The sequence below is a fragment of the Macrosteles quadrilineatus genome, unplaced genomic scaffold (genome assembly GCF_028750875.1).
Source record: "Macrosteles quadrilineatus isolate MER2022 unplaced genomic scaffold, UCM_ALF_1.0 Scaffold_6__1_contigs__length_79288215, whole genome shotgun sequence".
Taxonomy (NCBI): domain Eukaryota; kingdom Metazoa; phylum Arthropoda; class Insecta; order Hemiptera; family Cicadellidae; genus Macrosteles; species Macrosteles quadrilineatus.
This window is the reverse complement of record NW_026542599.1, coordinates 47084586-47156674: the sequence shown is the minus strand read 5'-3', so window position 1 is coordinate 47156674 and position 72089 is coordinate 47084586. Positions and strand designations below refer to the sequence as shown.

The 72089-nt window shown below is 35.1% G+C and overlaps 3 protein-coding genes and 1 long non-coding RNA gene across 4 annotated transcripts; 1 reads left to right on the top strand and 3 right to left on the bottom strand.

Annotated features, from left to right (window-relative positions):
* Positions 1–2103: 2103 nt before the first annotated feature.
* Positions 2104–7436, bottom strand: LOC128997101 (kallikrein-8-like). The gene is made up of 2 exons (XM_054422679.1): positions 6878–7436; positions 2104–2513 (listed from the first exon to the last, which is right to left on the bottom strand). Exons 1-2 carry the CDS (start codon positions 7406–7408, stop codon positions 2121–2123), a joined length of 924 nt encoding a protein of 307 aa, XP_054278654.1. The 5' UTR covers positions 7409–7436; the 3' UTR covers positions 2104–2120.
* A 10444-nt stretch (positions 7437–17880) lies between these two features.
* On the bottom strand, positions 17881–28418 carry LOC128997023 (protein XRP2-like). Its single transcript, XM_054422601.1, has 7 exons — positions 28279–28418; positions 26249–26461; positions 25173–25345; positions 24337–24481; positions 21455–21617; positions 19884–20039; positions 17881–18671 (listed from the first exon to the last, which is right to left on the bottom strand). Exons 1-7 carry the CDS (start codon positions 28347–28349, stop codon positions 18555–18557), a joined length of 1038 nt encoding a protein of 345 aa, XP_054278576.1. The 5' UTR covers positions 28350–28418; the 3' UTR covers positions 17881–18554.
* A 9001-nt stretch (positions 28419–37419) lies between these two features.
* LOC128997292 (uncharacterized) lies at positions 37420–46279 on the bottom strand. Its single transcript, XR_008491117.1, has 3 exons — positions 45794–46279; positions 39306–39408; positions 37420–37568 (listed from the first exon to the last, which is right to left on the bottom strand). It is a non-coding gene; the product is annotated as an uncharacterized LOC128997292 (long non-coding RNA).
* A 2388-nt stretch (positions 46280–48667) lies between these two features.
* On the top strand, positions 48668–61439 carry LOC128997215 (charged multivesicular body protein 4b-like). Its single transcript, XM_054422821.1, has 5 exons — positions 48668–49031; positions 52417–52594; positions 53972–54086; positions 57740–57878; positions 60210–61439. The coding sequence occupies exons 1-5, from the start codon at positions 48851–48853 to the stop codon at positions 60263–60265; spliced, it is 669 nt and encodes a 222-aa protein (XP_054278796.1). The 5' UTR covers positions 48668–48850; the 3' UTR covers positions 60266–61439.
* The last annotated feature ends 10650 nt before the right edge of the window (positions 61440–72089 follow it).

The following is a 72089-nucleotide window of genomic DNA, read 5'->3' as shown; positions in this document are numbered from 1 at the left end:
TACTTGCACACTGTTGTGTTGCGTTCTGTTGTGTTGTGAGTGTGTGAATTGTTCACTTCAGTTGATAAAATGTCTATATCATCCTTTATGACTCGAAGAAACTGGATTGTGACATACGGAAATAATTGAAACATTTTTTATTGTCCGCACAGAGCTCATCAAAAAGGGTGTAATATAACCCTTTTGATTCTCTTGCACTAAGCATTGGATGAACGTACATTTTTCTCTTCCTTTGCCTCCTTTTCTTCAGAAGTAACAGAAGGAGAATATACTTATAATCACTCATTATTCACTGTAAACACCGCTCATAACAAGTACAAGTGCAAGACAAGCACTCACAACAACGGCGCCACGGCGATAAAATTCTGGCTACTCAACTGGCTACTCAACTGGTTATAGGTTTGGTGGCCAGTGCGTCGCCAGCTACTGCCGCTGGCGACGTCGCCAGGCTACCTCGTGTAATAGGGGCCTAATTGTCCCCCCCCCCCCCCAACTTTTTTCTACATTTTTACAAATATCAATCCCAGACCACTTCCAAACATTGTTGGGTAGTAAGTACTTCATTTTTACGAGGTGGTCATTTCCGGCGGCCATCTTGGATCCGCCATATTGGATGCAAATATGTTTTTTCAAATGTAAAGGTGAGGTTGTGGCCCATTATTTCGAACTAAATTTTTACCCTGATTATAATGACACAAATCGTTTTAAAAAATCTTGATCCATTCCAAAGTTATGAGGGCTTTTTAAAACTTTTATTTTTAGTCCATTTTATTGTGCGTGTACAAACTAAGATCATAATCCCAAAATAGTGCTAGATAAAGATAAGTATACACTACCAGTCATTGTTGACCTATTTTCATTTGGTTATGACTGATGTATTTTTCCGGCCGCCATCTTGGATCCGCCATTTTGAAATGTAATAAATTATTTTAAATATGAAGGGGGTTTTGTGACCCATTATTTCGAATTATTTTTTTAAGCTGAACTCAATTCCGTGATCAGTTTTTAATTTTCATATTTTGATTTTGAAATATTGCAACTTTTTTGTTAAAAATGCCAATATTTCATAAATAAAACTTGATAACAAAAAACAGATTGCGGCATTGAGTTTAGTTTAAAAAAGTAGTTCGAAATGATGGGTCACAACACCCCCTTCACATTTAAAATAATGTATCACATTTCAAAATGGCGGATCCAAGATGGTGGCCGGAAAAATTCATCAGTCATAACCAAGTGAAAATAGGTCGACAATGACTGGTAGTGTATAGGCTACTCATCTTTATCTAGCACTATTTTGAGATTATGGTCTTAGTTTGTACATGCACAATGTTAAAATGGGCTAAAAATAAAGTTTTACAAAGCCCTCATAACTTTGGAATGGATCAAGATTTTTTTAAACGATTTGTGTCATTGTAATCAGGGTGAAAATTTAGTTCGAAATAATGGGTCACGACCTCACCTTTACATTTGAAAAAAATATTTTGCATCCAATATGGCGGATCCAAGATGGCGGCCGAAAATTACCACCTTGTCAAAATGAAGTACTTACTACCCAACAATGTTTGGAAGTGGGCTGGGATTGATATTTGAAAAAATGTAGAAAAAAGTTGGTGGGGGACAATTAAAACTCACCCTGTATGTCCTCTACTCTAAACCATATTTGACTGTCTAGAAAAAAATGTGACTATATTTTATAGATCATCAAAAGCAACAACAAAAATTGGTAAAAATGTTTTTGAACAACCTGCGGGACGCAAGCTTACGAAATAATAATACTGTAAGCATATTTTTGACAATGACAGATTTCCCTTTTTACAGTTTATGTCACATGAACTATCCTCATATCAACAATTAAGACAGGAATTATAATTTTGACAGCTAAATAAAAAAGCTGCTCGTTCGGCGAGTGACTCATTTAACTAAGTACTATATTGACAAAAAAATGGTTCAGCCATGTAGATGTGATGTCTACCCCTGTATCAATATCTGTAGTTAGGATTCTTTCGCAAATTAAATAGGTAGTCCCTTTGTTATATTTCATATCCAAAATAACCAATAATAAATAGTGTGCAATATTAAAACATATTTACTAACAATCAACCAATAAAAACAGCTACTAACTACTTTAACACTACAAAGAGAACGAAAAAACAAAGGATCAAAGATGGAACCCTGAGGGACGCCACGCAAGTAGCCGGCATACGAGGTAGCTCCTGAACTACGTCGTGCATCCAGTTGTTGAAGGGACAAAGCATAATGTAGATAGACAGTCCTCTATCAGGGCTGCCAACACAATTATCTATGGGATACATAGGATCCTCTCCACAGTCGTACCAGTTGCGCACCATGTGTGCGATTCCGCGGATGACATTTCCGCAAACCAGGGGCCCGCCGTCGTCGCCCTTGCAGAGTTTGGCGTAGTCTGCGCTCTTTGCGCACACCAGTCGTCGGTATTGGAACCGCCGTGAACACGGACAGTTTTCAGGGCCGTAGCCAGCAGTGACGTTCCAGACCTGAAAATAGAATCAAGGTTAGACAAGCTATACACTGACTAATTGTGAGTTGATAAAATTGCACATTACAATCAAAATTAAGGATAAAGGATTGGATTCGAGTCTTAGAGGTTTAGGCATAGTACTTTATGGCTTTAGTTGGACGAGGGCAATTAAAGAGTAATTTAAAAATAAAAATAAATGTGAAAGTATGATTGTGATACAGGTTATGGCAAACTGAGCTGTTGGAATATCCTATAATACAGTATTGTGAGTTGGTTATAGAGCACGATGATGTAGGATAAAATATGGTACAGTATGTTTTAGTAAAAGAGTAAAAGGCAGTAATTGAAATGAATATACCCTAAATACAAATACCCCCGTCGCAGCAAACCTGCATACTAAGCGAATTTCCATTTACCCGGCTTGATTTCTACTAAAATATTCCCTATAAATTTTCAGATTTATTTCCATTTTTAAATAACATTAATTTTAGTGAGTAGTTAGGTTTGCTGCTACGGGGAAGATGTTGAGGTGTGTTTTTTTCAATTGAAATATTGATAGCTTAGTATGAAATAAACCAAATTGCCAAATTTGATTAAAATATATCCATAAACAAGCAAAATAGAACAGTTTATTTATTCTCCATAAGAATAACATGGGAATTGTAAATTTACAATTTTTTTAATTTTCTCCGTAGTCAATGAACATTCAAAAACACTTCAATATACTAAATTATTTGTTTTTTTAAGCTCTTCAAAATGGTCTAGAGAGAAATTTAGAAATTTAAAGTTTTTAGGGTCAAAAATGAGAAAAACCCATTTTTACCCCATAAAACCTCCCATAAACCCCTGATCCCATGGTCCGATTATGCTGGTTCGTGAACTCGTTCGAATAAATGTAGGTTTACACGTTTGTACCAAATTTCATCAAAATCGGATCAATTTTGCTCGAGTTATCGCGCTAACGGACACATATATAAATATAAATATATATATATATATATATATATATATATGAATTTGAACGGATGGTGTTTTTGGCCTCTGGGGACCTCAAAACGAAAAAGTAAATCGGTCCCGGGTCTAGGTCTTACCATGAGACCTACGGTAATAGCTTATTCCCTATATGGGAAATTCGCTAAAAAGGAGACGACAACCTTCCAGAAAACTACCGCCCCATCTCAATCCTCCCAGTTCTATCAAAATACCTTGAAAAATTTATAAACGCTCAATTGATATCATATTTGGAAAAAAACAGCATTCTAAGCAGCAACCAGTATGGCTTCAGGGAAGGAAAATCGACAAACACAGCTCTCACCCAGCTGTGCAACTCCATTACTGACATCTGCGAAAAAAACAAACAGCAAACGGTATTTTCATTGACCTAGAAAAGGCTTTTGACAGTTTGGACCGCAGGATTCTTCTAAAAAAATTACAAGAGATCAAAATTACCGGAAAAGCCCTCCGCTGGATTCAAAGCTACCTGGAGAACAGAGAACAATTGGTGGAAATAGAGTACCTATCAAACAACCACTTAACAAAATACAGATCAAAACTAAAAAAAAAAACCATCACCGGAATACCACAAGGATCAGTCCTCGGACCATTATTCTTTCTCATCTACATAAACTGCCTCCCAACACTCCTCCCCCCCGACTGCACATGCATCATGTTTGCCGACGATACAACCATAATTGCCCCCATGACAAAAGACGCAAATCAAATTGAAAACATAATACAATCAGCCAGTAATATAAGCCAAGACATGAATTTAACCATAAATAAAACTAAAACTGTGCACATTGAATTCAAAGTTAAAAACAGAACTAACGGTAATGAAGAAGCCGCTAGCCCACAAACTGAAAACAACATCTACAGAGCAAACCATACAAAATTCCTGGGAGTTACCCTTGATTCAAATTTAAACTGGCAAAAGCACCTAGAAATTCTACACTCAAAACTATCATCGGCAATTTTTGCAATCAGAAGAATCAGAGATATCACAAATACATCAATAGCAATAACGGCCTACCATGCACTCTTCTCATCTCATCTCAAATATGGACTTATAGCCTGGGGAGGAGCAGACGAAACCCACCTACAAAAAATCATCACACTCCAAAAAAAAGCTGTCCGAATCATCGCAAGGGTCGAAAATGAAGAACACTGCAAGCCACTATTTATCCAATATAAGATCCTTACTCTAACCTCCCAATACATCCTTGACACAATCATCGCCATCAAATCAGATCCTCCACAAACCAGACAAGAATGCCATCAATACAATATTAGGTCAGGGACAAATCTCAACCAAGGCCAACACAGACTACACAGAACAAGTAAAACCCCTACATACATGGGAACAACTCTCTATAACTCTCTTCCTCAAAACATAAAATCGATAAACGAAACAAAAAAATTCATCACCAGCCTTAAAAAATACCTCCTGAACAGGTCATACTATAATTTAAAGGAATTCTACAAAGACCACAACAATGTAACACACCTCTAAAATAAATAAAACACACACACTCACACATAAACAGACACACATAAATACAACAAACCCCCTCCAAGAAATTGACAACTCTCCGGTCTCCACGACTGCGAAGAGGAGCGCCGATGTAAGATGTAAGATGTATGTATTGTATATAAAAACCGTTTGGTGATGAAAATATCTCATTATTTTGTTAATACCTTTACCTACGACCGTTTTTTAAAGTAGCCGTTCCAGTACAGTTCTTAGAATTGAAAAGTATCTCATAACAGCATTGTTTACTTTCATAACAGCATAGTTTTACTCATAACAACACGGGTAACGGACCAATGAGGTTCAAGGATTGAGAGAGGAGAAGCAAAATTGTAATGATTCGAAATTCAACTAATCAGCTGTTCAGGCCAATTTTTGTTGATTGGTGCATTATTATTTGATACAATGTTTCGTTTGCATCACTGTCAGTGGCAATTAGAGATTAAAAACAAAAACATAACCTCCCTTAGAAGTTATGAGTGGTTATTTTTAGTAATTAAAACACCGTCGTAGGTTAAGTATTGTACGCAACTCGCGTAAATAGTAATAACGACACTCGTAGAAGTTTTTAAGGACTCGCCAAGGCTCGTACCTTAAATTTTCTACTCGTGTCGTTAACACTATCTTTACGCAATCGTTGCGTAAATTACTATGTTAGTAGGCATGCTGGCAATATATTATGGTCCCTTTATAAATATGCATATAAACTTAGGCTATTGAGTCTGTTCCCAGTAGAGTATATAAAATGTAAATGTAAATAGATAGTGTTGTTGTATTGGGTGAATAAAATCACCGTACCTTTTCACTTTGGAACAAAATATTGTTATTATTATTCTTATGCCTTGTTTTTGTTATGTCATAGTTTATAGCTGTTATTGTTGATCGATTGTATTGTTGTTATTGCTGATGAATTGTTGTTTTGTTATAATGTAATATTTTGTATTCATATAATCTTATTATAATCTTAACTGATTGTATTTTGTAAATGGCATTGCCGTGGAAAATAAAATGAAAATGAAAATATCTGAGTCGTAAAATGACGCGAGTTAAAGGTTCCATTTTACCTGTAGGTACTACATTCAAACAATTCTGTAAAGTTGTAGTGCGTCTTTATCGTACTCATGTGTTCATTTTTGGATTCAAAGCCCACCAAGATTTGTCCCCCGAAGTTGTTTAAAGCTAAATTGGGATGATTCAGTTAAACACCTATTTACTGAATTGTATTCATGACTGTTTATAGTTTATAGTATATAGATTTTTTAACTTATTTTGTTTATAAAAAGAATTCTCATAGAATAGAAACGTAGGTCAAAACCATAGTTTAATACAAGAAACAATAGAGTATTTGGTTATGCCGCAATCTTAAATTATGAAAAGAAACCTTCCTATGTATTAGATTCTATATAATGCTCCTTCGGTGGATTTAAAATCCAAAGAAGATTTTAGTGTTTTTAAGAAAAAGCTCAAAAGCTTAATGCTATCCAAACCGTTTAGCTCTCAAGATGAGTTTTTTGGTTAATGTAATGTTATAAACTTATCTCTATGTCTAATTTCATGTACCTACCTATATATTGCAGTGAAATTATTAACCTATAATGTTTTTTATATTGTAAGTTAGAAAAAAATTAAAATTGACGCGATTCCACGTAGGTACGCATGTAGGCTATAAAAAATAATTAATAAAGTGATCTTGAATAAAGATTTAAGCCCAGACTTACCCCAAAATTACCTCACATTCGAGAAAGAAAACTCGTTTGGACCTAATTTCTTACTCATTCGTCAAAAACATCGTTTGACTAACGTAAAAGCAAAGGTAAAACAAATATTGTAAAATAAAAAATAATAAAAGTTACCTTTAAAGCCTTCATTGAAGATTCATTGTCCGGATAGCCACCGAATCCGAATGACATGCAGTTGCAATCGTAGTCTAGCTTGTTAGACCAACCATCTTCGGCGACTTTTATTTTACTGACGTACTCATTGAACTCAAAAGAACCGTTGACTCGAACCAAAGCGATGTCGAACTTCGACAGCCGGTTGCTCCAGAATCGTGGGTGTATTTGTATATCCAAGACGTATTTTACTTGGCCCGTTTCTTCTCTTGGGTATTCATAGTTTGTTATGCCTGCCAATACAGTGATATTTTCTATTTCCATCCTCTCGTTATTGTGGAAAAAGCAGTGCGCGGCTGTTAACACCCATTCGTTGGCCACTATTGAGCCCGTACACACGCCTGCTGGTGTTTTTATGGCGACAACGTAAGTGTAAATGCCCGGCTCGGTAAGGAGATCATAAGCTTCCACTTGAAAAGTAGAGAAGATAGCGATGATTGGAATTACAGCCACAAAGTTAACCAACGTGGTGTGAGTGTTTTCAAAACTCATTTTGTTTCGTTTGGAGAACTAACCTCAATGTAGGTTCTAACGGATGTTTTTATTTATTTATTTTTTGAATGAGGAATAAGACAAACGGAAGTTTTACAATCATATATCAGCTGTTAAATGCTATGCCTTTTCATTGTGGAAGGAAAATACATAGGTGTGCTATTCCCGCCGTATGCTGACGTCACTCAGATTGCAAACACCATTTTACAATCTTGAAATTCTATGGGAAGAGAGGGAAACAGGTCCGCGACGTAGGAAGAGGTGAAGGAAGTAGTAAGGTGAGCATTGTAGAGTGTATGGGAACTGGAAACCGTTTGTAGCAGTTAGATTAATGTATCTGCAATGCTGAAATGCTATAAGAAGGGATGGAAGCATCCCCACGACATAGAAAATGGCGAAAGACGTAGTAAATGCTAGCAGTGCGGAGTGTGGGGAATATTTGTGGCAATTAGAATAACGTATCTAAAATACTAAAATGCTATGGAAAGTGACGAAAACAGGTCCACGATGTAGGAAGTGGCTTAGGAAGTAGTAAAGTATGAGCATAGTGTGAGAACCGTCCGTGACAGTTAGATTAATGTATCTTTAATCCTAAAATGCTATGAGAAGGGAAGGAAACAGGCCGCACGACGTAGGAAGTGGTAATGGAAGTAGTAAAGGCTGGCAGTGCAGAGTGGGGGAACCGTTTGGGCAGTTAGATAAATATATCTAATACTTAAATGCTATGAGAAGGGAAGGAAACAGGCCCCACGACGTAGGGAATGGTGAAGAAAGTAGTAATTCTTGCAGTGCAGAGTGTGGGAACTGTCTTTGGCAATTACATTAATGTATCTGCAATCCTAAAATGCTATGGGAAGAGAGGGAAACAGGTCCACGACGTAGGGGGTGGTGAAGGAAGTAGTAAAGGTGAGCAGTTTTGAGTGTGGGAATGGATTAATGTATCTGCAATGCTAAAATTCTATGGGAAGAGACTGTAGACTGTAGGTTAAAATGATTACGAAGCACGAATCGATACATATTTCGACACATGCAATCGTTTACAATATAAATTTACAACTGAGTTGAGAACAACTGATTTTTACTCCATAGAGGATAAAAATTATTTTTACTCCCTAAAGAGTAAAAATGCTACTTTAGACCCGCAACGCATGCATTAGAAACTACTGTTTTTACTGCAGTATGACAAAAACAATATAATATGAACCCTTGATGACTCCGCTCAATTTTGTGGATGCCTCTGCGAACGCCACCTAGTTACCCATAATGTAATCATGGGGAACCCAAGAGCCACTGGGAAGGAGCCTAGAAGCATTTTTGATATAAGAATAGGCCAATATGTTATCAGGAAATATGAGTATGATCATGCCAAATTTCACCAAATCCGGCCAGTACCGTATTTAATGCGTGATTGAGCCATAAACAAACACATAACAAATTATGTTTTCGTGTATATAGGTAGTACCATAGATATATATCATACTAATATTATAAATGTGAACGTTTTTGTGTTTGTTTGTTTATCTGAAGTTCAATCACGTTTTAACTACTGGACTGATTCGGCTGAAATTTGCCAGATGATACCTCACATTCTCTATTAACATATAGGCATATTCATTTCTCAAACATCCTTTCGGGCTTGGCCCCAATGGCTCCGTCGTTCCTCATGTTAACCTTTTGAGTATTTTCATATTTAAAAGGAATTAAAGAATTTAGTCAGCTGTTTCAACTATTTAAGTTGGTTCTATGGTATGCAATAGCATTAAAATATATAAGGTTTACCAACAGGGTGTAGCAAATTATTTTTCACCACACTATGATGTTTTTGGCTGTATTACATACGTTAATTGGTGGCTGAAAGTTACGTTTTGCTGGCCATGCGTTGCTTAGTAACTATCTATTTTTATTTTTGCTGATTCCTCAAATTATTTCTTCACATAACCTTAAAGTTGTAGTTGTGTTGACTATCAGTGTGCATTATTATAGTGGTGAATAGTGGTAATAGGGTATAGTGTGGTGAAAAATAGCGTTCGTACCACGGACCGAAATGGTTTTGCAGCTCTCGATCGATTTAAGTTCTCGACTTCGTCTCGAACTTAAAAACTATCTCGAGCCGGCAAAACCTCATTTTCGGCCCTAGGAACGAAATATACTATTTCACCACACTATGATGTTTTTGGCTGTATTGCATACGTTTATTTGTGGCTGAAAGTTACGTTTTGCTGGCCATGCCAGCTGTCATCGTAATTTGGGGACCGAGCAGGATTTTACAGGCCGGGGCCGCAAAATCAGCTGTCCGCTTACTTACTTAAAACATGAATGCATTTTAAATGCACAATCAAAATCCATAGCATTGCAATAGAATTGTGTTATTGTCACCATTGCCTAGCAACTATTTATTTTTATTTTTGCTGATTCCTCAAATTATTTCTTCACATAACCTTAAAGTTGTAGTTTTGTTGACTATCAGTGTGCATTATTATAGCGGTGAATAGTGGTAATAGGGTATAGTGTGGTGAAAAATAGCGTTCGTACCACAGACCGAAATGGTTTTGCAGCTCTCGATCGATTTAAGTTCTCGACTTCGTCTCGAACCGGCAAAACCTCATTTTCGGCCCTAGGTACGAAATATACTATTGCATTTATGACAAAAGCTAATTTGAACTAAGCAGTAACAAAAAGATGTGGTATGCAATAAGAACTGTCAAATTAGGATTGTTTACAGTTATGTTTATGTTTTTAATTAAATGAATAATTTGTGATATTGTGCAAATGTTTGATGGTTTACTTTGTCTATGGTTTAGGTGTAGCAATACACCATTACGGCTATGGTAGATGTGTTATACTATACCATACCGTAAAAACAAATTTTACCAAACTGTGTCCTCTCCCATTGCAAACGCAAATCTTGAGTAACTGCAATAAGCATTTTATACTCTTATATTCCAACCCCGTACGAAGGGCGGGTACTCTTTCAGTATATATATACAAAAATTCTTGGTTAAATACCTATACATATATATATGTATATATATTTCACCAAGAATTTTTAGTATAAAGTAGGCCGATACTGTGCAGCAATAGCAATGTAATAGAATCTACGGGAAAAATTTTCCCGTATGGTATTTAATACCGTTCGTGATAATGACCTTCAAGATTTCTTTAGATTTCGGTTTATTTAAACGATGAAATCAGTTGTGAGTTGACGTGTATTTTTTTATGAATACTCACTTTACATCAGATAAATTCTAACCACGGATATAGAACAAAAGCTATTTTCCTATATTTTATTTATATTCATGATATTTTTCACAAATATAAGTCAAGATTTCAAGATATCAAGAGCTTTCTTAAACCTTCAGTTCGATCAAACAGTTACAACTGTCTTTGTCTTACACAAAACATATTTTAATTTATCAACATCTATAAATTATGTCGACTTAGGTCTAATCACCTCAATAGCCTCTTGAAGTCCCCAAGTAACCTCCACATTTCGAGCATACGTGTCGAACGTCGTAGATCAAGAAGTATGGCAAACAACTGCACAGACAGCAACCAAATAGAAAGCACATCATGCAAAAACAATGAGCAATAAGTGGGATTTCACATGATGTTCTGGACCTCATCAGACGTTTGCAGTGAGGACAAATCATAGTCACAGGATCAGGGCCCATGTAGTACCTCACGGAAACGACTTCGATTGTGAAATGAGAGTGTCCAGAGGTTTGATTAGAGAGAGTTTCCTTCTTGACAGCATATTTTGTCTTCTGACTTTCTGTAATCGTTTGTGTCATTTGTGTGTGTCGTTTGTGTCGTTTGTGTAATGGTCGTTGCAGTGTTGATGAAATGCAAGAAATTTTTAAAATCGTGACCAATTTGACTTTCTTTCACAGTGTAAACGCGTTGTTTTGTTCATACATTTCACCTTAAGATAATCGAAAAGAGTAAAAGATCGAATGAATGTATGTAGCGTAACATGTTGTTTACATACAGTGAAATTGTAGATTTTTTAGACCATGTGACTATTGAATGTTGAGTGAATGAAAATATAATTTTCAACAGCTGTTTTATATCCAATGCCATACAAGTAGTCCAATTGTCAAATACCATAGATTAAATATACTTCCATTGTTGAGCGGAGCGAGCGAAGCTCTTATACGTCGACTCTTATACATTTCGTAATACGCAAACTCCTCCTAGACGGCTGAATCAATCGTTTTCAAATTTTGCATGGTGATAAACACCATATCGGGGAGTGCCAATATCTATATGGCGTCAAACAAATCTCTTAGGAACCCGCCCCACGGGCCTTCAAAGTTTCAATGTAATCCTTATGGAAGCAGTATTTGACACATAAACAAAGACATATGATCAGCTGTTGACTTTTGAATGCAAGAGATAAAAAAATAGCTGATAGCATTATTCCACAGATATTAGAACAGAAACGGTATGGATCATAAATATAATCAAATGACAATACTAGCTTGAGGTCCGTGACGTAGGAAGTGGTGAAGGAAGTAGTAAAAGTGAGCAGTCAGAAGTGTGGAACCTTTTTATGACGATTAGATTTAGGTATCTTCATTCCTAAAATTCTATGGGAAGGGAGGAAAACGGGTCTGCGACGTAGGAAGTGGTGAAGGAAGTAGTCAAGGCGAGCTGTCCGGAGTGTGGGAACTGCTTATGACGATTAGATTAAGGTATCTGCAATCCTAAAGTGCTGTTGGAAGGGAAGGAAACAGGTCCGCGACGTAGGAATTGGTGAAGGAAGAGTAGTAAAGGCGAGCTGTTAGGGGTATGGGATCTGTTTATGACCATTAGATTAAGGTATTTGCAATCCAATAATGCTAAGGGAAGGGAGGTAAACATGTCCGTGACGTAGAAAGTAGTGAAGGAAGTAGTAAAGGCAAGCAGTCCGGACTGTGGGAACTGTTTGTAACGATTAGTTTAAGGTATCTACAATCCTAAAATGCTATGGGAAGGGAAGAAAACAGGGCCGCGACGTAGGAAGTGGTGAAGGAAGAGTAGGAAAGGCGAGCTGTTCGGGGTATGGGATCTGTTTATGACCATTAATAATGCTAAGGGAAGGGAGGTAAACATGTCCGTGACGTAGAAAGTAGTGAAGGAAGTAGTAAATGCGAGCAGTCCGGAGTGTGGGAACTGTTTACGACGATTAGATTAAGGGATCTGCAATCCTAAAATGCTTTGGGGAGGGAGGGAAACAGGTCCGAGACGTAGGAAGAGGTGAAGGAAGTAGTCAAGGCGAGCTGTCCGGAGTGTGGGCACTGATTATGACGATTAGATTAAGGTATCCTATATTAAAAATTATAAAAATAATAACAATCAAATCAAATCAAATATATACCGTAGATAAAACAGTAGATTTCCCATCCTTATGGAACGGCTGAAGCCAATTTTATTGTTAGTTCTGTCCGGTTTTCAGTAGATGTTGTGTTTTGTTTACAATTTGTTTATATTATTTTAGGGTTAATTTTGCATTATTTGTGTCTCATTGTTTGGTTGTATATAGCTAGTGGACGAGTTATTGTTTATGATTAGATAGTTTTATTTGACTAAACGAGGTTTTAAATTACTGAAATAACAACGAACAAATTGTAAACAAAACATGACATCTACAGAAAACCGGACAGAACTAACAATAAAATTGGCTTCAGCTGTTCCATAAGGACGGGAAATCTACTAAGGGAGTAAGTTATGTTTTATCTATCTTCAGCTGTTCCATAAGGATGGGAAATCTACTAAGGGAGTGAGTATGTTTTATCTATCTTCAGCTATTCCATAAGGATGGGAAATCTACTAAGGGAGTGAGTATGTTTTATCTATCTTCAGCTGTTCCATAAGGATGGGAAATCTACTAAGGGAGTATGTTTTATCATAGACTAGCTGGCACGACAGACGTCGTCCTGTCCTAATGTGGTTTTATGTCAAATGCTCGTTCATTTTCAAGATGAGCTCGTTGGCATGGCTCAATCACGTCCTGGTTGAAGTTTGTTCGCTATGCTCACTTACCTTTAGGGTGGAGCTCGTTCGCTGCGTTCACTTGCCTTCAGGTTATTTTGTTCGCTACGCTAACTCGCCTCCAGGTTGAAGTTCGTTCGCTACGCTCACTCACCATTTGGTTGCAAATTAGCTGTTGTGATAAATTTAAATAAATAATAGTGCTGCACCCTGTTGGTAAACCTATTAACTTGTTAATGCTATTGAACATCACAGAATCAAATTTTTTAGTTGAACCAGCTGTTAAGATTCTTTAATTCCATTTAAATATGAGTGCTGTACTCATAAGGTTAACATGGGAAACAACAGAGCCACTGGGTGGAGCCCTTTTGACGGATCTGCACCAAACTTCACACAAACCATCCTTGAATGATGCTTAATAATGCCTGAAAGATTCATTACAATCTGTAGAGCGGTTTCGGAGTCCATAAAGGACAAACAAACAAACAAACATACTTTGGATTTTATATATACAGGGTGGTAAAAAAGTCCCAGGACAGTTAAATATTTTAAAAAATAATGCAGATAGAGCTACAATACTTGGTACAAAGTTACGGGGCATAAAACTCTATTTCAACATATATTCAGTGATCCAATAACTCTTCAGGGGGGCGGCCCACAAGGAGTCGGAAGAACATCTTAAATGGAAGCATAGGACGCTTTGTCGTTGAAACGTGTAATTCTGTTCTTTGGATAACAAGACTCACTTGGCCCTCATTGAAACCTCATTCAAAATATATCATCAGGGATCCATGAAACAACAAATACATAAAAGAGAATATTGTTTTCTGTTTTATTTTTATTCTTTATTTTTTAATATAAATTTGTTGCAGGAAAATACTAAAGAGATTTATTTTCCTAAATTTCTTCCTAAAATTTTGGATGCTGGGTCCTCTCAACTATTATGTCGATCCTAAAGGCTGGTACACACTAGGACACCCGGTCGCTTATCAACCGGCGACCTGGTTGACGAGCGACTAAGTTGATGATTGAACGTTTTATTGCCGGGGGGTAAAGACTAGGATACCTAGCTCTTTCAACCAAGCAGGAAATCAAAATTTGGTGGGGATGGACTGTGTTTGGTTCTGGAATCTGGTTCGAGCTCTAGTTGCACTGACCTGTGTGTTGTGACAACATGCCCACCTACAAAGAAGAGATTGCTGCCGCAGTTATAATTCTAATTAATTGCAGTAACCATAGAAGAAGGAAAACATTGCTCAGAAGATTTTGGGCTAAAGGGTGGCTTCAACGCAGACACAGTTACAGCCACATGGTACTTCTACAAACTTTGCGAGATGAAAATCCTCAGGATTACAAGAATTATTTGAGGATGTCAGACGACAATTTCCGTCACATTTTTGCAATCAAAGTCTACAACAAACTGGTAATACAACAAAGTCAACTAAACTCAAACAATCGAAAAACCCCTCTAGCTTGAAAGAGACCACGTTTAGCACTGTTTAGTTTTGACAGTTGACACAGACAGTGTACTGCGCATGCGCTAGCCGTCTTTAGTTGATCAACTTGGTCGCTGAATCGTACACACTCTAGTTTTTTGAGAAATCTGATTGCCCGGCGATAAAATGGTTGATCGGAAACCCCCAGGTTTTCGAGACATGTCCGAAAACCAAAAAGTTGCCTGGCAACCTACAAATCGCCGTCAATCAAATTGACAGACCCGGCGATATTTGTGCAATTTGGTCGCTCGTCAACCAGATCGCCAGTTGATAAGCGACCGGGTGTCCTAGTGTGTACCAGCCTTAATGTTTCAATTAAACATTGATTAAGGAAACAATTCAAGACAGATGAAGGAAACTTTGGTACAAGATTTTTGTAACTGCTCAGTTTTATAAAAATTTAACTTTATTAGCAACTGTGTAAAAGGCTTGACATTTAAAGCATAGTGTAAATTGTCACTTTAACTCTAAACTCAAAATATTGAGCTTAATGACTAGTAATACATCACAGAATTGTGTTTCACAAAGTGTAAAAGCCTTGACTATCTTACCATTAACAAATGTGCTTGAAAACCAAGTGTACAAAGTAATGTTATAAAAACACAGAGTTGTAAAAATATTTTGCTAAATACAATTTAAGAAATTATATTTAAAAATATTACCATAGTGCATACAATCTACAATCATACTAAATACAGACTATCATAATTGAGCTATATTGGTGGACCGTTTGGTAAAGACTAGGCTTATTTGATATGCATAGTTAATTAATTAACTAACAACACTCTTTTAACCATCACTTGATAGGATGGTCTGAGCAAGATAACCAATAACATTCTTGCTAGATTGGCTAAAAAACTTTTTAAACGTAAGTTTCCCTATTGCTGAACTCCTAAATAAATTACATCTAATATCAAAAAATTTCATTTAGAGCTGTCTACATATTTTTCTCTGCAGCATACATAACATTTTATTCCTTACAGTAATTGGTAATGTTATTTAGTTAAAGTCATTGACTTCTTAGGTACTGAAGTAAGCATTTGGTTTATGTGGACCATACTGTAACTTGTAGCAAGTTTTTTACCTAAACACAACATAGTTGAAAGATACATTCAAAAAGTGTGCTAGAACTAAAATTCTATTTTAGTCTTTCATGCTATACAGTAGAACCTCGGTTAAACAAAATGGGGTAACCAAAACCAGGGTTAACCGAAACGGTTCCATAAATGAATCAGGGTAAAACTAAAAATATAAGTACAATATGTAATATGTAAACGGCAAGGTGTAGCCTAGCCCGTCTCTAGAAAAGGGGCTTTTCTAACCCATTGTAACATTTTTGAAGCAGAAATAAAACACTGTAATATATAGACATTGTTTAAATTCATTATCCCTACACACTGTGGTGTTAAACAGGCTATTTTTAGCATGTGGGTTAACCGAAAAATTGGTTATCCGAAACAGCTCTCCCCCCTTTATTTCGGTTAACCGGGATTCTACTGTAGATAATTATTCTTCTATGAGGAGAAAGCAGTATAACTGGCATATACTGGGCAAAGATGGCATTGTTTTCAATTTTCCTTTTCATTTGTTTTTTTCTTTTTTTTAGATCAAAACTGGATCATGAATTTAGAGGAAATGTAATGTTTACTTCATGATCAAAACTGTTTTCAATTCCTTATTAATTACCTTAATAATTTTAGATTTGTTTTACAACTACACATTTTTAAAATTCAATTAATCCATCCAAAACCATATTGGCATCATCTCAAAATTAAAAACAACTGTGGTAAGCCCCGTAGTCTCCTCTTATACTAGACCGCGGCTTTGGTGTGTCGCAACATAGCACCAGCCGGCATATTGCGTTAATACTAGCAGTACACTATCGCTGAATGTTTGGCCGAATGTTTCACAAAATTCTTTACTTGAGTTTCAAGACGAATGCTGACAAACGAGAACCTCGAGCACACCCAGTACACGCTCGCCCATGTTCGCTGAACATGCTTGCTGATGGTAGATATATTTTAACTTCCAGCACTCGCCTTTGCTCATCTTTTTTGACTCGTCCCAAATACCGAAAAAAAATGGAGCACAGGCGAGCACGAATTGTGGTGATAAGAGCTATGCTATCCCGAGTGTACATGACCAGACCGGGTACACTATCGTGTTCGCCTGTATTCGGTGATAGTGTACTGCTAGCACAACAGATGTATGTAGTACCGGCCAGCCGGTAGTAACAGTAATAACAAGCATTGTGCAGAATTGTTATGAGTTAGTGCCACAGCTGTTTCTGTAGGCTAGAACTGCATCGTTTCAGCTTTTGCCTTGCTGCGGTTTTGTATTAGAGGAGGCCATGGTAAACGCCATGAAAATCATCTGATACAAATGTCAACAGCTGTTACTATTTCTTAAAGCTATAGGAATTCGGGGATATAGCGTAATTTAATTTAATTTCTTTTCCAACTAGCCATGCAGTCAACATGAATGGAATAACTTTTACTGTTCATTTGTAAAAAAATTAAACTTTGTGTGTAAGCTGCTTGTAAAATAATAAAAGGAAAGTCACACTTAATCCAAGCTGTATTAATGCAAGAGGTACTAAAAAATAGTATGAGTTGGTTTGTTGATGTAGTTGATTTCCTAGATCGCCTGATATCCTAAAAAATGCTAGTATGAAAAATATTATGAATGACAGATAGAACAAATCAGAAGTTAAGTACAAGCCAGCAGGAATATGGTGGCTTATAAGGACGGTATTGTATTGAAACTTACAACTCCAATTTATTTTATAAGGCACAAATAAATTTAATATTTTAGTTTGGTTACATTGATTATTTTACAAAATATGTTATAGATTGCGAAACAAAGCAAGTTTTGTTTCGCCAGCAACCCAGGTTCAATACTTAGTTGTGATAGTTTAGACATGTAAAAATGTAATTCAATCCAATTGAATAGATTTATCAGCAAGTATAATGGATAAAGTTTATAATTTAAAAACAATGTATATTATTTTACCAATAAATGTGAAATGTATATATAAGTATGTCAAACAAATGTCTTTTATAAATCTATATGTACCTTATTTTTGTAAAACCTCAAACATTACATTTGGAAAGACTAAACTTTAAGGCAAAAGTGTTATTTACAACTACCTACTTAAATGTACAAAGTACCAAATTGCATTGTTATGATTTTTGTTCTTAACACCTAATTGCCTAAAACAAGAATAAGAATATGACTAGATGTGCGGTAAAAAGAAAATAATACCCAAGTGACAAAAATTTGTTGATTGTAAATACTAAGTTGATAATTAATTATAGTCTGTTCACAAAATTTAGGCGGTTTGAGGGGAAGTTCCCCTCTAAAAACATAGCTGTTGAGCTATTGTTTTAAAGATAGGATCAAGTGGAGGAGATAGGTTTCTTTCCTTAAACCCGCCTAAGTTTTGTGAACGAAGTTTAGATTCAGAAATATCAACAATTAAAATGTTTTCTTTACTCACCATGGTTGATATTACTATGCTTTTCTATTGTGCCCTTTTGTTTTGAAATAAAACAAACACTATAGATTTATATTTGATTAACAAGTTCAAAACTCATACCAAAAAGGTTCTTTGTCAGATACATGTCTTTGAATCAAGGCTAATTATAAGTATCCAACACATAATCCTAAGGCAGTGTTTACGAATACAATAGCATGGCTGCAACGCTGGTGAATGTTTCTGCTTGTATGGGAGATGTTCGCGGGTTCGAGCTCACATACACTTGGTCCTTGGCAGGAACGACTTTCTCTGCCGTCTGAAACAATATGTGAAAGAACAGATTTTTCACATCAGAGTATGGGCAGATTTCAGGGAGAGTGACTTGAAACCATAGAATTTTTTTTTCATGTATGATAATTCCTACCCTACCAACTAAAGAAAGAATAATATTCACAAAACAAGTCGCCTACATTATGTAACAATTTATTAACACGTTCGCTGCTGACCGCTAGATGCCCGGACGGCGACAGAAGTTGAACTAACACTGGCCGCTGCGTGACATTGCCGCTGATACACTGAATTACATTAAAAACAACAGTAGTTATACTGTATGGCAATGTTCTGCAATAAAACTGGCTTTGGACATAGTACTAAGTGATTCTGATAGATAGCAGCACTACCCAGGTTGCAGTCGGAAAGGTAGTGTCGCTATTTAGCAGAAACGAGGTGGGACAAAGCCCTGTTCCAAACGACCCTGGTGGTGATTTTGGGAAACTATATTTTTTATTGTCATAAAAGTACGTCCCTACGAGCTGCAAAGAAATATAGGACGCTTGTAACAAGCTGACTTATCCATGGAAACGTTAAACAACAATGAACGGTGACGTTCCGTGGAACGTTCCTAGCTCCTGGCGCTATGGCCCTGCTGGCGTTCCGGAACGTCCGTAGCAGCAAACGTGTTAAGGACTTTTTCCATGACGACTAAAATAAAGCAATGTTTTCGCAACTTCTACTATTCTGTTCTATGGGTGGCATTGGGTTTTCCAGATTCGGCCAACATATACTTTTCTTGTAATGATTTAAAGCTTGCCCACTTGAGGAATGCGACCAGATTTTAGATCCGACCGATAATGCTGTGAAAAGAATTAATTTGATAAACAATGTTAACTCACCAAAACCCAAAATTAACTTTGAACAAATAACGAGAAGGTGAAACCTTGGCAGGTGAATACAGAGCTTGTCAGGTAAAAGTTTGATGTTTTTTATCTTGTCCCACAAGATAGATCAAACACTTAGAAGCAGTAATTGTTAACTAATAGTTATGTCAATTAAAAATCAGGTAAACAAACTGTGGCTTTGAAATTATTTGTGTATGGGTAGCCTACCATAGTTGTTTTTCTAACTTCTGATGGTTTGACATTTAGGTTCGGAATGAAATCCAGCTAAAAGGTAAAAATGGGATCTACTCCATAGTGTTTGACACCAAAAACTAAAACATTGACCTTCCACTTGAGATTAGTCAACTTACCTTTTGACAGAAGTATATGACCCGTGGTCCTGCCAACACCAGACCTACCAGAGGTCCAGCCTCAGCCTCCTTGTTGTAGGATGAACTTCCAAACACAACCTCGGCATCTCTACCTTCCAGAGTCAACTGTCTGCAACTCACCAACCAACAAGATGGCTGAAAGAGTTTGGAACATTCAATTAGCAAATGGTACGATAGGTTGTTCAATTAAAATCCATATTTTCTAGCCCCTGAGCTGATCCTATGACTAAATCAATAAATTACTTTCATGAACCAGCTCCAAAAAGGTGTAGCAAATGTTACGGCCATTTCAACATCAATGTGCCATGTTCAGACATTGTTCAGCCATAAATGAAATGAAATGAAAAATGTCTTTATTTAAGAGGCGAAGTTAGGACTATCAAGTCCTCTCTACCACTTAACCTCTCATAACGTGTCATTAAAAAACAAAAACATAAAAAATGTCACACACAATTAATACACATAGAAAAAACAAGATTTTTTCAAACAGGCCTATTGAGAAACGCACATTCCCACACTCGTGCAAGTAGCTGACTTGGAGTCATCTTTGCCTTGTCATGTCAGTGGTAGGGTTATCAGCTGCTCTCTTGGTCTTGGTTCCCTTCGCTGATTTAAAATGCTGTTGAAATAACGTGTGATTTCAATCGTTTATCGTTTAGAATAAGTTCACCATTATCATTTTTTTGTGGGCTTTATAAATCTAAATTTTGTCAGGGAATCTAATTTATTGCTTTTTGTACAGATGTGAAGGATTTCCAAGCCAGTGTTAAGGTTATTCAGGTTGTAGTTTTCATCTATCAGGTGTTAGGCAAATGTTTATTTTTTTTAGTCAGCTTTCGGTTTCGATGATGCCCTTTATATCTTGTTTTGAATGTGTCCTGTTTTCCTACATAAACACTAGTATGACCAGCACGTTTAATTTTTTACATCCCTGACCTGTCACCCTTAAGGCGGTGACACACCACCATCTGCACTGTAAAGTTACATGACATAACGTTTAACGTTACGCTACAGATGCCTAAGACACACCGCGATCGACGTCTGCAAACGTCCCACGGGCCAATTTTGACTCATCTCTCATCATTCGCTATGTGGATGAGTCCAGATGAGCTAAGTAAGCATGCGAGAGGCCACAGACCTAACGTTACGTCTGCTCCCGATCTTTCGGCGAGCGAACCAGCAAATCCTTGTATGATGATATGTTAAATTAATTGTAATCAGGGCAGTATTTCCCTAACGGCGGATACAGATTGTAAAAGGCGGTGTTCCCTTTACTAGTGAGCAAAATGCCACTTTACAACTAAACTTTGATCCATTACGCTAAACATTTTCATTTTTGTTAGGCCTACTTTTTTTCTAGCAATCAGACAGACATAAAGATCCCATCACAACTGTTACTAATTACAACACAAATAAAAACATTTATCTTACATAAACGTCACAAATTCCAATGGCATGCATAAACACAGATATATACATAGCTGAAGTTTTACCTTGACACTATAGAGGAGGAAATTACGCCAAAAAGAAGTGTAAATTAGTCCTCTTACCCTGTCTTCAAGGAGCTGTCGGATGAAAGATTTGGCTAAGACTTCTTCATTGTTTGTGTGAAAGAACGCTACCAAGCAAACCTCCAAGTCTTCATCAGGTTCCGGAAAAACTCCTGTGGTCATTGGAACAACACTCCATGTTCTGTCTAGAGACAGGTTTAACCTGAAACAATTCAACATGAACAGTTTTGGTTTAGGATTTATCAATGTGATCATCATTATACTCAAGAAACTCTAACCGTATTCAATGTTTGTGACAGTGAGACAGTTAAAATTACCGAAAAATTACTCATATCAGCTTATGGTTAAAGAGGGCATCTAACCTCTCTCTCTCTACCATCTACGTAATTTAATAATTTAATTGTGCTTTTAATTTTTTACGATACAAACACAGTAAGCAGCTGATTTATATGCACTTTAAAGACCAGAAAGTTGCTGTTTAAAGAAAGGAATCAATAATTTTTTTTTTGTTTATGGTAAATTTTTTTTATAGTTTGGTAGAATAACTAACACTCACGGATAATTTTTCAAACAAGCATAGTATGAGTTTAAAAAAATACCAAATTAAGGCTACCACAAGAGTATGATTTTACCTGTTGTATTATATGGGTCTGAGGTCTGGACACTCAAAAAAGCAAAAAATCCGAAAAGAAACTTATAGTCTTTGAAAAGAAAATTCTTTGATCAATTTTTGGTCCAACATGTGATCAAGGAATATGGAGAATAAGGACCAACATGGAACTCAGAACTTTGTATCAAGATTCCAGCCAGATTTAAACAAAAATATAAGATTGAGGTGGGCTGTCATGTAAATAGAAGGGAGCTGAATTCCACACTAAGAATGGCAGCAGAAAATCATCCACGAGACAGAGGATCATCGGGGTGCCCAAGACTGGGATGACAAGATCAGGTGCAGAAGGACATGCAGAGATCCAACATAACACCAGATCTCATGCAAGATCGAGATGGATGGTGAGCATCTGTTAGCGAGATCAATACCGTCAATATCCGTGAGGAAATTTTGCGTGCTGTGTTTGCTTGGTTTTTCTTAGGTTAAGTTTTGTATAGTGATTGTATATATTGACAATTGTATTTTTTGACGATGCCCATTGCATTTTGTACAGTGCTTAAAGGATAATAAATCTCATTTCATGTCAATAACCTTTTGGGGTTTGAGTGGCCTTGTAGAGGTTTTTGGTAAGGTATCTAGTATGAGTTACTGAGTAGGCTCTACAGAAAGCTACACAGTAAATTTCAGACAGGTATGGACAAGCACATTGGGCTCTGACAATAAATAAATATCGGTAAGGTTTTAAAACAAAGTTTAAAAAAGAGAGTTCAAATTCTGTTAAAATGCTATGTGTCAAAATAGTGTGTATTAAACTTTGTTGAGATTGTATTTGCAGGATTTGTTTTACCAATATATTTTGCTGGTAGTATATTGACTAAGTATTAGTGTACCTGTTGCTCAAATTCGAGCAATTGCAAAGTATTAAAGGAGTTTTTTTTTTTTACGAATATAGCCGTCATAATTTCTAATGACTTAAGAGAGTCAACTCAAGGATAATGTAATCAATCACTCCACTCCAGTTATCGAAACTGAATACGAACTCACTTTGAAAACGAACGCTCTTGTGTGTATCATGTGTTTACTATGAACAGCTGTTAATACAAACTATTTCTCTGTTTAAGTAAACAAAATCTTTTCTTCATAAGAAATGATAGCCTGTGGGGTAAAGCCCGAGGACTTTTATTACAGGAATTGGAGCAAGGGGGCTTCTAAACAAACAATACTTAATTTGTATACATAGTTTGTAAAAATCCGTCCATTATTAACGGAGGAGTAGTGTTTTGTAAAATAGCCTCCTTATTATATAAGGAGGTGCGGAGGCTACGCCTTCGCGTATTATATATATAAGGATGGTATGTGACTCACCGGCCAGGAAAGGTATTACATTAATGGTGCTCTCATTAGAACCCATCATGATTGTACTGCAAACACCTACTTCTCAGCCTTGGGATGTAATATGTTTGTGATATCGACAAATTATGCTAGAGGTGTTAAGGCTCTGCAATGCAGGTAGACATCTTGATGGTGTAAGAGCGTATACTGTCAGACATGGCTGCCACATGTACAACAATAACATAATACAAAACTGATTCAATAGGTATACATGTAACAGGATGTATATACTATTTTCCTTGGGTGTGGGCGTGTGTCCACTCAAAGGTTTCTACATTAAAATCGATAGACAGTCTTCCTTGCAATGGCTTAACAAAGGCCAATGCAAGATCCGATAAAACCATGATCAATAATCTGTCTTCCCCGATTAGTCCCTCTGGACAGGTGGCTTGCGTGCATAAAATTAAAAAAAACTAATTCAGTACGCAGAAACATTGGTATCACTGTTACAAAACCAGGTCCAGTTCTATGATCAAAGTCAGTCCTGTTTCATCTGAGTTGAGGAAGAACTCAAAACTTTTATTACTGTACTAGCTTTAAATTGTTATAAAGCTAAGTAACGGAATGGCTACATTGCATGCTTAGTAATTATAAAGTTTTATCCTAGAAACAGTCAGAAATCTTTTAACGAATAAAGAATGAACCAAACTGTTCTTGATTGGCTTTTAAAAATGGTCCTAGCTCAAGAACCATCTGATCAAAATCAGTAGCAAAGCTGTCATCCCATTTACACAACACTCATCTTCATCTTAAAAACATGTAGGGTAGCCTGATGTGTCAACTTCAAATCTAGATTCTAAGCAACCATATGATTCATTGTCCAAGTTTAAGATCAACAGTTGCATAATCAATCAAGTACCTCACCTCGGATTTTAACTCCCAGCAAATAAATGTAAAACCGCTACAATACTGGACTTACGGATGATTGGAAGGCTGGAAATAGTCTTGTACAGTCATGGTAGCAGGTAATAGACACCAGTTGATGTCCGTGTGTGAAGGTGTAAAGTCGTGAACACTGTTCCAGATGTTGTTAAACACACTCAGGCCAGCTGATCTAAACTGGTCTGAAATACAAACTGGGATTTACACAATATCAGTTGGGATAAACACTAACTGGGGATTGTCAAAATTTGTCCATTTGGCTGGTAAATAATCTGAACTGGTCTGAAATATATACTTGGACTTAATAGACACAATGTCGTCGTCGAAGAGGATTAAGTCTGAACTTGAATTTGTCTTTAGGCTAGGCTAAATTTATCAAATATGCTAGTACCTATATCATTTTTTTTAATAGCCATCCTGAACAGAGTTGCTGTATTTTTGATGAGCAAACACAAACATGTACACAGGGTAGACTACCTTGAGGAATGTGTAGGTTATATGGGAAAACGCTTCATGGAGCGAACTCATAATAAATTAAAAGCACATAGTCTACATGAAAACTATTGTATTTTCCTACCTATCTTACCTTCTTCTTGTATTATCTTACCTTCTTACAAACAACTTTGACATTTATTCTCACTAAAGCGATATCATTTGTATTTGTTTACTTTATTATTGCTCTTCATATTTCAACTCAACATTTACAATAATTTGGATGTAATTTAATTTCAGCGTCCTATTTTAAATTTAGGGACAGTTTACAGTTCAGAGCTCTTTTCAGGCCACAAGGCCATTTTTAAAAACTGCTTAGGTTAAATAATACATAATAAGACATGCATCACAATTACATAACACACTAAATAAATCACAAACCTTCTAGCTGATCGTAGTACAACTGGTAGCATCCAAAATGTATTCGACGTGAAGACTCAATAATCGGTTGGGTCGGACAACATAGAAACACGTTGACATTATGACAATCCCTTAAACGGAACTGTCCACAGGCAACCACACATGAACAATCCCTGCAGTCCCTTAGGAACACGCTGTAAGAGAGCTATTGTAAGTTCTTAAATACAACACTGAAATGTAGGCTTATTACTTGAGTATTTAAACATTTTCCATATAGGCCTTAAGCCTTAAGTATTTGATCACCAAGCTATTAGCATTGAATGGTTCAAAACAGTAAGTGGCGGCAATTGACTATTTAGTAGTAGCGAAGGTATGAGGTTGTACACACTGAAATAATTTTTAATAAATCCTCTAAAAAATGGGGGCAGCTGCTTCCACCTATACCCCACTGAATGGCTGGTTGTTAAACTTGTTTTAGTTTGAGTGAGGTTCCTTCTTGTAGGAAGTGAACTGTATTTATTATTATGAGATCGTAATATTTTAAATCGTCGAGATAAAACAAAATGCTAGATATAGGTACCGGTAGCCTAGATAGCATATTTTAAAAATTAGATTTGTCAGTACCGGTAACTAACAGAAAAATAGCCAATTTATTTGCCTTACAAACAGCCTGTAGGGCAGGGATGCCACCCGTCCCGATTCTGCCGGGACAGTCCCGATTTTGGTTCCTTATGCCCATAAGCCTATGTCAATTCGGGGGGAGGGGGGCAATGTCCCAATTATTCCCTAACCTAAGGTGGCAACCCTGCTGTAGGGCTAAACCAATTTAACCTAGCAAGAGCGATGACAAGTAGGGCCTAAGTTACACCAGTTCCTAAAATGTCCAGGTGAAACGATTTGATCAACAATATGAATCCATACCGGTATGTTAAAGTTGATCCTTACAATAATGAAATTAAACATAGCCTATTTTTAATGTTATGTTAATGTTAACATTTCTTCAATGTTATGTTGGCTCATTCTCGATTAATAAATAAACAGTATACCTATACCACAGTACGCTAATCAAATGTAAGTTTACATAAATATTTACTCACCTTCCTGTGACTGGTCCAACAATAAATTTACAGTCATTACAGTCATCTATTGTCAAAGTGTTGATATTGTCTAAGAGGTAAATGCAAGATTTTCTACAGTTTCTGACTACATATTGTTGACCATTAATAGACCCTGGGACTTTCCAGATGTCTGAGTTCTCAGTGGCTTCCAAGGTGAAATCATTAGGATCAATGTTTTGTTCTCGTTTTTCCCTGAAATAATTCAAAATTTCACTGACTAACTTACCAATTGCAACCTGTTTTGAGTCCAGCTTGTAAACTACTTAAACTTCAAAGTAAATGTTGAACGTTGAAAAATCATAAAAAATCTTTACATGTAACTAATTATGCGAGCATAGCTTAGCAAAAATGGTTTTGATACTGTGCTGGACTGGACATGTGCTACAACATAGGAACAAGCTTAGAAAGACTACTAAGTTTAGGGTATTGGATTTTAAGTTTTTAAGATAGAAAATGAGGTCTGATCAATTGCCAAGTGGTCTAAGGTGGATTGTGTCTCCAACCAAAAGACAGCACCTTAGATTGTGTATTTAAATCTCGTCTTGTTCAGATATGGTGTGCAATTAAATAAACATTGAACAGCTTGGGTGGAAGTGTTTTATCCTCGGATGGGTGGGTTTAATTTTAACGGAAAAATCACAATTTTTACAGTTCAATTACATGCATGAACATTCTTGTATACTAATCGATACTATTCATAGCCTACAATTTAACACATTGTGTTACAAGCAAATGCTTTAATTATGCCTACATAAATACTACCACTAAATAAGATTTACAATTTAACAAAAAGTTTAACTCTGTGGATTCTTCATGAGTTACACTCCTCTGTTAACAATACCTAAGCTTATTTCACAAATGTATGTAGGCTAGCTTTCCTACTTATGTGTCCGCCAAGACCTTCTTTGGTAAGAATTGAGATTTTTGTGTCCCTATGACATGGGGGAAATAAGTTAGGATTGATAGGTATATTGTCGTCTTCCTGTAGTCTAGCTACTAGGAGGTCACGAATTTTGGATATTTATAGATATGCACTGTGGATGTGATACTCCCTGGTGCGGATTAACGTCCGCACTAACTAGTGAGTACTATGACTACCCGGAGTGATATCCTGATAATTAGACCAATTCGTATATACCAAGGCAAAAAAATGTGGTTCGGATTCCACTATAAACTGTAGGTCCCTTAGTTGCCATTGGCTGTAGTACGGGCTATATTAATTAACAGCCGTGTCTAAGGAACATGTCGGCCTTAGTCACTAACTTACGGATGCAGTTCCGCAGAAACCCTGTAATATAATTATTTGTTTGAATATAGATGTAGGCCTATAGAACGTAGCGATTATAATTTGGTTTGATATATCGCTTCTAAAAATGTCTCCTGATGATATAAACATTGAATTGAGCTGTTTATTTTACGTTTTTATTGGTGCTTACCAACTAACTGTATGCTATTCATGTTTTTGTTGATTTTCTCGTTTATATCATAACTTATGGTAAAATTAAATTTAATGCAATATTACTTAAACTTAACTAATATAAAACCATTATCTATTGGGTACAATTCCATATCTGCTGGCACAAACAACCGAATGGAAATATCGATCAATATATCGATTAATCAATATTACTCATTCGGTTGTTTGTGCCAACAGATAAGTTATGGAAGTGTACCCCAATTTATAGGCTAATAGATATATATTTATATTTAATCCGATAATAAATTGTAGGTTCTCTGCGGAATTGTACCTATTAAGTTAGGCTATTACAATCTAGATAGGCTTATGAATGCTAATTGCTCCAGACATAATATGACACTTTTTATGTTATTTTTGAGGTTATAAGCTTCACATATAATTGCCAATCATATAGGCCTAGGGTATATTGTTTTTATAATAACAAAGAGTGTTTATGATGTTTATAAAATTTATAATAAACATAAAAAGAGTTTGGGTTTAATGGGAAGAAGCTGTGGTTAACAAATCACAGTGATGTTTAATTTTGACTTACCATGAATATCCTTTATTTGAATCTGTCAACAAATCCTTAGACTTCATATTTTTGTCGCATAGACAACCCATGATTAAGCTTTGAAGTTAAATAATTCCTTCATTTCATCTTCATCTAGAAAGAAATAGAAATGTATTAAAATTTGTTGTGGTTGGACTTGGACACACACAACAAAAGTAACAAACAACCAAAACAAAACAACAGCTGTCGCTGTCACTAGTGACAGTCTGACAGATAAGAAAAAAAATAGCACGCTGAGGCTGAGAATACAAAAAAAAACAATTAAAGACAGATTGATGTGGCTTTATGAGCCAGTACATAAACAAAAATGTATCTTACAGTAAATTCAGTACGAAGCTACATTTTGTTTATATGGAGGTGGCCATGTTTTTAATTGCTAGCACGAATACTACGATACTGTGATTGTTAGTAATGAGAGGGAAATCGTCTTCTTATTCAGCCTACAGAATGGAACATCGAGTTGGTCTTTTCTTCTAATGTACGTGTGTTGCTCCGATCGCTTTATGGGAAAAAGGTTCCTTGATATAGGTCAAGCTGAGCAAGATACTGACTGTACATACAGTAGTTAGTACTTTACTTTATACTTTATTCTGAAATGCCGACCATATGAATGTAGGGTATTTTAAGCCACTTATGAATGGAGGTGAGTGGTGCGATCTAAAGTCGGGACCACGTAAGTTTGCAGTTGGGGGTTAGCCAATCACAAGACAAGGCTTGTACGACGTTGCCACATCGTCCGTTGACAAAACTAATTAAAATATACCAAGCATTATTTTCAAATCAGCTGGTATTATTGTATTTGGCAACACCGCACAGTTCTCATTGGTTCATTCAAAACCATATGGTAAATAGGCTCCTCCCTCAACTGCAAACTTACGTGGTCCCGACTATAGTAGTCTTGTTGTGAGTTGTGACTAAGACCGACATGTTCCTTAGACACAGCTGCCTTAGTAGTTGCCCAATAGTTGCCCATAGGCCTACAGCCAATGGAAACACATCCGTTTCAATCGCGGATTAGTCCTCTCATAATTAATGCGCATGCGGGAGTAAACTGTTCCGTGGAACTGTCAGATGTCAGATTTATCATTTTCAGATTCTGTTACAACGTTTACAATGAATTGAATAAATAAAGTCAATGATAGCACACAGGACAGGTTGTACCAACTAGTCTGCGCTTTGCTTTTACTTTAGTCTACTTTCAAGTTTTTGCTCATCCGTTTGTTTATTAAAACGTTTTTTTTACCCTATATCTATCTCAAAATATGTTTAAACTAATATTATGTAAGTTAAGTTATGCTAGTTAAGTATTTACAAATGAATTGATACGTAAGTTATTTTATAGTTTGTGCTGAAACTATAAGCACTTCATCGCTTCACACTGTATGTTCGGGCCAGGCATGAATAAAGTAAATTACACTCTTGTTTAAGAAATGTATAGTGATTATGGTAAAGCTTTTATTGGAATAATAAAAAGGAATGTGAGAAGGTACATAAAGATGTATTGACATTTTACAACTAAGGAAAAGAATACCGTAAATTCCAAATTACACCAGACTAGTTGGAGATACAACCTGTCCTGTGTGCTATATTCAAATTAAATTCATTGTAAACATATTATCAGGACAGTACTGCGGATAGCCATAGTACTCACTATATACGGACGTTAAACCACACCAGGGAGTATCACATCCACAGTGCATGTCTATAAATATCCACAATTCGTGACCTCTGAGTAGTTGGACGACACCAACGGCCCAGTCTACCCACCCAGTCTGTCAAAAAGACCTACTGTGTTCTAGGTATTCGGTGACAGAGTCAACCAACCCAAGAGTTTTCTTTTTTCTGCTGAAGATGTATGTTCTTGCTACATAGTTGCATTCAGAGGAATGTCCCACAGCAAAAGACCATACGTACGTATACGTGTTTACGTATAGTGTGGGTGTGAAAGAGCGCTGCATTGTACACGTCAATGATGCTTCACAGCATTTTTGGCAGCAGGAAAAGGCACTTACATTTAAATGGAAGTGATCGTGGTGGCCACAAGGAGCCTTAAAAGCCCGGTAGCAGGCGCCTACGACCCGGCATTTTAATATATTTTTTTAGACAGAGAGAACAAGCAATCTATATTTAAATTTTTTTACATGGAAAAATAATAAAACATTTTCTATTTAGATTAATAAAAAGCTGGTACTCCAGCCCCATCTTCGAACTCTCTAAGGGTCCTCCACTTCTTTCTTGTCCTCCTTAGACACATGCTGCTGGCCCTTAACGTCGCACAGATGGTTTTCACCCTTATCCAGTTCATCACTAAACTGTAAAGGTTTCTTCCATTTTTCTGTGAGGCGTTCTGCCATTGCTCCGAGCAAGGTCTGAAATTCTTTGCCTAGCATTCCGTCCACAGACGTGACTAGTGGGGTGAAAGAAGCATTTCTTGTTTCTGTTATTGTTAAATATTTTCTCTTCTTCTCTCTTTCTGCATTCTCCAGAACTTTTTCGTATGGGAGGTTCAAGTACGATGGAACATCAGTGTCAACGACACGTACATCGAATAATGCTTCCGTCTGAACCTCCCATACACCCCTACTAGTCCAGGCGCTAAACGGGTTGAGTATGCACTGAAAGTCTGACAAATTTTCACTTTTGATTATTGTTGGGGACATCTAGTAGATGAAAAAAATCGATGATGTCGCATTTCTAGGGTGGTCATAACTCGGGGGGGAGGGGGGGAAGTTGCGCGGATCATCGGTTTACGTTTCCGCGTCTAACTCACAAACGGTTAATGATAGAAAGGTGAATTAAGCGTCTATCTACGTCTAAATATATTGTCTTTTAAAAAGGTTATTACAACCTTTCTTCTATCTCTTATACTTTAGGCACTAATCAACATTTATTGCAAAAAATCAAATTTAAAAATACTTTAAAATAAAATATCGGAAATATTGCGCTTGTTTAGGGCATGTTACAAACTATTTATGGTTAGAAAAACTAACAAGTAGTACAACAGCACCAAGTTTAAAGAAATCTGTGCAAAAACAACAGAGCTACGTTGATTTCAGTAAGAGTAAACGTGGAAAATTCGTAGTAGTATCGAGGCGCGCATGGATGGTACGTAGCCCACAGTCAATATTGGTTTGATGTTGTAAGTAACTATGGGAAAGCTGAATTTTTCTATGCTGTTAGACCATGTTGAGATGAGCATTTTCCCGAAAGTCAACACTCCTCCCCCCTTGTGCTTTCCTCTAACCCCCCTTTTTAGATAAATTTACATCCTCTTAGCAATTAAGCTATAACTTTAAAACGGGTAAAGATAATAACGCAATCTTTTATTAATCATTTTGCGTTACGATAATCTACAAAAATAATTATTAGATAAATAAATATTTATAAAGAATTATTATAGATTTCTGAAGAAGAAGGAGAAGAAAATGTGTTAATTGTAATAAAATATCAATACAGTGTTTTTTTTTTGTTTTTTTTTTTATTTAAATGCTAAGAACAATGGTTAAAGACCGTCTGTTTTGTGTCGGACACACTGATTTTAAAATATTTTAAAACAGTTTAAAAAAAATTCCATGAATCACATACAATTATTCATAAAATAAACTGATTTCAACTACAGAATATACACAAATAGCACTACCTACTAATAAAGATCAGATAACAATTGAATGAATAATAAAATTTAAATGTAGCCTACTGAGAATCTGAATTTTTCCTACAAACAGTTAATAATTCATAAAACAAACCTGTTACTTTTATCATTTACTTTGATTAATACTTAACAAACAATATTTTATAATTTTTTTAAATTACATAGATTTTTCCCATTTTTGTATTGATATCTCAATTCTTAAACTTAATAATTATACTCCATTATCAATTCCCACCCTTCACTCCACGCCTCTTTAAGATAATTTCCAAGTGCCCACCAATCTTTGTCATTTAAAAATTCAAAAAAACTCATATTCATTTAAATATAACTTGTTAGACCAAAATTGACGTATATTTTTTTTTAAATTGGACATTCTGCTGCTATTAAAGGGTACACGTTTCATCCCGGTTGAGATTACATAGTTAACATACATAAATTTTAATTTTCCATATAGTTAACTTTTTATTAGACGACCCCTTTTATTTGTAAAAGATGTTTTTAGGGATGGTTACGAATAAAAAAAAATATCCACCATTTTCCAATATGGCCGGACTTTGTTATTTCTTATGGAATACGCTGTATTTTAGTATTCTTTTAGAATTTAAAAGCTATTTTTTATTCGTGACATTTTTTCTCTAAACCTACCCCATTTAGGAGTTACAGCGTGTTATATCTAAAAGAAAGGCTTGTGGTGTACATTCGGCATCCTGTAGCTCATAAACGAGTAAGTTGAGAGAGAAAGAGCAAAGAATAAATCAGTCACATATAAGTCCTCGTTCAAAAAAATATATAAAATACGTTAAAATACTGATTTTGTTATTTTAAAAATGGCCACCATTTTCTAAAATGGTAGCTTACTTTGATATTGGAACAATTTATTTTATGTTTTTTTTTATGTAGATTTGATTTGAAAACTTGTTTATTCTTTGTATTTTCGCTCTTAAACTTACTCGTTTATGAGCTACAGGATGCAGGATGTACTCACAAACCATTTCTTATTCGATGTAACTCCTAAACAAGTAGCTTTAGAGAAAAATGTCAAGAATTAAAAGGTTTAAAAATTGTGCGTTTACATTCCAAAACAATCATAAAATACAGGGTATTCCATAGGACTAACAAAGTTGTAAGCCATATTGGAAAATGGCAAACATATTTTTTAAATTCGAAACCACTAAAAAACATCTTAAAATAAAGGGTAGTGTCCCATAAGAAGTTAACTCTATATATCATAATAAAAAAGTTATCTATTGGTTCACTTTAGTTGAGACACCGTGTATAATAAAATGAGGCTCTGGCGTACAGCAGCAAATGTACGATATTCATTCATATGTATCCATTACAGTCTGTATATGTACTGAATGAGCTAAAAGCGGCAAATTCAAATACAAAAGCCATAATATACGTAATTTGTTCATTGTTGCGGTGCACAAAAAAGCCAGAGTCCTGTAAAATCAATATACTGTACTATCTATAACCACTATATGTAAACAAACTGTTAATAACTATGTATCATTTTAAAATGTAAACTATGCACCCCAAATTTTGTATCAAACATTTTGTTGTGCGACCTCGTATAAAAAATCTACAAAGAAAAGTTTCATAAATTAATCCGTAAAATATTTTTTTATGTTTATGATATTTTTTAACTATGAATATTTAGGATACCATGGTAAATACACTTTTTGTAGAATATCGGAACGCAAAATGATTAATAAAAGATTGCGTTATTATCCTTACCCGTTTTAAAGTTATAGCTTAATTTCTAAAAGACTGTAAATTTATCTAAAAAGGGGGGGGGGGTAGAGGAAAGCACAAAGGGGTAGGAGTGGGGAGTTTTGGGAAAATGCTCATCTCAACATGGTCTAACAGCATAGAAAAATTCAGCTTTCCCATAGTTACTTACAACATCAAACCTATATTGACTGTGGGCTACGTGTACCATCCATGCGCGCCTCGATACTACTACGAATTTTCCACGTTTACTCTTACTGAAATCAACGTAGCTCTGTGGTTTTTGCACGGATTTCTTTAAACTTGTTGTTGTTGTACTACTTGTTAGTTTTTCTAACCATAAATAGTTTATAACATGCCCTAAACAAGTTACATGCCCTAAATTTTCGATATTTCATTTTAAAGTATTTTTAAATTTTATTTTTTGCAATAAATGTTGATTAGCGCCTAAAGTATAAGAGATAGAAGAAAAGTTATAATAACCTTTTTAAAAGACAATATATTTAGGCGTAGATAGACGCTTAATTCACCTTTCTATCATTAACCGTTTGTGAGTTAGACGCGGAAACGTAAACCGATGACCCGCGCAACTTCCCCCCCTCCCCCCCGAGTTGTGACCACCCTAGAAATGCGACATCATCGATTTTTTTCATCTACTAGATGTCCCCAACAATAATCAAAAGTCAAATTTTGTCAGACTTTCAGTGCATACTCAACCCGTTTAGCGCCTGGACTATACAAGCCAAGTCTGATTTTAGTGCTGCAGCATCCAATGACCCTTGCTCAGAGATCATTGGTTCTCGAACACAGTTTCCCCATGCTAGCTCCATCAAGCTTCCAAGAGTATCCCTTACCTCATTATGTCTTCTTATTATCAACCCACCTGTGCGACAGTTAAGGGCATGTTCCATACTGAAGTTTTTGCCACAGCCATCACATGAAGAGGGGAGGTGTATAGGAGTTTTCCCATATCTTAGTTTTATCATATCGAACTCCAGTGGAGAAAGATATGAGTTAAGTTTTTTTTTTAATGGAATAGGTACATGACAGCCATCCACTGTGTTTCACTTTAGTGTTTGCTCCTCGCAAGATAATTTTTTGTTGTTTTAGAGGAAGATTTTGAATAGTCAATTTCAAAATGTTTTCTTCTTCTAATCTTCTCTCCTCTTTCAAGTCCTTTTTTGAGAAAACCAAATGTTCTTCATGTTCTTGCATGCTTATTTTCCTCTTAGTTTTTAGGGAGTCTATGATGAATTTACAACATTTATTTGAAGCTCGGAACAATGCTTTTCCCTGAGTGGTAGGATCAACTAAACCAATTCCTCAATTTTTTTACTTGCAGATGTAATATTTTTTGTTCATCTTGGTTTAGATGACAGCCAAATAAAGCAGGAAATAGGTTTTGTTCTATTGAGTTTTTTATCGGATAAAAATTAATGTCTTCACTTTCAACAACTCTTTGAAAAAAAATTCCATTCGGCTTGTATGGATTTTGTGGCAACTGTTTGTGCAGATTGTGGATATTTTTCAGCAACATTCGCCAGACTTACCAAATGACTATTCCACTTTTCTACCTTCTTTTTAATAAAGACATCCTTTTCTGTTTTGTCACATCCAATAAATCCTCCTAAAAAACTACTCCCAGTACCATACCATGTCATCCGCATACCATACTTGATTTGTTTTTGGGATGGGTTTTAATTCATAAATTAACGGCAAAGTGGATAATCCATACACTATCATAGATAATGGGTCTCCCTGAGTAACGCCTTCCATGCTATACAGTTGTTTTTTACTTCCTGGCATAATTATAGTGCAGCCTTACTCTGGTATGTGTTGAAAATGAATCGTGCAGCCCTTGGCCATTTAATTCTTGCCTGCCACAACGCATGAACTCTGTTTATCGGATAGCGCTGGGTTCACAACGATATGGTAGGCATTCCCCATGTAGCACAGATGGTTGGGCCAACGTTGGCCAACTGTGGGACAGTTGGTCGATGGTTGGTTGGAGCTTCCACAACCAACCAACCGTTGTCCAACTGTATATCTCGTAGTTGGGCCAACCAATATTTACAACTGTGGACCAACATTGGTTCATTGTTAATGAAATACATTAATATGCATTGCTGGGTATCATACATCAAGCCAACCGTTGTCCAACCGTTTTTCACTCCGTTGGACCAACAAAAGATACTTTTGTTGGACCAACAATGGTCCATAGTTGAGTTTACACGACTTTCATTCTCTGGGTCTAGCTTTCACAACATAATTATAATAAAATATCTGGTTTTACAATACCTTTATCAGTTCCAAAAGTTTTTGGAACTGATAAAGGTACAGTATTGTAAAACCAGATATTTTATATATTATCCCAGATAGCAAAAAATACTTGATTAAAGCTTGAAACAAGTTTGATTTGTCAAATCTGCAAACTTGAATCAAGTTTGCTCGGATGGGTCCGTAAACTTGATTCAAGTTAATATCATGCGTCGAAGTTCCCGCTCTTCCAGTTTGAATAAAATTTGAAACATCTAATTTGAATAAAACTTGAAATTTCTAATTTGAATAAAAATTGAAACATCTTATTTGAATAACACTTGAACTATCTAATCTAAATATAAATTGAAAAAATACTTGATTCAAGCTTGAAATAAGTTTGGTTTGTCAAATCTGCAAACTTGAAGGATCGGGTTTGTAAACTTGATTCAAGTTAAAATCATGCGTCGAAGTTCCCGCTCTTCCAGTTTGAATAAAACTTGAAATATCCAATTTTAATAAAACTTGAAATTTCTAATTTGAATAAAAATTGAAACTAATATAATATAAATACCTCGTCACAGCTCTGTAGTTTCTGTAGATTACAGCTGTTTCGGCATCAAAATGCCATCCTCAGATATACATACATCCACCTGAATTGGCGTCGTTAAACTGTACACATACACGAACACGATAAAAACACGTAAAACAAGAGACAGGCCTGTCGCGTACATGATTGCTACGAGTACGGTCAGCTTCCGTACTCGTAGCAATCATGTACGCGACAGGCCTGTCTCTTGTTTTACGTGTTTTTATCATGTTCGTGTATGTGTACAGTTTAACGACGCCAATTCAGGTGGATGTATGTATATCTGATGATGGCATTTTGATGCCAAAATAGCTGTAATCTACAGAAACTACAGAGCTGTGACGAGGTATTTATATTATATTAGTCACCAATTCAGCTCAGGGGCTAAACCATGTCGATTGAAAAATTGAAACATCTAATTTGAATATAAATTGAAGAGTACAAGAAATAATTCTTTTTTAGCCACTTACAAGCTCTTTTTATTTCTGAAAATTTAATTCATATGCTTTTACCAGGATTCACACAGTCTTGACACATGTAATAAAAATTTCATATTTTTTAGGTTGAGATGCATAGCACAATATAATCTTCCAATATTTCAGATAATTTCACAATCACAACATAATCTAATAACTTCAATGCCTCTAGTTGTTAAATGCCAAGACACTTCTCCAAATAAAAAAGCGAGATACCATCTAAAAACTTATTTTTATAAAAGAGCAGGAAAACATGAGTTATTTTAATTTTCAACCCTACAATTTTACATATTATTACTATTCAGTACGTAGAATTCAGAATTCTTTGAAATTAAAAATAAAACACAAGAGGTAATTTGTCTAAATAGATTTATATTGAAGATTTACATAACTCATTTACATTTCAAAATGCCTCGTATCTTTAACTTTCAACAAACAATTCCCTCAAAAATTCCTCATTTTACGATTACTTTAATAATACAGAGTAAGTTATCTATTCAACAAGATTTTCATCCCCATTGAGTGGAACTTCCTCCCCACTGTCCACAAAGGCAGGTTTTTCCCTCTGAAAAAAGTCAAAACAAATAGAATCAATATTAAATTTAAGGATAATTAACCAAAATGATTAATTTTGTATCTGGTATAAAAAATAGGCAAGTAAGCAACATTTTAAACTAACACAGTTTAACTCACAACCAGTGTAGGCCTGTTTAATGAAAATTAATTTATTCCTACAATGATATACAGATACAATATATGATCTTCCCAATAATATTAATATTAATTATTAATATGTATAAAACACAATTACATTTTTATTGTCAAAAAATGCTAGACACAAGCCCAGGATTGTTTTCACATTACTTCAGTGAATCTGCGGGATTTTATATTTTATCGTTTAAGTATAAAACTAGTGATAGTTCTTGGTTGGTTATCCTAAATATAGCCAAGACATTTGTTACAAATCTTGCTCATACTTTACAAATATATATAAGCTTTCATTTACTATATAAATTAACCCAGGCAAGCCCAGCATTGCTATGAAACATGAAAACCCCTCTACAAGAATAAAAATACTAGCATTTTTCTTTTGGCGAATTTCCCTATAGGAAAAAATCTATTACCGTAGGTGGCATGGTAAGACCTAGGCCCGGAACCAATTAACTTTTTCATTTTGATGTCCCCAGAGCCCAATAACACCATTTGTTCACATTTTTATATATGTATATATAGATTATATGTCCGTGAACACGATAACTTGTGTAGGCTAAGTTAATTTTTGTCCGATTTTGATGAAATTTTTTTTGAAGGTGTAAGGCGGGATAAACTTGAATAAGTTTGCGAACCAGCATGATCGGACCATGGGAACGGGGTTTTATGGGGTAAAAATGGGTTTTTCTAATTTTTGACCCTTTAATCACAAAATTTCCCAATTTCTCTCCAAACCTTTTTAATTGTTTTTGTACAATTATTGGTTACGGAGAGAAAAAATATACATTTTAAAATTCCCATGTTATTCTTATGGAGAATATTGTAAAATGTCGTAGTTTGCTTGTTTTTGACCAAACTTAGTAAATTTATTTATTTGATACTAAGTAATTAATATTTTACTAAAAAACACACTTTTTTACCCTCCTTGTAGCAGCAAGCCTATGTACTCATTAAAGCTAATGTTAATTAAATACATTTAATTGAAAATCAATTCAGGCAAATGGAAATTCACTTAGTCGGCAGGATTGCTGCGGCGGGGGTATTTTTTAGCTTATACAGTACTTGAGTAATCATAATGATAAACAATAAAAAACATTTTAATGAAAAACCATTATGCAGTAGACTCCTTTTTACCCGAACACCTAGTAACCAGACTGCACTCAGCAGATGTAGTTCTTAAACCAGACAATTTTTATCAGTACGGTTTAACCACCCTGGATCGGCAGGAAGTGAGCGGTGCTGAAACAACTTGTTTTGTAGGATAGATTTGAGACCATTCATCACATGTCTAAAGATTAAAATATTTAAAAGGTATAAAGTCTTGGCATCTTGTGTTTTGTTTACAGTAATTATCCCAAAGGTCTATAGTTTGGCTAATATTACAGAATTAACATTATTGGCTTAAATATATTTTGCATTAGACTTTAATCATGTAACAAGTATGCAGTTGTAAGTATGTTGTTGGGTGTCTCAGTTTCAAGTGTCTCCTTCCCTGTATAATTGAGTCCACTGTACAGTATTATTAGGCTACCAATGGAATTCTATTAATGGTGAGTTGAATAGTTAGTTAGTGACAATTTTTTATCCTTACCTTCTTTCACATCTGGTTTTGGCTTGTTGAAGCCACTTAGCAACAACGCTTGTAACTTTGGCTTCCGTGACTTCACTTATGCCCAACATTTTCTGTGCAGCAGCTAAAAAAAAAAAAAATACTTAAAATGAACTTAATACAGAATAGTAGCCTACATTTAACCCCTAAGACCTAAAGTTTGTCTTTCCATTTCAAACATGGGGTTAAGTTTTATTTCTGAAGTTCAAGATTTTACTTTCATATTAGGTTATTTTAATAAATCAATTGTTTAACAAGTTCACTACTGATCGGTACTTGCGCCGGTAGGGCGATCAAAATAGACCGATCCTAATATTTAACGTCACTGATGGACTAAAGGTAGTAAATTATTCAGTAGCGATTATCAGCAAGTTTGGTTAGTAAGGTTAGGTTATGACAGTTTAATTTTTATATTACACAAATTATAAATTTTTTTATTTTTTTACTCTCATTTTGTCCGTATTAAAATTCCGCAGGTGAAATAAAAATTGTGCCCCCCTACAGTGCCTATCTTAACCGCTTCTGGTTAAAAAAAAATGTGTATAACTTTATTTAGAAGATCTTTATTACATAACCTGTGAAACTTAAGCCTAGACCTAAGTTATTTTAGTTATAAAATATTTATATTATTTATGTTAAAACACCCAGGTACAGTTCTGCAATAAACCTACAAAAGGCCTATTTTATATCATCAGATGCAACTTTTATTCGATAATTTAACTTAGGTAACCTTAAAATATTAACTTAAGTTAAGTTAGGATTATGTTATTTTCCCATAAAATACTTAAGTAAAGTTATAACTTTAAATGTTTGACTCAGATTTAAATGTTTCATTCAATGTAAATTATTAAGTTTAACTTAGGTCAGAGTTTCTCAAGGTGTGGTCCGCAAGCATTTTTTTGTGGGGTCCACGAAAAACATTTTAATCAAATTTATTTTTATATGTATTGTATACTAGCAGAGTACCCGTCCTTCGTACGGGGTTGGCGTATAAGTATAAAATGCTTATTGCAGTTATACTCGTGCTTTGTGTTTGCAATGGGGGAGGACACAGTTTGAGTAAATTTGGTTCTTTTAACTTACGGTAATTTACACATCTACTATAGCCATAATAATGTGCTACCACTTTACCTAAACAATAGAGACGAATAAGTTACCAAATATTCGCACAATCACAAATTATTTATAAATAAAAAACTTAAGCATAACTGTAAACAGTCCTATTTTTTGTCAGTTCCCATTGTGTATCATAGCTTTTTGTTGCTGCTTGGGTCAAATAAGCTGTTGTCATATATGAAAAAAAATTAGTTCTGCACCCTATTAGTAAACACTATAACTTTTTAGTACTATTGAATATCATAGAACCAACTCGTGTAGTTGAAACCGCTGGTAAAATTATTTTATTCATTTTAAATTTGAATACTGATAAGGTTAACATGGAAATCTCCAAAGCCACTGGGGCGGAGCCTGAATGGGTCTTTGAGATAAGAATATGTCTATATGTTAATTGGGAACGAAAGCTATAATCATACCGAATTTCAGCTCGATCCGACCAGTAGTTACTTAATGCGTGATTGAACTTCAAACAAATAAACAAACACACAAACTTTCACATTTATAATATTAGTAAGATTATATTATACTAGCTGAAAGTAAATAAAAGAAAAGTCTTATAACACTTAAAATATATATTTACACTTATACTGTTACTCACAAGACGGTAAATATACAAAACAGATGGTAAGTGGTGATCGATTTCGATTGGACACTCCAATCATCATCAGACCCAATAGGCGAATGTACCCATTCTTCTAGGTCTGATGATGATTGGAGTGTCCAATCGAAATCGATCACCACTTACCATCTGTTTTGTATATTTACCGTCTTGTGAGTAACAGTATAAGCGTAAATATATGTTTTAAGTGTTATAAGACGTTTCTTTTATTTACTTTCCGTAAATTTAATAACACGTAAAGTGCTGATCAAGAAGTTATTTAATTATAATAGCCTATTTTGCTATAGGCTAAAGGATTAAGGTTAAGAAATATGCAAAAAAACTTAAACCTAAATAAATAACCTAGCCTACTTATTTATTTAGGTTTAGGTTCCTTTGCATTTTTCTTAATGTTGATTTTAATAAGTAGCTTAAACTAGCCTACAGTTTTCTATTTAAGATATATCCTAAATACAGTAATGACATCTAGTGATATGCATCCGTTCCAAACCCTATCACTCACTCCTATCCTATCCTATCACTACGTATTTTCTATCGATCGTCTATTGATACTTCCCCTAGGGTCAAGTAGAGCCTCGTCTTCTAACCCCTCCCTGAGGAGATAGTTTAAAAAGTTACAACACGCACTCATGACCTTACCATTGTACCATGCTGGTAAAATGTGCTGATGAAAAATCGTACGACGACTGTAAATCAATCGCTCTAAGCAAAACGGTCGCCGTAACAGCGATAGTAACAGAGCGATTATCGCTGTGCGACTATCGCTACAGTCGCTCCGAGCAAAATAGGCCTTAAGTTAAGTGGACTAAATCAAAGTAAGTTAACCTAACTTAATGCCAATTTTTAGTTTAATGGAGAAAAAATTTTGTAGCCTACCTATATCAGAAACTAATCGCCTGAAAGCTGACCAGACTCTTACTGCGATTAAACGTAGGTTACTGCATTTTATCTGACAGTGTCACTAACAAAGTAGCTGCTTAAATACTTATCGAGTAGGCTACTGAAGTAACTTAGCTTTAAGTCCCTAGCCCTAAGTTATAAGTTACCTACACATTAAAATATCATGGTATAAAATATGGCATTAAGTTAAGTCTAAAGCCGGGTTTTCCTAGACGCAGAAGAGGAGCGCGGAGAGCGGAAAATCGAGTAACATGGCATTCCGCTCTGCTTCCTAGGAAAACAGTACCGGTAACATTAAACTATTTAAGACAAGAGGAGTTCACTCTCCACGCTACTCTCTCCCCGCCTAGAAAAACCCAGCTTTATAGAATAGACTACAACGTAACTTAGGCCCATTATGGCTAATCTAGGCTATAACCTACCATAGTCTATACTATGAACAGTGACGACAATGCCTAGGCCTAAGTTAGACCATACCAGTACCACAATACCTAAGTATCTTACATGGAGAGCTTGATATCCAAGCTGGTAAAAAAAAATATGTTCTTATGCATACAAACAACTCTAAGTTAGGCCGATAAGTTGACAACATTTATTTTTTAGGCTAGGCTACTCATTGCACGTAGGCTTACCAACTCAAAAGTGGCTGACTTTACCATAATTACCATAATTACCATAATTACCATCCTCTTGACCGTTGACCATTTCTGGATAGGTCGCGTCATTAATGATACAAATATCATAAAACTCACAAATAAAAAAATACTTCAACATATAATTATTAATAATTAACTTGAGTGTCAGGCGGCATAAAAAAATATTAAAAAACTAACTGGGCTTTGAAGTAATCCTCCAAGGAATAAAAGCTCTGTTGGCAACACCACGACTTTAACTTCTTTTTGAACAGTTTCGGCTCCAGGTTCTTAATGTTCTCAGGCAGTCTATTAAACATTTTACAAGCCAGTAGTGGGAAACTGTCCTTCACTTTAGAAGTGCGGCATCTGGGAATAGAGATCAGGTTGTTGTTTCTCAGATTGTGACCATGAAGCTGCCCTCTTATTTGAAAATCAGCTAAGTTCTCTTTTACGTAGAGGAGGGAGCTCAACACGTAGTTCCCATAGACTGTCAGGATGCCAAGCTCTTGAAATAAAGGTTTGCAGTGTTGCCTATACTCAGCCCCTGTCATGATCCTCAAAACCATCTTCTGGTACAGGAGGACTCTTTCACATGCTGCAGAGTGCCCCCACAAAAGCAGTCCATAGGAGATGTGTGTATGGAACAGGGAGTGATAGATGACGACAAGATACTGCAAAGTGACCAAATTTTTCAGTTTTCTGATCAGGGAGATTACTCTTGACAGTTTCTTGCACACCACGCTGACATGATCATTCCAAGAGAGCTTGCTGTCTAGATAGAATCCAAGCAGTTTCACTGGCTGATTTCCTAATTCGACTCCCGCGAGGGAGCAGATGAGCTGTTGAGTCTTGTCTTTGTTTAGACTTAGTTTGTTACGCTCGAACCATGAACTGGCTTTACTGAGGTCGATTTCAGCCTCCTGGAGCAGCATCTGAATGTCATTGTTGCGAGAAATTATTGTTGTGTCATCAGCAAATAAAAGGCAGTTAATATCATTTCCAAGGTCATTTATCATGACAAGAAAGAACAGGGGGCCAAGTACTGAGCCCTGTGGGACACCATGCTCAATTAGCTTTTTACTAGAGCTAACTCCCTTCACTGTGACAAATTGTTGCCTGTTCTCAAGGTAAGACCTGAGTGTAGTAAAGACTGTGCCTCTTATGCCATAATGATGGAGTTTATCTAGCAGGATTTTGTGAGAAACACAGTCAAATGCTTTACTCAAGTCGCACAGGGTGAGTGCAACCGCATCACCACCTTCAAAAGCCTCATAGACGCAGCTCACCACATCTTTAACTGCTGTTGAAGTAGATCTTCCTGATCTAAAACCATGTTGTTTGTCTGAGAAAATAAAATTTTGTTCAAAAAAGTCTGTTAGTTGGATCTTGATAACGGTTTCGACTACTTTGCTCAGAATGGGAGTGATAGATATAGGCCTGTAGCTATTTAAAAGTTGCGGGTCACCCTTTTTGTAGATTGGTACTGTCCGGGAGATCTTGAGTTCATCGGGAAAAATACCTGTGGCTAAGCAATAGTTGACTACAGTAGCAAGAGGAGATGCAATGGTATCAATAATCTTAATTAATATTGTTGTAGTCATTCCATAGGCATCACTACTTCGCGAGTGCCGAAAGTTCTTTACAATTCTAGTTATTTCCTGCTGGTTGGTAGACCTCCATTTATCAAAAACTAGATTAGGTTGAGGTTGGACACTAGTGGCTGCTATACTTTCTGGAATGCCTTCAACAATCTCCTTAACAGCAGTAATAAAGAAAGAGTTTACCTGTTCAGGGCTGGCTGAGCATTCCACACTTGCCGTTTTCCTATGATAGTTGACTAGACTCCAGGCTGCTTTGCAAGGGTTCGGGGCATTTTCAATAAATGCGATGTTGGCGGCCTTCTTCGCTGCGTCTACCTTGATCCTGTAAAATCTTTTTGCGTTAAGGTATAGGTCACGCAAGTTAGGTCTATCTTTACTTAGGTCACTTAAGAGCAGAGTATATGATCTTAGCCTAGTCAACTCCTCCGTGTACCATGACTTCCCTCTTGGACCAGAAGCTCCACAATTTTTTCTTGTTTCAGCAGATTGTTTCCTGTATCTCAAGGGAAATATTTCATCAAACATTGACTTGAATTGATCAAAAAAAAGGTTAAAGAGATTATTGTTATCACATAAAACAAGATTCCAGTCAACCCTAGCAAGTTCTTCAGCAAAAAATGTAATTAAGTTTTCATCTACTTTCCTGTAAGAAGAGAGAGAGGCCTTATTGCTAGTCACCTGCTTTTCACATACCTGCTTACAGCTGACATCAGTGACTACAGCATCATGGTCGGCAACAACACATTTTTCTACCTTAGTTATGTGATCCCAGATGTTGAAGTTAGTTGCAACACTGTCCAGGCAGTTTCTTCCTCTAGTAGGCACTGTGTTTCCCCAGTACAATCCATGAGACCTCATAATCTCAGTAAGACTCTGTGATCTTGTGGAGTCAACATTTAATGGGGTATTAAAATCTCCACCAATAAGGATCCAGTTGATTTTACTAGAAAGATAGTCCAAGCAATTATCAAGCAGAGCTAAAAAGTTATCAAAATCACCATTGTCTGAGTGGTACACTGACAGCACTGCCAATGAATAATCGTCAAATACTGTCCCAACAATTTCCAAGTCAAAATCAACACAAAAATCATTCAAATCAAGATTATGACATTTGAGTTTTTCATGTGCGTAAATAGCAACCCCACCGTGTATGTTATTTTTCCGGCAATGGATGTTGGCAAGTTTACAGTCACCTATTTTTGAGTAAAAGCTTGATTCTTCTTGAAAAAGCCAGTGCTCGTTTATGGCAAAGATATCAGGTTGAATAAAATCCATAAAACTCTCCACCAGATTAAACTTAGTTCGCAGACATTGAACGTTGAGGAAAACACACCTTAATATAGTACTATTTGCATGTGTACTGGGCTGGGTCGCTGGGTGGGTGTTGAGCTAGCCTCCCCATTGGTCAAACCTAATGGAGAGGGGACATCCCTAAAAAAGCTAACTTTAGGCTAAAACTTACTTGGCTCTTTCAAAATTTTCACTGATTTTGAGTTTACTTAATTTCTTCCTAGGCTATTCTTGTAATTAACTTAAGACGATTTGATTTTGTTAGTCACAATCCTTGAGTTTACTTAGTTTGTGCTAATAAGAACTTACCTTGATGGATAAGAAGAAATAGGCCTAGATGAAACTTAATAACAAATCAGCTTTAACAATATAATATTATAACTTGAACAACTCAGCACCAGAATATCGATATTCTCAACTCAATGAGAGAGATTGAGAATGAATCACTTACAAATACACAATAAACAAAACAAAGCAATATGGCCGATGGCATCTTCAAGTGTCGGTCCCACCGTTAACTTAGCGTCGTTCCCGTTCCCGCTCGGAATTATGGGTAACTTACACTCGACTCCAATTCGAATCCAACGTGATACTTAAAAGCTGTAATTTCAAACCAACGTAAGCGTAATGGAAGTGCATTGTGGGTAATATTACACTCGACTCGGATTCGAATCTAATGTGATATTTCAAAGCTGTTAATACAAGCAAGTGCAAGCGTAATAGTAGTGTGTTGTGTATACTCGAATCCAGTTTGAATCTAATGTGACATTTCAAAGCTGTTAATTCAATCCACTGTAAGCGTAATTCAAGTGTGTTACACGAAGTTGACATTTGACTCGAGTTTGAATCTAAAGTGACAATTCAAAGCTGTCATTTCAAGTAAAAGCAAGCGTAATTCAAGGCTTGAAGCAAGCTTACGTGCTATCTGGGACAGTTCCGGCGCTACAACAATGAATTTTAATAATTTTAATAATGCAAATAATTTTTAAATTAATATTCTTTAACTTATTTGCAACAATTTAAGGGGAAAGAGTAATTAATCATATAACAGGCAATTATAATAGCATTAACAATCTAACGGTAATTAATTAATCATTCAAATACCAGTATCCTCTCTAACTCCAAAAAAAAAAAAACTACTTATGATGCCTTAACAGATTAACAGAATCATATTATACTGTGTAGTATCAAAAATGTTTGAAGTATTGCGACCATTGCAACTGTCGGCTACTCTTTCACCACTTGAAAACTCTCTACATCAGCAATCACAGATAGCTCAGTGGTAAAGTAAGAGGCTCATAAGTCGAAGGACCCGGGTTCGAAACCCGTCTGGGCCAAAAAAGTTTGTTCTAGTTTTTTTTCAAAATTTGTTTTTATGAACTATTTAATCAATTTACTCAACTAATAATTATGCTTTTCGTACTAAATCTTTATTATTTTGTGTGAAATAAAACGGTTGGACAATGGTTGGCTGGAAAACAGTTTAAAGAGGTGACATTTCTACCGTTGGCCAACTGTGTGGCTCCACAATTTACCAACGTTGGCCCAACCATCTGTGCTACATGGGTCGGTTAAATATCGAGCTTGTTTTCTACCGGATGACAGACATCGACTTTTAGTATCGGCATCGGCTCTGGCTCACCGCACCGGCTGCCTCGGTGGAATAGTAAACTATTGCCTTGGTGCCTTCTGCTATGTCTGTCGTCAAACGTCATAATGTGGCCTTGACGATGGAAGGCCATAATTTTATTCACAATATTACAGTGAGAGTGAATGCAAATAAATAAGTACAACATAATATCTGAACCTGGCATAAAATTTACCAATGAAAATGTTTATTATCCAATTACAGTAAGGCTGATAACCAGCATGATGAATATATAAGAACTTAAATTACGGAGGAATTTTAAAATTAATATTCCAGTAACTAGCGCAATTAACGCCAGATAAATTACCACCCCCTTACTTTTAAAAGCGTTTAGATGACCTTTGCATATTTCCTCCATAATAATGCACTATGCACCATGAAACTGATCAAAAGGAACAATGTTGGAATAAATTAAATCAAATATTTTCCTCTCCTTTTAGGCTAGTGCTAGTAGTTTTTGTAATCTCTTGTCTTCTCTTTTCTGTCTGTCGGTGTTGGTTGGTTTGGGTTTTTTTAACAAAGTTTATTTACAATCTGTTTTACATTAAACAATTAATAATTAAATACTATGACATTTTTATTAATAAAATAAAAATTGGAAAACATGAGTTAGCAGCTAAACTGGTTTGTTTACGTTTTGGTTGGTTGGTTGGCGCTATGGAAGCCAATCGATTTACGATATTCGATAGTAGTTGTTTTCATACTACGACGATCGATACTTAACCGTATGCCTACCATATCGTTGTGAACCCAGCGCTATCCCTGTTTATCCTGTTGAAGGCATTGTCAGCATCAACCATTATCACGCAGCTGTCTATTTATATAAGATATAAGGTCAATAAGAAACAATTTTAAGAGTTACTGTGATAAAAGGATTTTCCACTGATTTCGTCATGGAACGTTATATATTGCAAAGTATGACATGATACAGAAGAAAATTAATAAACAAAAATAAAAAATAACATTGCAAATGCTTCTTTTGGACAATTCAGTAACTCCCAATTAATGTGTCTTGTTTAAAATACAATTTACAAACTAACTAACAGCTGTTTCATTAAAAAGTATTATCCACATGGCCAAAATGTAAACAAATCTGTAGGCTTCTGGGAAATTATGGGAAATTAGCTAAACAAAAGTAATACTGTAATATTGACTTTGAAGTATGTTTTAGAAGACTGGTTATAAAATACTCCACTTAAATGCATAATGCAATACTCGTATTTTACATAGTTTAATCGGTTTAATCACGGCCTCCTTGTAGTTTAATGGTTTAATTCTGTTGAGTTTTGCTACATAATGCCATAGATAAGACATAGTAATGCCATAGACTAACCAACATGGTAATGCTATGTAGGTCTTCCACAGTGTTACATGTCCTCTTTTCTAATATAGTAAGCACTGACTGATTTCTCAGATCCACTATCCAGTCATCTTTAGTCATCATCCTTCCTTATTCTCTTCCTCCATATGATTGGTGCATTCATCATTGTTCGTAAATCGTAAGCGTAAGAAGAAGGTGCTTTGTGTCAAGTAAATGGTGTCTGGTTTGGTCTCTGCTCTGGTGTCATCGCAGGAGTGGACGCAAGGCAACTTCAACTTGTAGGCTAGCAAAATTGGTTTTACATTTTATTTACAATCAAATTTCTTGTTATAGATCATTTTATTGTAGTCCCGACTTTCACCTTTTAATAGGAACCTAATTTTTATAAATAATCAACATGAGTTTCCTCAGTAAAGTGTTCGGGGGCAAGAAAGAAGAAAAGGCACCTTCTACTGGGGAAGCCATACAAAAATTAAGGGAAACAGAAGAAATGTTGATTAAGAAACAAGAGTTTTTGGAAAAGAAAGTTGAACAGGAATTGCAGACAGCCAGGAAACACGGAACAAAAAATAAGAGAGGTAAGCTCTAGGCTTGGCTTACCATGATCTGTGTTGTAAGGTAGACTAGGCTTAGGCCTAGCCTACGTTTTCCGTTTAGGCCTACCTAGCAGTCCTAGTTTTCCATAGCTGAAACTTAACTTAGTTATTAAAAGCTTTTTTGGCCTCCTGTAAACATAGCCTAGGCCTATTAATTTATTTGATGTAGGCCTAGGCTAAATGACATAACTTATTTTGGCCGTACAACATAAGTAAGTGGCCATAAAACGGAGGTTAAAATGGTCCATTGAGCGGTAATGATGGTAAAATGGCGTGGTCTGGACACCCATGTGGACTTAACGACAGGGTGGCTAGTGACCTGGAAAACCTGGAAATGTCAGGGAATATTAAATATCTGGAAAAGTCAGGGAATTTTGTCATAAGTCAGGGAAAATTGTAAAATTTTTAAGATAATTTTAAAAATTGTTAGGAAAGGTCGAGAGTAGCCTATGTAACTAAACCTGTGTCTAAGTAAGTACCTAACTAAGTCTAAGTAAGTACCTACCTAAACGTGTGGGTGAAAACTAAGAAATAACTTATGTCTCTACAAATAAATTGTGTGTTTTTGTACTAAATTAAATTTTATTATAAACTGCGTACAGTAGACCCCCTCTTAACCGACCCTAATGGGACCGGACCTAGGTCGGATGATTCAAAAGGTCGGATAAAACGGGCAATCCCTAAAATCATAACATAATAAAGTGCTATTCATTTGGAATTATATAATCATTATTTTGAAGTCATACTTGCATTATTTATAAAATAAACTACCGGTACTCTTATCTCCTTTTTCATATTGATAGAAATGTCACAAATAAACACAAAACACGGTTAAGTCAAATAGGCCTACTTTCAGTGAATATATTATAATACTAAGCAAGATTTAATAAAATTCCTATTTTAATAACTTTACTACTGTAATGTATTAATTAATACTTTCCAAATACATCGTAATAGTAAAGAACCTTTTGTCGTCATTAAAGATTCAAGCAACCATTTTGTTACAAGACAGGACGTTTATTTATAGCCTCTCACTGGAGGCTCGATGCACAAAAACTATCTTGACCTTGGAGTTGTTAACCCTCCCCCCTGCCCTCCCTACAAGTTGCGTTGTTTGTTTACTCCAGCGATAAGATAATCAGTTCTCAAAATCGTAACGCACTTTATGATGTTATAAATTTGCCGCACAGAAAACAAATCAGATCAGATGTGCTCGAGCTACATAGGCTATGCTATATTTTTTGTGATCATCACAAAATAACTTATTGTTAGTCATATCCTGTGGAGATAAACGTATGGTTCAGTTCTCATCGCCCAGCGTGGGACCGGAAATGCCGAGATTCCTAGAAAGCGACGGTTAAACCGAGCTGCTATCAAAGCAAGGTCGGTTAAAACAAACTGTATTATTTTACGATCAAAGGCGGATAATCCGATTATCGGTTAATACGAGGTCGGTTAAGAGGGGGTCTACTGTATCATCTTAACTCAGTTTAATTTTACTATGGTGAGTTGCAAAGTTTGAATATAAGCTAGCCTGTATCTATAGATTTTAAGCATGTTTTTCATGTAAAAAAACTTAAGATTCTCAGATAAAGGTTAGTCCTTTTGAAGAATGAGTTAGGTAGTATTAAAATTGTAATATTGAATTTGTCGATCAAGTAAAGTTTTAAAAAATCATGGAATTGTCAGGGAAAAGTCAGGGAATTTTTCAATGTGATTTCACTAGCCACCCTGAGCGAGGAGGAGAGCAAACAGAGGTTTATAGGCTACTCAACTTAATGCGGAGTGAAATCAATTCGTTTTGATACCAAATAGGCCTAAGTAATCAGTTCTTATTTAGGCATGTGAGGAAGGTAGGTCGGGTTTTATGCGGATTCATGACTGTGTTTTGAAGTGAGGTTAGATTAGGAAGGTGTTAGGTTATAAGTTAATGAACCGACTCATTAATTTATGCTTCGTCCAGACTGTTTTTGCACAATTTAATAGTGAGTGAAACACAATGAAATAACGATAGCCTATCAGGTGTTATTTCATTACTATTTCAATTGTGCAAAAATAGTCTGGAAGTAGGCTTGCATAAATTAATTAGTCGGTTCATTATAACCTAACCTTTAACTTAGGAATCTAACCTCACTTCAAAAGACTTAATGCAGTCACGAATCCGTATAAAGTCCGACCTATCTTCCTCACATACCTAGGTTAAGTTAGATTAGATTAACTGAGCTTAATGTTTTAAAAAAGGGTTTCAATAATAACTTAACTTCTTTACTGCAGTATGTCGTAGCGCTAAAGAAAATATTGTTACCAAGAATGGAATCTCTCATTGTTGGGTTTCCTTATTACACATGTAGCCTAATATCATTTTATTAGTTGCTGAATACATGAAATTATGCACTGTGGCACGTTTTCACTTTTACGCACAATCAGATTATGCACTATGCTACGCCCATTAACAGATGACGTTGAGGGTTGGAATGCGGACGATCATGTCGGCAGTGGGCTAGCTTTTATTAGGCCTACCGTTACTGGTATTTTACGAGAGTAAATTCAATTTGTTTATAATTTATGTTGGAATGTGATTAATAATTTAAGTATCGCAGTTGATTTATATTGTATTTTGTAAACGGCACCAAAGTCTGTTTGCATTTTGATGTGTCTTTTCTAACATAGGCCTACTTACTGTAGGCTATGTTTAAAAAAATACCATACGTTATGCTTAATAAGTTAACTTTGTTTTTGTTTATAGGCCTAATCATTGTTATTTAGGATTCATTTCAGAATACAACTATTTTATTTTACACATCTTTTATTTAATATGTAACACATTTACAAATCAAATTATTGCATACCGTATTGTAATTCTCTGATTTTGCTATCATGTCGTCGTGTTTGGTTTTGTCTGTTTAGTATCAAATGTAAACAACTGACAGCTGTTTCCACTAACTTTCCTCCCCTATCATTTGTCTACTATCATAGGCCTACCTACCTATTTCAATTGTGCAAAAACAGTCTGGAGGCAACGTAAAAAATTATAACCTAAACTTAACCTTACCTAAGATAATCTAACCTATCTTCATAGTACGGTACCTACTTAAATAGACACAAATCCGCATTAAGTCCAACCTATCTTCCATTTGTAAGATTGATTCAAGCCTTGAATTACGCTTGCACGTTTACTTGAAATGACAGCTTTGAATTGTCCCATTAGATTAACACTCGAATCAAATGTAATATTACCCATAACTCTGTGTAACGCACTTGAATTACATTTACAAATTGAGGTTTTTTTAAAGTCTTATTTATGAAGCTACCTATAGCCTACAATTACAAATTGAGATCTTAAACTTTAATTTGTTTTTCAAATCAGCCGCCATTCAAGCACTTAAGAGAAAGAAGCGCTATGAGAAACAGCTGCAGCAAATTGATGGCACCTTGTCTACAATTGAAATGCAGAGAGAAGCGTTGGAAGGAGCGAATACCAACACGGCGGTATTGCAAACCATGAAAAACGCTGCCGAAGCACTGAAGGCTGCACACCAACACATGTAAGTTTCTTTCAGATTTCATATTTTATGGCGGTTTTAACTTTTAACATTTCCCACTTTTTCTCTTTTTGTACCTTGACGTAAACTCTTTAACTAAATTGACATGCAAACTAAATTGTCACTCAGTTAAGCACAAGTTTTAAATGATGGTGTTGCCTGTGTTGTCTCCAGATTGTAGATTTAGATAAGGTATCGGGTTAGAATTTGCTAATTCGATGGTAGACAAGTGAAATATTAGGTTGTAAAATCCCAATATCTTTGTCTCTGTAAAGGCTTTATTAGGCCTACTGTATTTTATTTTCAATATAGAGTCAATACATGACACAATGATGTTTTCTTAATTCACATGTAAGGCTATGTTGAGCCGCTTGTGTTTACTAGTCAAGTCCTTTTCATTATTTTTTTGTTATCCCAATTTCAAGAACTGGGTTGTTTTGGATTTATCTTAGTTGTTGTTGCCTTGGAGTTCTTGTAGGTAGGTTTAAGGTGACACAAACATCTTACCTACAAGAATTCAGGCAACAACATAGGTAGGCCTATGCCTAAATCTAATATAGGTAGGTAATCCTTGAATAATTTTTTGGTCTAACACGTTTAAGTTAGTTTGATCAAATTCACTCATTAAATTCTAGCCCACATTTTGTAGGTTAAAGAACTTGAGTTGTGTTTTGGCTGCTAAATTATTAAAATCTAACGGAGCTAAATACTATGTACCGTACTGACTAGGCCGATACAATATAGATAATGGATATGCAATCAAATTTTTCTTTCAATTAGTAATTAGGCCCTAACCTCCTGGGTTCTGATAAAGTGCTCCTGTCAGAAACGCTTTGAGTAAGCTACAACTACTTAACCACTAGGCCTATTTACATTAGTTAAGAACCTAAATAGCTACGGTATATAGGTAGGCCTAACAAGAATAATTGTTTCGAATATAGACTACCTTATTATTACCTCCTCTTCGTCTTTGACCAGCCAGGGCCGAATAGACAGCATCAAACATTTATAAAAATAACTTCTTCAAAAACAACATATTTTTACAACTTTAGCTTTAGTGCTTTAGTGGGTGGTGGATGGTCAAGAGTTGGTGCCTCCTAAAAAAACTCGTCAACGGATTAGTACGGGTTGTGCAGGAGCTCCTTGATATTTTCCATAAATATTCAAGTCTCTAGCTCTCTCAGGTGGAGCGGCAGCGCATTTAACATTTGTACTGCAACTGCTGAAGCTATCTCTTGTCAGGGACAGTCTGTATCGCTGGGTATTCAGCTTTTGTGCTACTCTAACGTTGTGAGAGTGGAGCTGGCCTCGGATTTCAAAATTGTCCAGGTTAGCTTTGATATGAACATGATGTGTAGTAACAAATTTTTTTATTTTCAGGGATGTAGATCAAGTTCACGATATGATGGATGACATTGCTGAACAGCAAGACGTGGCCAAAGAAATTTCTGAAGCCATTTCAAATCCTGTCGCATTCGGAACTGATGTTGATGACGTAAGTTACACTTAAATTCCGATTTTTATAGAGTTCGATTCAATAAGTGATTGTTTTAGCATTGCGGATAACTTATGGTCATAAGTTTGAAAATAGTAATTAATTTGTTTAGCCCTGAAAAACTATTGTATAAAGTTCAAACTAGCCTATAGTTAGTTCCTAGCTTTTTTATTATTTTATTGTGCATACTAACTTAACCGGAATCGCATCCAACTGAGCTTGCGGCTGTCAACTACACTTGGCCACATTGCTGCAGCATCACTAAGGCTGATTGCCTAGTACTGTTGCAAACGTATAAGAGCTACAAAGCACTGTTCGTCTACAACAATCTTGCCTACAGGCCTTTTCAGTTTATGTACAGTACTTAGCCTATTTCAACGTCATAAAAAATATGCAAATGTGACAAAATAAAAAAGTTTTATCATATAATTTAATGAGGGTATATTTTGTCCATCAAAGATGCACCATAGGCAATGGTTGACATGCTTGGACCCAGAGCAATCAGTTCCCTTCAGTTCCCTTGGTTCCCTTCAATCAGTCTGTTCATAAAGAAAACCACACATAGTACAGAGTCTTGTTTATCCAAACAACACATTTTTACCACCGTAGCCTAAGTGGCCATATATTGCTGCCACAATTAAGGCAGCCCTGTGATAAACTCCCACAGTTGATGTTTTCTTATTTCACTCAATAGAACCAATGAATGTCGTGCTTTTTAGGAGGTCTCGAATTGTGGATATTTATAGGCATGCACTGTGGGTGCGATACTCCCTGATGTGGATTAACGTCCGCAGTACTATCCTAATAATTAGACTAATTCGTTAAATGGGCCATTCTGAAATTAAGGGGAATTTCCACCCATGATTTTTTTTTATGAAACAATCTTTGTTCTATTGGTCTTTAGTAAAATTTAATATTGGGATCTCTTAAATACACTCTTTCTCCATTTATAAAAAAATATCAAGTTTATAAAATTAGTTTTTTGTGTAAAAAACATTGAGGGACAAAAAATTTGACTTAATTTCAGAATGGCCCAATTACAAGGCTAAAATGTGGTTTGGATTCCACTATAAACTGGAGGCCCCTTAGTTGCTATTTAGCTGTATGGGCTATTAATTAACAGAGTGTCTGAGAAACATGTCGGCCTTAGTAACTAACAAGACTACAAGATCGCGCCACTCATCCTACATTCATCTCCATTCATACTTATCTTAAAATACCTACATTAGTATGGTCGCCATTTCATAAGAAAGTATTTAATGGATCGCCCTCAATGAATGGATGGCCATAGGCTATTTTGGCAACTATTCCAATTATCCTTGGATTCAAAATTCATGTAGGCTACAATAAGCAAACTTGGTCCATGCATCAACATTCACCTACAATTTCCGTACACTTTGCTTTGTTTTTAACGTAAATAATATAAATTTTTTCCCAACAGATGGTTTAGATCACTAGTGGGACTCTTGGGTAGTCTAAAATAGCATTATATGGCTCTGACTGAAAGTGCCCTCTCCTTTAAGTTGTTACTACTAACGATGTAGTTTGCTGTTTCTTTGATACCTGATTAATCTTGCTAGATAAAAATATTGATGTTTTAATAGTGGTAACAAAAACAGGGTTTGGACCGTTCCTCTACAAAATACATAAAAATGCCATTAGCGTTTTTAAACTCAAACTAAAAATTGGATAATTTTTTTTAGTAGGCCTACTAAGTTACTTGTTTTTTAGCGTATTTATTACATAAAAAATTTAATAGGATTTTAATATCTTATACATACAGTAAGTTTAAACATTCGGAATTCTTGATTTTTCTTGTATAAAGTAAAAATTTAAGAACAAAACAACATTGTATTTTTAAAACAGTTTAAATTTTCCATTGACACTACTGTTGTAGGCTACTAAATGAATGAGATATGACCTTTTAAACAAGTAACATTAATCTTACTAATATTATAAATGTGAAAGTTTGTGTGTTTATTTGTTTGAAGTTCAATCACGCATAAACCACTGGACGGATTGGGCTGAAATTTGGCATGATGATAGCTCACATTCCCGATTAACATATAGGCATATTCTTATCTCAAAAATGCTTTCAGGCTCCGCCCCAGTGGCTCTGTAGTTCTCCATGTTAAACTTATGAGTACCGGTACTGGTATTCATATTTAAAGGGTATTATAAGATTTACCAACAGGGTGCAGCACTATAATTTTATTGGCGTTTATTTAAACAGCTAATTTGAACCAAGCAGCAACAAAAAACTGTGATACACAACTGTGAGAACTGTCAAAGTAGGATTGTTTACAGTTATGTTTATGTTTTTAATTTCATGAATAATTTGTGATTTTTTGCGAATATTAAATAATTTATTTTTATTTATTGTTTAGGTGAAGTGGTAGAACATTATGGTTATTGTAGATGTGTAATACCATAGTACACCGTAAATTTAAAGATGCAAATTTTTACCAAACTGTGTCCTCCCCCATTGCAAACGTAAAGCTTGAGTATAACTGCAATAAGCATTTTAAAATTATATGCCAACCCCGTACAAAGGACGGGTACTCTGCTAGTATAATAATAATGCAGTAGTTACTGTATTTACAAATGTGAAAGTCAAAACAGAACTTTGCTAATTTTAAGTCAAAACAGAACTTCGTTAATTTTAGAAACTGCTAGTCTACGTCTACTAAACTATCTTTGAAATCCCTAGTTCACTCATACACTGATTATTTTTCCTTACCTAACCTCATTATCCTCTTTAAGCAGTTTTTCAAATATCAGTTTATCTTGTTTAGAATGTAATAAAAAACCAGACTCCAAATTGTTTATTGCGTCTGGTTGTCTTTGACCTTAAGAGATAAACTCAAACCTTTCAATTAACCAATGCAACTGCGACATTCAGAGCTCACTAGTGATAGCAATGCATTATCAATTGTTTTTCCACAGTGGATAAGTAAATAATAGCTTCAAATGACTTTTTATTTGAAAAGGGGACAGCAGTGATGCAATTTTCCGTTACTGTACATTTGAAAAGCGACAAAGGTTGGATTAGTTTAAAAATCTTTGTGTCTATTGTGCATTTTTAAGTTTTTATTTTAAAATTTTAATTTTAGTGTGTTTTTGTGAATTTTTTATTTGGCTATAGTGAACATGAACATATGTATTTTTAACTTTATTATTCTTTTACTCACTTCCTTTAGTTATCGTTATCATAATTAAGTGTTTTATTTATATTTATTAAAGGATAAGGATAACTAACACAAATGCTATAATTATTTATTTTATGTTACATTTACCTCATAAACTGACTTTATAAATTAAGATGTTTGGTGTAGACTAATAGTCGTATACTTGTTTGTGCCTTCAGTGACCAAAACATGATTCATGTTCTTAATTTCGCACACATCAAAATTTGTCACTTTGTTCATGTGTACTTTTACGTAACATAATACTATATACATGTTTGTTCCAGGACCTTTGCTTAAGTAATACCGTAAGAAACTTTGTATTACCTTTCACAGATTTTTCTCTGTCTTCCCCTCAATAGAGAGAATAAAATGAGCCTCCTATTGAATTCTCTACCCTCTGTTACTCAGACAAACAAGACGATCTTGAGGATGAGTATTTTTTCTGATCGTTGTGTCTTATTTCAGGATGAGTTGGAAAAAGAGTTGGAGGAGTTGGAACAAGAGGAGTTAGACAAGGAGTTGCTGGGCACAGGGCCAACTGCGGACCAACTCCCTTCAGTACCTTCCGAGGTGCCTGTCCCTGCTGCGAGAGCTAAGACATCAGGTATGTAAAATATACATTTGTCTATTGTAGCCTATCTTACATATTATATATGTACAGTCACCCATCAACTGGTCTATATGGGTTGACTTGGGGACCTCTTTTTAAGCTCGATAGTAGGTATTATTGACTTTGGAATAATGAAGTAAGGCATCGATATGGACCAGCTCTAGCCTATTTTTATTCAAATGATCATTGAGCCACTCATATATCAAACATTGTCTCTTCTTGTTTCCCATTAACTTTGGAAATTGTTATGAAGCTCAATGGTTAGTGGCTGTCCACACTGTTTCTAAAAAGTATAAAATTTATATTTTATTTATAAAGTTTATAGTTTTTGCATACCTATCAGAGTTTGACATTGCTAAAGTAGATTTCTGAGTTTACTGTGTCTTTTCTTTTGAAAAGTTTTATGAGACTAAAGGCAAACTTAAAGTAAGTTAGGTTTCACCTATGTAATAAAAAAAAAAATACGAGCTGTTGTACAGTTTGTGTTTCTCGATGGGAAGAGGTTGCGAATTACAGTAACATAACAACCCTCTCATTAAATAACTCGCACAAATTTTCAAAACATAGATAAAGCACCATCAACAGTCCTGCCAAGTAAATAAACATACAGCTGTTAGTTGCATCAATCAGCTGTTTCATTTAATTAGGCTAATTAAATAATACTAGTGGCTTGTAGGGACATAAGTCCCTAAAAAGCTTAAATGTAAAACAAATTATTCTAATATTTAAACAAACTTGGAACCAAATTATCTATGTGCCAGGATAGATATCCCTGTACAACACATCTTTTGTGTAAAAAACAGTTTGTTGTTTGTCTTTGCTTTTGTTGCTTGATGTTGTTATTTTAAATAAATAATTTCAATGAATCCAGAGGTTTAACCCTGCTAAAGACAGCAAACATGTTTGTGAATAAATATTGGTTTACTAAGATAGCTTTAGTCTTTTGGTTGGTGATAAAAAGGCTTCCCTGATTGTAATATTGGAAATAGTCTTCGTCAAATAGGAAAAGACAAATAATAAAGAAGTGTTGAGATAAGCTTACAACCGCTAAATTACCTCCCCGACCCAGTTATTATATCTAAGTTTATACTCCTTTTGTAAAGGGTTAACAAAATTAAATTAGTGTAAAACAAAGGCATCCTATTGACCAAACTTAACCCTAGATTTATTTCTGATCAACATTAAAAAAACTACTATTAGCCAAGTGTAAGTTTATGTGGTGGTATTCCTCCTAAAGGTGCTATTGATTTTACATATTCTATAAAAAGGGCCTAATCAACACCTGATTACTAACTATTTTACGTCAGGTTATGGTGACATTAACCAGTTATCGAACCCAATCACAAAATCACTTTTCATCAACATCTTCAACGTGCATATTTTTGGTTAGTTTTAAGAAACGGAAACTACCTCTAGGCTTTACCCTTATATATGGATGCTCCCTTTACTACCGTGCATGTTAGGCTATATTATTTGAACCTTTTTTGCTTGGAGCAACATGCAGTATCTGGTTAAAATTTCCTCCAAACAATGTTGATTTTTCGCCCATTGTAACTTGTCATAGTAATTACAAAATGAACTAATACCTACCGGTATACCAACCTATTTCATCTTTATTCCCAGGTTGTTTTCTATGAGTGGCCGTTGAGGTTATTCCACTTCATACGAAATATTGATTAAACACTACAATAAATTATAAATGTTAGTAGATTTACAAAAAAAACTTTAGTTACGTAACTAAAAGTCTTGATTATTATAGGTAACGCTATTCCTGGTTTCATATAGTAACAGTACATTGCAGAATCGACCGGCAAATGAGTAATCCATGTGTAATATTGCTTACTGGCTTAATGATAAATCACGATCAGCTGTATTGAAGTAAACAAAAATCAGTAGTAAATGGTTTCTAATTCTATTCTTATGGAGAACATTTTACGTTATATCAAATTTTGTGTTAACATTTTGGGAATTGCACTATAGAATAATTTTCCAGATTTGATCAAAATATGTTCATAATTAAAATAAACAACAGTTTTCTTATTCTCAAAAACAATCAAATGGGAATTTTAAATTTATAGCATTTAGAAATTTTTCCATAACTATTAAGCAAATTATAACGCTTCAATATACTATTATTTGGGGTTTTTAAGTTCTTCAAAATAGCTAGAAATAAATTGCAAATTTGTTTTGAGAGTCAATTCTGCAAGAAAGAACTAAAATACCGTACTCTAAAAGCTTCATCCTATCACAATGAGAACCCAGTTGGGGAGATTTTACAAAATTATAAACTGTGAATTGTCTATTATTTACAAGTTGTATTTTCAGCCAAAGCCGAAGAAGAAGATCCGGATTTGAAGGAACTATTGGCTTGGGCTCACTAAAACAAGGGATTTCATCGCCTCGTCGCCTCATGGTTCATACGTGCCCAGTTCTATTATTCAATCGCCTTTAACGATTATTACTAATGTATTAAACTTTTAGAAAGCTTGAATTTTACAATGGTATTAGAAGTGTTAAGTTGTATCCGCGAAAGATCAAAGATCGGTTGTACTTAGGCTGTGCAACTTTTCGCTTTATCAGTTATCGGGTAAGCTTCTTCCAAGCCAAAACTATTTATTTAAGATATTTTTTATATTTCGTGGGTATTTCTTTGAAGCGTAATGTAATGTTTTGAAAATGTATATTTTTATGCCTGAACTTATGGTTCTAAAAAGTTTGAAGTGTTTTTATCATGCTCTTGTGTGAGCTTCTAAGCTGTTACCAAGGTGGAATATGTGATAGAGTTGGTTTTACCGTGAGTTTGTAGCATTTCATTTTATTGTAGGCCTCTAATTATTTTAAAATTGATAATTTTTAATTTCTATTTATTAAGAAACCTATTAGTTGAAACGTCACTTACCTACGTAAAGTTTAAATAACTATAATGTTTTGAAACTACACTTACTTAGGTTTAAATATAAATCATTTTTCTTTAAGTATACGATGATGCTGAGGATAAAATATACTGTAAATCCTCATTAATCTGGACATCATAAATGCAGAATTCACATAATTTAAATTTAGCTGTTTGTAAAACTATTGTTCCACTATGTGTTATGCACCACTGTAAATTACACAATTTTGTTGCTTAATTTACAGTGCTTTATTGGTTACTGTTCGTAACATTTGGAACACTAAAGCTATTTTCTGTGAAAGGTGTGTTATCTAATCCACTAGATCAATGAGGGTTTACTATATTTAAAAATAATTGCCTAAACCTAGATAGCGTTTAGATTTAAAAAAATTATAGTTAAGTTAAACTTGTACCTAACTTTTTTGTACTGTACCAAAGTTTCGTAGATTACAATTATTTTTATTCCTTAACTAACTTTGTTAAGAATTTTTTTTCTGAATGAAACATTGAAAGGTTTTGAAAACATGCCTAATTCACAAACTTACTGTAGAATTGAATGATATGATAAAATTGGTTATAATGTAAATCTTGTAAATATGGATGTGTACATTTGTTCCTCTTGGGATATGGTAATCATTTTCAAATTAAATTGTATTTGTATATTTTGTTCTCTTGTTACTTCCTTGCCCAAAATTTGAATTTTTGAATCATATCAAAACACTCATTTTGACACAAGAGGGAATGTGAATTTTTGGTTTTAACACCAACTTAAGACACTCAGGCTTAAAATGTTTATAAACCAACTTTCCAATGTTGCCCTCCTAACTTGTACCTTCCAAAACAAATGCATTTCTCTTTCCTTGTTATTCTTATGGGGAAAACATTAATGAGGGACTTTGGTGGGCAAGGCTTATAAGACTTCGCCAACTACTGACTATTTATAAATAGTCAGTGGCTCGGATGGAAGTTGAAAAGATAGGTGGACTCTTAGTGAGTTGGCCCTCAAATCAAGCATTTTACTACTTTTTGGCTTATCCTTGATGTGTGTATTCATTTTGATTTTTTCAATAAAATGAGGGAAAACATAAAATTGAATCTGAACTATCCATAAAGGTAAAAGGCTACCTACATATTTAGTAGTATCATTAATTTACTGCCCAGTTGCAGATACAAATAACATATCAACCAGCACTAATTATTTTTCACCTTAATGTTTTTTTGAGAAAGTTACCATAAATAAACTACCCACATTTTATACACTTAAGTTTTACATAAACCCTATGGAAAACAAAAAACTTCTGACATGCACTCAGCAGAAAGTGTTAAATTGTATTATAAACAGTTCATGACCACAACAAGAGTTTCTACATTGCAGGTATTGATTGTTATTTTATTGATGGTCTTATCTGCTTCTGATAATAGACTGATAGCAATTCAGGCTGTGCTAACTCATTCAATATTTTATCAACAAAAACTGCAAATTGATTCTAACAAATTAGGAAAATAAACAAAAATCTCTAAAAATCGAGTTGACATTTTAAAACTTGGCAATCTTTTTTTTAACCAGTGGTTCTTTTTATAAATTGAAAACTTTATGTGACCTAATTATTATAAATCCTGACTAGTAAGTAAAGGGCAGTGTAATTTACCAATGGAATATATTTGTGTTAATTACACATACAATGAGGAGATATTTTCAATGGTTTATGTTTTATTTCCACAATTTTTACAGCACTTTTGAAAGGTTTTGAAGTGCCGGAGGTAATAAGTGCTCAATATAAACCTAATTTTGGATTCTATAAGTTTTACAGTAATTTAGATGGGTATCAAATAATACACAGAACGTATTTAGTGCTGACTGAACCATAAAATAAATATTGCAAGTACCTAAATCATACTGTAAAATGTGAAGCCTCTTTTTTTGTGTGTTTTATGCGGGGACTGTGCCATGGATTGGTATAGTTTATTTGCATTTTACCCCTATATCGAGTAATCTTAAGTTTACTCTTTTTTCAATAGTAACAACTGATGTTGTACCTATTTTGTAATTTGCTAGTATACTGTGGATGGCTTGTTATAAACACGTCACAAGTCTTTTTGTTCACTTTTTCTTTGTTATTTTGTTCAATAAACTTGGTTAGTTACTTGGCAACCCATAAAGCAAATGTTAAAACACTTTAGACATTCCATCCCCACGTTAAATTTGTAGCCAGCTTTTTTATAAAAATCGTAGTTGATGTGAGCCACCTACAGATTGCGCTGATCTAAATTACTAAATTCTGCCAATATATAATCTTTTTAACCAAGTCAAACTTAGGGAATGACTTATGATGAGTTATAGCAACTGTTATGACCCATCAATCTGGTCAGCAACGAAGAATAAGGTATAAAATAGAATTTTAGATACTAGTGCATTCTGTAACTGGCTCACACAACTACATTCTTTTTTAATAAAAAAAATGGCTACAGTTGGTCCATATAGATGAGAAGTCTACTGCTTCAATTCAAATTGCAACTGCCATTGCCATTTCTCCAGTGAAAATTTCTACGTGTTGTATATATGTGTCTCTGTGGACTAAGGTAAACCTGCTTTAATGTAAATTTCCTTAATAATTCCTGACAAATACCATATCTTTTACACTTTCTTTCCCACGGAGTATTTTTTTTTACTCATGTTTTGTTTGATATTATAAATATAACATGGTTTATTTTCCCAATGATTAATAAAATACTCATGGTTCAAAGGTAAATTTAATGCTGAACACGTTGGCAGCATTGGTAGGAAACTTCAGGTGGCCATTTAAGGTATTTTATTGTTCTCAGTTACAAAAACATGGATTTCAAGTTCCTGTGCATTTGGTGATTTTTGAGAATTTGTTCAGGTAAGTTCTTAGAATCACAATGAAATGTCTTGTCATAAACTGTTAATTTTTAATGCTTATTCAATAGTTTTCAGAGTGATAACACATACTTGTTAAGGTATAGGTTAGGTTTTATAGATGAGTAAAATATTACTCTGGGAAGATATAGGTTAAGTCAGTGAGGAAAATAATAGGCCTAGGTACTCATTGGGAAGGTATTCGTCTCTACTATTTCTCATTATTTGATGGTATAAAGTATATTTCTGGATGAAAATAAAACTACATTTTATCCATTGCTTCCTATGATGATAAGTGAGTAAATAATTCTAAGAATGTGTCTCTTTGCAGATTTTGGAAATGGAACACCACACTAGGTCAGAAATAGACAAACTTTTGAGAGGGGACCTATCTGATGTTTAAGGCTTTGAATATTGTGATGAACACAAGATGATGTACTTGTTACGGAAGAAGTTTTGGATTCCAGGTTTACAAGACTTGATGAAATGCTCATCATTTCTCCGATTCAGAACTCGACATTCATCCGATGAAACACAAAATACAACGGAAAACAATGAGGAAGAAGTAAATGAATCAGCAGATGCAAGAATTTATGATGACGAAGGTGGGACAAGCAATGAAAATGTGAGGCAAATTCACGATGTCATGGCACAAATCCTGGAAGAGGAAATATTTCCCAACAAAAACATACCACTTCTGCAAAGGCTTACAAAAAAAGAACAAAATCAATGGATAAAGCAAAGAGAAATTAAAGGATGAAAGATTTTGACAGGATGATGAGTTTCCTGAATTTTATACTGATTCATTACCCAGACAGCACACTTTCTCCTCAGGACATCCCACGGATATTGCGACAGGATATGCAAGATATCCCATAGTGGTCCTATGGTCAACTTGGGATATCACAAGATATCCACAGGAATGCCTAATGTCCCCGCCCGGGGATGTCCTACGGATAAGCTCACACGCATATCCGTGGGACATCCGAGGTCATCCCAGGGTAGTCCTCAGGACATTCTCAGGACATATGGGACTACTATGGGATAAAGTGTGGTCTGGGCCTGAATATAAAAAACACAAAATAATATAGATTTAGTATGAAAAGCTTAATTATAAGTTTAGTAAATTGATTAAATAGTTAATAAACACAAATTTTGAAGAAAAAAACGAGAAAAAAGTTTTTGGCCCAGACGGGTTTCGAACCTGGTACCTTCGCCTTGTGAGCCTCTTACCTTACCTCCTGAGCTATCTGCGCTTGTTGATCATGGGTGTTTTCAAGTGGTTAAAGAGTAGCCGACAGTTGCAATGGTCGCAATACTTAAAATATTTTTGATACTACAGTATAGGCTATATATGATTCTGTTAATCTGTTTAGACCTCAAGTAGTTGAATTGTTTTTCTGGTAGTTGGAGAGGATACTGGTATTTGAATATAGATTATTTAATCACCATTTAGCACTGTAATAATTGATTGTTATATGATTAAAATTAGTTTTTTGTTGTTTTATTAATTTAAAGTTAGAATTAAATTCACATTTCACACAACTATGATAGAACTCTAGTTTTCCTGAACTCAGTGGTAGTAATATGTCAGTAAAGTAAAGTCAACCCTTGCTAGCCATAGTATTAACAAGACATATTTTCAATCTGGGAAACCTTAAACTTTTAAAATAAATTATAAAACCTCAACATCTTAATGCGTGGGAATCTTATTTTTAGAAAAAAAAAAAACAGACCAAAATTATTTGTTAAATAATGAAGACGGCCCAATTATAAATTCAGAATTACTGAAAATAATTACATCAAGAACAACACTGTGACATATCCAAAATTCAAAAGATAAATTTTTCTAATACCGTATTATTTTTTATTTTTCCAATATCCTTTAAATCATCTGTTTTAACTTTGTTTAAAATTAATTTATTAAGTAAATATTTACTTTTTGTACTAGTGTAAACACAGCCTGAAGATGGAAACCAAAGTTTCTGAAAGCACTAGTGAAAAAAACTAATTATTATATATTGGCCTTGTTGAACATTTAAATTTAGATATACTGTACATTTCATCAGTGGTAGTATTTTTTTCTTCAGTTTGTTACCGGGACATTACGGGACATTACGGGACATTACAGGATATCCAGTGGATTTTGTACATGTCCCGGGATGTCATGGGACATTCTGGGATATCCTATGGCATTCGTATATATCCCGGGACTTTACAGGATATCCTGAGGTTAACTTACAAATCCCGGGACATTACGGTATATTGTAGGATATCCTGTGGATTTCTTACTCGTCCCGGGATTTTGCGGGATATCCTGAGGATAGCGCACATATCCCAAGACATTCTCAGGACATGTGGGACTACTATGGGATGTCCCTGGGATAAAGTGTGCTGTCTGGGTTAATGGGTCCCCCCACCAAAGAAATTGCTTTACCCAAAGGGGTATTGTAGCACTTTTTTATAATAACATAATGGAGAATATTGTTGAAGAAACAAATGTATATTCAGTCCAAAAAACAGAGATTCAATCAACACTTCTTTGGCTGAAATGGAGCAATTCATCGGTATAAATCTTGGTGGTATAAAGGTAATCAAAATGCCATTCTACTGAATGAGTGAATGTACTGGTGTTCAGGCACGGTAGGCTACCCACTAATCGCAGACGTTGGTGACGATGAAAATGACTTTCAATTTCATTTTTTCACCTCTGAACTTTGGACATCCAAGGGGCGTAGCCCGAGAGGAACTCAGGGAAGTGAATAGGCATGGCATTCCTAGATACGTGGACCATCTTTGTGATTAATTTTGGTTGTATTGGTATTGGTTTAGCATTTTAGTAGTGACAGCTGCCCAGACAGACACCACCTCAATTTTATAATTATTAAATATGATCGATTGAATATCTGTTATCTGCAAATGTTTATGGTGTAGAAATTAAATTTTTACTTGATCAAAATGGCAACGATTCAACCTTAAACTGATGAGAAGGTGATCCTGGAAGGCAGTAGCTCTTTGATGGTTCAAAACTGGACGCTTCTGTCTGTCCCTAGTTGTATGGTTTTTAACAGAAATTTTTCCTGGCTAGTCAGTAAAAAAGCCAAACAAGGCATACTGCTAAATAATCCACTCATATTGAGGAAAACATAACACTGTATGTAATTTTGTATCCCTGTCTAAAAGTAATTATTTAATTGTAAACAAACTCGTAACTTCTTGTGTTGGTTCAACACTGCCCTACAACACATATAAAACCCATACCAAACTATGGGAGTGTTCACTTAATTAAGTTATATAGAAACAGACAACCAAACCTTATTAAGTGTTGTGTCGCCTCAATTTAGTGTTGACATTGAGACAGCTTCAGTGATTATTGCCTTGACCCCGAATTGGTCTTCAAAACAATCGTTTGTGTACACCGAATTTGATTCTTTTGGCCAATACAGATGGATTTAACTTCTTTTGGATATTTTAGGTGCCCACAGTTAAGGTAGGTTTGTTTAGAGCTTAAATTCTTGTTTACTATAGGTCTTGGTCTGTAGATGAGCCATCAAAAGAGAAACGTGGTAAATTCCCTTGGGGCTCTGTCCCAGTGGCCTTTGAATTTCCATCCCATGTTATTCTTATGGAGGAAAAACTGGGTTTTTGTCCCAGCTAATTTGAGAGAACGGGTGGGCGTAGAAACTTGGTAGGAGTCTCTATAGAAAGGTCTTAGTCTATAGATGAGCCATCAAAAGAGGAACGAGGTAAATTCCCTTGGGGTTCTGCCCCAGAAGCCTTTAAAGTTGCCTCTTCAAATTTGTTTACCATATGCATAATTCTACATTACTTTTTAACGAAACAGCTGTTAATATTTAAAATGTGATTCATTGAATTTTTCAAAATGAAGTACAGTATTTGCAATGGGTTTTTCTGATTTTAAAATCGATTTTATTCTGCATCGTGTCATCATAGATTAAACATACTGGTTAGTCTATGGTGTCATGTTTTGCAATATAATGTTCCATTACCAAATCCGTGGAGAATCCTAATATCACAGTAACTCTTAAAATAATTTCTTATGGAGTTAACTTATATCTATTGTATAGGCTTGGTTTCTGCCTTTTTTTACCACTTCTTGGAGATTGTACGTAGGTGATATTCTTTGGCGTATTGCATCTCTACTTGGGTTGGTGAAATTATTACAATGGAAAAAAGCGAGAAATCCTGGACAATTTGATATAGGCTAAAAATAAAACTGAATTAACAATATGCTACATTTCTTGAGCAATCATTGAAATAACCGATTTGCAAACAATGGAAACATAGAAAGACATAGAACACAACCAAGTAGAAGAAAAGAAATAATGTTTTTTTTTCATTTATAATCGTTATTATAGACAACCTAATGCGGCTATGAGAGGGAAAAATTTGTAGAAACACTAAAAAACAAGATCAGCTTTTTGAGAAAAGATAAGATATTTACAAAATATATTGATTATATCTAACTGTTGTGTAGATCGTGAGTATTTCCATAATCTTCGTGAGTCGCCTGTAATGCTTCGCAATTGCTCGAATTCGAGCAACAGGTAGTATATATTAATTTTCATTTTACCAATAAAAGATAAATTTACCAAACCAACGATGTTTAACTTATCTGAAAGGTGTCGTGGCCCGTAGCAAACGTATTTTGGGATTCCATCAGTGCTCTCGCTCTGCCCCATTGGCCTTCAAATATTCCATGTTATTCTTAGGGAGAAAATGTTTATTTGAACAGATGAATAATTTGAAATCCACACTAATATTTGATACAGCTGAGTATACTAGGACTGCTTTCATAGCAGACGTTTCATGAGTTGTGTGTGGCAGTGCGTGGTCATAGAGAAATCGCGGTACATACCCACACACACTCTCCTTTCATTTAAAATATATAAACATATGAAAGTTTATGTGTGTGTTTGTTTGGGGCTCAATCACGCATTATCTACTTACTGGTAGGATTCCGCTGAAGTTTAATTGACATGATGATATTTTTATATGTATATGATGCTGACATTACCAAATAACTTAAAGGCCCATTCTTATCTCAAAAATCCTTCCGGGCTCCACCCCAGTGGCTCTGGAGTTATGTGTTAAATGTGTGTAGTAAATTAACTAAACCAATTATTTTTTAATATACAGGGTGTCCATAAAAACGTTTCATGACTTTAGAATATGAATCCTCATAAAAGAAAGAAAAAGGTTTATGTGAAGGTATGTCCAAAAAAGCATATTACCCAGATATCTGCAATTTTGTTTTTATACATAAATATTGATCTTTTAAGTGTTTAAAAGTTTATAAAACTTGGTATGCATGTTAAGGTGGAAGAGACATATTAAAAAAATACATCCGAATGGTCCGATTAGAAATTTCAAAATAGCGGCCGTTTTAATTGTATAACTCAAAAATGGCTAATTCTATGAAAGAATATCAAGAACACTTTTTTGCATTTAAAACTCCCTATCAAACGACACCCAGATCAAAAAGATCGGATATGACGATTAACTAAAATTGAACGTTTCTTTCTTCTAAGGTAAGGCAATATAACGTGCACCCTGACTAACTTTGCCTTATTTTTACACAAAAAACTATGTATTTAAATTATTGGACATTCGATATTTTTGATCTTGTTGTCATTTGATAGGAAATTTTAAATTCTAACAAAAAGTGTTCATGAAATTTTTCATATGGTTAGCTGTTTTTGAGTTTTTTAAGTTATACAAATCAAACGGCCACTATTTTGAAATTTATAATCGATCCAACTTTACTTTTTTCTGTAATATGTCTCTTCTATCTCAGCATGCATACCAAGTTTTATAATCTTTGGTTAAGAAACTTCATGGATATTTATGCATATCCCGATATCCGACCGGTATATTCAGTCCCATATAATCAGTTCCGTATATTCAGTCCTGTAAACTAAGACCCGTATATTCAATCCTGTATATTCAGACCCGTATGATCAGACCTGTATATTCATGTCTCGTATATTAGAGTACCATATAATAGAGTCCTATATAGTTATTCCCATATATTCAGAACTATAAATTCAGACATGTAAATTCAGTCCCATATAATTCAGCATGACTTCATATATAAAGTCCTGTACATTCAGACCAGTATTTACAGTCATGTATATTCAGACCCTTATATAGAGTCCCATATATTTAGTCCCTTATATATTCTGATCCATAAATTCACACCCGTATATACAGTCCTGTATATTCAGACCCTTATATGCACAGAGTCCCATATTTTTAGTCCCATGTATTCTGATCCATAAATTCACACCCGTATATTCTGCCCCGTATAATCAGACCTGTATATTCAGTCCCGTACATCTCGAATATACCAGCAAACATAAAAATCAGTCAAAAAATGAGAGAGTAGTTCATCTGTTTACAAAAATTCAATTTTTATTCATACAAACAAACATATTTACACACACGTACTTACACAACATATATATTGTTTTCACAAACATATTTTAGCAAATTTCCCATATATAGGCATTAGCTCTTATCATAGGTCTTATCATGGTAAGACTTGGACCCGGAACCAATTTAATTTTTTGTTTCGATGTCCCCAAAGGTCAAATAACTACTATCCGTTCAAATTCATATATATGTATTGTGCGTGTGTTCGTTAGTGCGATAACTTGAGTAAAAATCATCCGATTTTAATGAAATTTGGTATAAATGTGTAAATTGAACGACTTCTTAAACCATCATGGGATTGGGGTTTTACGGGGGTGGGGCCTAAATGGAGGGGGAGGGGGTCAAATGGGATTTTCTCAAAACATTCAATTTTCCAATTTCTCTCTAAATCATTTTGGATATATTTTGGATATATTATATTGGATATATTTTGATCAAACTAGGCCAAATAATTTATTTTATATTTATTTATTTCTATTTAGTATTTGACTACAAAACACTTTATATATATATATAAAATATGCTACACCCTGTAGCAGCAAACCTAGGTACTCATTATAAATTAAACAAGATTTAAGGGAAACTCAAATCAGGCAAATGAAAATCTGATATTAGTCTGCAAGTTTGCTGTGGTGGTGGTAATAACAAATATAACAGCATAGTTAACACCTTCAAACCAAAATTATCTATTTTAAGCTCAAACGCGTTAATTAAGGCCTGTATGAATGACGCATCTTTGTAAAAACCATTAATGTTGTGAGGTAAAACAAGGAAGATCTGATTAAACCAATGAAATTCAAGGATAACGTGTGGAATAAACCCAGTTTTCACAAAGTGAAATGGATTCTGAGCGAAACTTTTTCCAATCACACAAAAAGCCTGTAGTACCAGTCATAAAACAACGCGATCATAAACTGTGCTTCTGCCACCAGCCATCGGCACTTCGCGTTGACCCACCATTGTACAGGGTGTTTATAAAACAACTTTACAACTTTGACGTTCTCCCATTCTCTTTCCATGTGACAAAAACACCACATGAAAGAATGGCTTAAAAGGCTTTAATCAGTAGCAGTTTTATCAGCTGATTGGTTTATATTGTTGCTTAGTAAACGATAACAAATAACTTATGAGTCTCAGAATCCATATGGAACCTAAATCAAGGCGCAGTGTGCGAAGAAGTCCATTGAATTCCAAAAGTTTTATGTTGATTTTCAAAACGCAGAGATTTCAGACAAGACACAATAGGAATCCTCCTCCAAGACTGAAGACAAGACTTCATGTGCTCCTCCACACTAGAGAGACTGGCTGGGTAGCTGAGTGGTTATAGTGCTCGCCTACTAATCAAAAGGTCGCCGGTTCGATGCGGAGAAAAGTCAGCAGCTTTTTGATGGTTCGAAACTGGACCCAGCTGTTCTTGATCATTGGGCTTTAAATAAACTAGCTGTTACCCACGGGCTTCACTCAGTTTGACTTCATAAGTATTAATAAAACTATTGATTGGTTAATACTGAAATAAACAAAATACAGTAAAACAAACAAATAATCACACCTGATTTTACTAAGGCGATAAATTGAAAGAATAACAAACAAAAGTACAGCTGAGGTATTTTTTACATTAAATATATGGAAAGTTCCCTTTAGAAAGGAATTACGACCTTAAAGGGCAATATATGAAATAATGGATAGTTTTGCGCAAGGTTTCTCGTCATGATATGGGGGGGGGGGGGGGGTGACTTGTAGTTTTCTCAAAAGTTCATGGGTACTTTTGGCTTCATACAGGGTGTTTGTGAACTCTATCGAAAAAATTCACAGGATTATTCCTTGGGTTAATACATGAATATTTTACATTATAAACATGGGTCGCCGGGTCCTCGTTTTCCGTCTGTCTGTCTGTATGTGTTTTTTATAAATAACCTTATAACTCGAGTTTGAATCAAGGTACAAACTTTAAATTTGACACACTTGTGTATTTTAACGT

Coding starts and splice junctions, on each gene's coding strand:
- LOC128997101 (XM_054422679.1), bottom strand. CDS start 7,408: ATGAGTTTTGAAAACACTCACACCACGTTGGTTAACTTTGTGGCTGTA. Junction 2,514..6,877: donor CTTCAATGAAGGCTTTAAAG/GTAACTTTTATT, acceptor TTCTATTTTCAG/GTCTGGAACGTCACTGCTGG.
- LOC128997023 (XM_054422601.1), bottom strand. CDS start 28,349: ATGGGTTGTCTATGCGACAAAAATATGAAGTCTAAGGATTTGTTGACA. Junction 26,462..28,278: donor TCAAATAAAGGATATTCATG/GTAAGTCAAAAT, acceptor GAATTATTTCAG/GGAAAAACGAGAACAAAACA. Junction 25,346..26,248: donor GTTGGACCAGTCACAGGAAG/GTGAGTAAATAT, acceptor GCTCTCTTACAG/CGTGTTCCTAAGGGACTGCA.
- LOC128997215 (XM_054422821.1), top strand. CDS start 48,851: ATGAGTTTCCTCAGTAAAGTGTTCGGGGGCAAGAAAGAAGAAAAGGCA. Junction 52,595..53,971: donor AAGGCTGCACACCAACACAT/GTAAGTTTCTTT, acceptor TTTTATTTTCAG/GGATGTAGATCAAGTTCACG. Junction 54,087..57,739: donor TCGGAACTGATGTTGATGAC/GTAAGTTACACT, acceptor GTCTTATTTCAG/GATGAGTTGGAAAAAGAGTT.